A 72,089-nucleotide genomic window follows, 5' to 3' on the forward strand; every position below is an offset into this window, starting at 1 on the left:
ATGCTGAGCTGAAGAGCATGTTGCGAGAACATTTTGAACGAAAGCTTTTGGTGATTGCATGGTGACATGCATTCGAGCAGAGGGAACCAGCATCTGGGAGAGTCTGCGGTGGATTTTATTGCTGCATTGCAACAAGCAGCTAGGCCATGTGAATTCAAAGACCTGGAAGAAAGACTTCATGATAGTTTAGTCTGTGGACTGAGAAGTCGTGAGCTGCAACAGAAGATTTTTGCAAAGGAAGACGTTTCTTTCCAGGATGCTCTGAAAGCGATTACAGCCAACAAAGCAGCGGGCAGAGCTATGAAGGCCTTGAGGCTCTCCAAGAACCCTACAATATCAAGCTCAGTCCATCAAGAGGTCGCTCGAGCAGTATCTGAACAGGACTCAGAGAATGAGGTCGACCGTTTACAGCAGCCAGCAGAGAGAAGGCCCCCAAGAGCGAAATAACAAGGCAACTCTATTCCCTCAGTGTTTCAGATGTGGAGGATGCCACAAGCGCTCTGATTGCCACTTCCGTTCTGCTGTTTGCTGGGTGTGTGGCTGGCAAGTCCACAGTGCCGCCGTCTGTTTGGGTCTCAAGGAGGATCGTCCTGCAGGAGATTTACCTCAGAAAGGTACTGTCAGACCCAGCGTGACACCTACCCGGCTATTCATAGCATCCAGCGCGGCTTGAGTTGACGGTCTGGCGCATCCAGGCAGCCCCGGCGGAACGGCACCTACACCGCCGGCGTCGGTTGATTGCGCGCATGGATTCCTCACGTGATGGGGAAGCTGCCGGAGTGACTGTAAACGGTGAAACACGGCCCTGGAAGAGACGCTGGGTCTGACAGGTCCTAATGTCAGCGAAAGAAGGGGAACTGAAGGATGGAGTTATATCATGGGGTTTGCAGTTGTTCGGACTGGCTGTGGGGAAACGGCAGAGGATCCGGAGGGTGGAGTCTATCACGGGGTGGGGCGGATGGGTGGAGCATGGGCGGGGTTCCCTTATAAGGCCTGATTAGGGTGTGTATGGTGGGCGTGACGCGGTGTAACATTTAACGCGCGGGGACGGAGCCTTCCCAGGGCAAACTTTGTTTTCCTACAACGCGCAATAAACCTTGTTGGATCCTGGAGCGTTCCTGGTGTGCTGTCTTGCTGATCTACCTAGGACGTTCCTTACAGTAAGTTTGCCCTCACCTTTATTGCCGATCGACGCCGGTTGCCTGCAGCGTTATGGCGGAGGGAACACAAGGGGCGGACCCGGTGGAGGCTGCGGAGGCGGCGGAGCCCGACGAGCAGCTGGAGGGCCCGGACGTCGGCGGCGCAGTAGCCAAGCAGCCGGTAGTGCGGCCAAAGGAGAGGGTTCGCGTTCCGGCGGAGCTGGAACCAAGTTTAGGGCTACAACGCCCGGTGGGGACTGAGGGTGACTGGTGGCTAGGTTCGGCATTGGAAGGACCAGAGGACAATAGGGGACGGCGGTTAGCGCCGAGTTTCACTGGATGGAGGGAACGCCGGGTGACTGGAGATCCGGAGGAGGAATGGAGCTGCTCCACGGCTCCAGGACAGTATACTTTGGATGTTCTGAGAGAGCAGTTCGGGGAACGTCTTCATCCTGCAACGCTCCGTAGTCCTGTTAAGGGCAGTCCGGCCTATTCCTCCCGTTTCCACCTGTCAAGTCCAGGGATGGAAATGAAAGCATTCCAGGACCCAGAACCGGGGCGGGTTGAAGCGGAACGACCCCGTTACGGACTGGGGCCGCGCCCGGCGGCAGGTCAATCTCTAGGTGCTGATAGGCTAAGGGCGGGGTCCATGGGGGAGGGATCTCGTCCTATACTACACCCGGGGAATGCTCCATACGAAGGCCTGGCGCCAACCCCATGGCCACAGAACGTGGTATGGAATCCCCCCCCGATCACGCTCACGTTCGACGGTGACTCAGATCGGTTAGCAGTATTCCTGAGCCACGTGCTCAATCATCTGGACCGCTTTACCGCCCTATACTCTTCCAATTGGGCAATGGTGGTGGCGGTCACAGCATGTTTGCAGGGAGAGGCTGCTGCTTGGGCCGCGGATCTATACAGCGAGCAAGCAAGAGAGTTAACCGACGTAGGGCTGTTCCTCGAGGCACTGAGGGCAAGGTTCGATGACCCAACCCGTCTACAAAGAGCCGAGGCCCAATTGGTAGGCTTACGACAGAGGGGTAGACCGGTGAAGATATATATCCGCGAGTTTCAAAAGGCGGCTGGGAGGCTGAGGTCGTGGCCAGATCGGTTACTGATCCATCACTTCCAGGCTGGCCTGGACTCGGACATACGTCGCGCCTGCGCGGTCAGAGGGGTTGTAGGACACCTAGTCGACTGGTTTAAAGCTGCTATGGAGTTGGAGTTTGGATTGAGGGACCGTCCTGACGTACGTGCAGACAAACCACAAGCGCGCCGTGCTCCAGACCGGTCCGGGGGGGGCGTTACTCAGGCCGTACCGGGTACCGCCCGACCGAAGCCCGTATTCAGGTGCTTTCGCTGTAACCGACCGGGCCACCGGGCTGCAGAGTGTGGGGTGGCCGACCTAACCGAGCTGACTGGCACACCGACGGCAATCGGTAGACCGGGTATCACGCCGAAGAAATCCGCAGAGAAGTCTCGAGTTGCTTACCATACGGGTCAGATGCCGCTCCAACAAACCCCTGGTGATGCACCCCCGGCGCTCCACGAATACGAGGAGGAGGGTCCAGTGGAGGATCCCATGGTAAGTGAACCTATAGTTCCGTTTAACATTCCAATAACATTAACAAGTCCGGTCACTGGGGAACCGAAGCCATTCCAGGCGTTAGTTGATACCGGTTGTACCAGATGTCTTATTAGCAAGGGGGTGGCGCAACAGATGCATATAAGGGTAACCCGATTGAAATCCCCAATCCGCTTTGAGCAGGTGGATGGGTCCCTATTAGGAGGAGCACCGACCACGTTAGTGACTGAACCCGTTAGGATGGAAGTAGGTGCGCATTGGGAGGTATTAAGATTTATAGTGGTCCCCTCCATGTCAGAGTCTACTATTCTAGGCCTGGCGTGGTTGGATAAATGGACACCAACCATATGGTGGGCAGATGGAGCTCGCCACCTACGCCTTGCAGTAGGTCCTCAACCACCGGTTCCGGAGAGGCTCATTAGCAACGGGAAGGGGGAGGTGGCAGATCTAATAAAGGATGGGGAGCAGTTCAAATATCCATCAGTGTATGATGATCTCGCAATGATCTTTAGTGAGCAGGAGTGCGACAGTTTGCCTCCCCATAGGCGTACAGATTGCGCAATTGAACTTATTCCTGGAGCCAAACTTCCAAAGTCCCGAATGTACCCAATGACATTCGCGGAGTTACAGGAGATGAGGAAGTACGTAGATAAGAACTTGGCCAGAGGCTTTATAGAGCCGGCACGGTCTCGGATGGCCGCTCCTGTGTTATTCCAGGGCAAAAAGGATGGGGGCTTGAGGTTATGCGTGGACTTCAGGGGTCTCAATGTGGTATGCATAGAGCAGGTGTATCCCCTGCCACTTATGAAAGACCTTCTGACCCATTTGGCTACTGGAACTATCTTTACAAAACTGGATCTCCGTGAGGCGTACTACAGGGTTCGAATCAGGGAAGGGGATGAGTGGAAGACAACCTTTAACTGTCCGTTAGGCAGTTATCAGTTCAAGGTAATGCCTTTCGGGTTACAAGGAGCCCCAGCTGTATTTATGCAGCTTATTAACGAAGTGTTGCATGACCACTTATACAAGGGTGTTCTTGTGTACCTGGACGACATATTGATCTATTCACAGTCAGTAGAGGAACATGTGGAATTGGTGCGCACAGTTTTGCGCAAATTGTTAGATGCTCAGCTCTACTGTAAATTATCAAAGTGCGAATTCCACAAGGAGCGTATTGATTATCTCGGATTCAGGGTTTCTGCGGCAGGGATAGAGATGGACCCTAGTAAGGTACAGTGCGTATTAGAATGGCAAGCTCCAAAAACCCGATGTCAACTACAGCGGTTCCTGGGGTTTGCGAACTTTTACCGGCAGTTCATCCCCTCATTTGCTGATGTAGCCCTGCCATTGACTCAGCTATTGCGCACCAAGCATATAGCTGGCAAACCCCGTCCGGGACAACCTCTCGCCTGGACTGTAACCTGTCAACAGGCCTTTGAATCCCTTAAGAGACTATTTGCACAGGAGCCCATACTGGTGCACCCCGACCCAGGCCGACCATTCGTTGTCCAGGCCGATGCCAGCGATGTCGCTGTTGGGGCGATATTGTTGCAACGCAATGCAGAAGGTCTATTACAACCGTGCGCCTACACCTCCAAGAAGTTCACCGAAACGGAACGACGATGGGCAGTGTGGGAAAAGGAGGCGTTTGCTGTGAAATGGGCTCTGTCTACCTGGCGCCATTTGTTGGAGGGCGCACAGCACCCCTTTGAGGTGTGGACGGACCACCAGAACCTCACAGTCCTCCAAACTCCAAGAAGATTGGCACCCAAACACGTCCGATGGGCGCAATACTTCCAACGGTTCAGGTTCCATCTGAAGGTCGTTCCGGGGGGAAAGAACTTCCTAGCGGACGCATTGTCCAGGCTACCGCAGTATAATAGCAGGAGAGAGCAGGTGATTCACGCTATCATACCTCCACAAACCTGAGGTAAGTGCACAGTTGGTAACCTTCGAGGATGAGCTGAGATCGGCCTTGTTAACAGATCCCTGGATCTTAGCTAACCCCGGAGTCTTAAGTCGTCGTGATGACCTAGCCTGGCATGGAGATAAGCTATATGTCCCACAGGGGCTAAGGAACCGAGTATATCACAGATGCCATGACTCAAAATTAGCTGGCCGTTTCGGTTTTGTAAAGACATTGCATTTAGTGAGACGCCAGTTCTGGTGGCCAGGGATGAGGAAAGACATTGAAGAGTATGTCAAAGGATGTCACATATGCGCACAGGCAAAAACAATACTGAAAAAGCCAATGGGATTACTGCAGCAGGTATCTGACCCGAACCGGCCATGGCAGGATATCGGGATGGACTTCATTGTAGACCTGCCAAATGTGAGAGGCTACACGGTTATTTGGACAGTGGTCGACCTATTTTCAAAGCAGGCACACTTTATCCCCTGCAAAGGTCTACCCTCGGCAAGAAAGTTAGCTAAGATGTTTGTGCAACATATTTACAGACTACACGGGGCGCCCCGTCGGGTTATTTCAGACCGTGGTGTACAATTCACGGCCCGTTTTTGGCGCGGCTTTCTAGCCAGCATCGGGACCACGCAAGGACTAAGCTCGGCATACCACCCTTGCACCAACGGGGCGGCGGAATGGGCAAATGCAGCCATCGAGCGGTACCTACGCTGTTATGTCTCCTACCAACAGTCGGATTGGGTGGACTTTGTACCGTTTGCAGAGCTACAGCGGGGGGGAAAGGAAAGGGGTAGTTGAATAGCATAAACTCTGTGGTTTATCAGTTATCTTTTCTTCCAGGGGGAGTTGTGGTGAGGGGAAGCCGAATGTCAGACCCAGCGTGACACCTACCCGGCTATTCATAGCATCCAGCGCGGCTTGAGTTGACGGTCTGGCGCATCCAGGCAGCCCCGGCGGAACGGCACCTACACCGCCGGCGTCGGTTGATTGCGCGCATGGATTCCTCACGTGATGGGGAAGCTGCCGGAGTGACTGTAAACGGTGAAACACGGCCCTGGAAGAGACGCTGGGTCTGACAGGTCCTAATGTCAGCGAAAGAAGGGGAACTGAAGGATGGAGTTATATCACGGGGTTTGCTGTTGTTCGGACTGGCTGTGGGGAAACGGCAGAGGATCCGGAGGGTGGAGTCTATCACGGGGTGGGGCGGATGGGTGGAGCATGGGCGGGGTTCCCTTATAAGGCCTGATTAGGGTGTGTATGGTGGGCGTGACGCGGTGTAACATTTAACGCGCGGGGACGGAGCCTTCCCAGGGCAAACTTTGTTTTCCTACAACGCGCAATAAACCTTGTTGGATCCTGGAGCGTTCCTGGTGTGCTGTCTTGCTGATCTACCTAGGACGTTCCTTACAGGTACCAGGGTCCCCAGCCAGAATAGGGTGGGTTTTTGTGCCTCCCGTAGAAGCATTTTTAAAACTGCCCATAGGCCGCTAAGAAAGAAGCTTCACATTGATGTCAAGTTGCAGGGGGTTCCCATATCGATGGAGTTGGACACAGGGTGTGCTTTATCGATCATATCACAGGACACTTTTAAGAAAATTTGTTGTAGAAGTGGCCAGCAAGTTAAACTCAGGCTGTCAAATTTAATTCTTACTGACTTTCAGAATTCCCGAGTCAGCATGAAGGGGGAGGCCACACTCAAAGTGCAGTGTAGGAACTTTGAAGGGTTGTTAGATGTAATTGTGGTCAGGGGTGACCGTACGAGTCTCATTGCTTGATTGGTTCGAGGCCCATGGGATTCAAGTGACCGGACTTCACAGCTTGCAAACGACAGGCCTTGTGGCAGTTTGCAAAAAGTTTGCTGATGTGTTCAGTCCAGAACTTGGATCGTACAAGGGGCCTCCCATTGCTTTACGGTTAGACCCATCAGTCACCCCCATTAGGATTAAGCCCCATTGGATGCCCTTCGCGTTGAAGAACAAAATTAACGCAGAGCTGGACAAGCTGATTCACCAGGGGATTCTAGAACCTGTAGACAGTAGTCCATGGGAAACTCCCATAGCCATGCCATTGAAGGCCAATGGAGAAGTCCACATTTGTGCGGACTATAAATGTACACTTAACAAAGCATTGAAGCAGCATTTGTACCTGGTGCCGGTAGTAAGCCACATTCTGGCCTCCCTCAAAGGAGGCCGAGTTTTCGCCAAACTTTACTTGGCTCAGGCCTATCAACAACTACCAGTTGATCAGGCAATGCCAGAGGCCCAAACAATTGTAACGCACTGGGGAGCGTTTAAAGTTAAAAGGCTGCAGTTCGGGGTTAACGTAGCCCCTGGCATTTTCCAAAGCGTGATGGAGTGAATGCTCTGCAATATTCAAGGAGTTTGCCCTTACTTCAATGATGTCCTCATCGCTGGGGAATCATCCGAAAATCTGGCTGACAAGCTTAGGGCCGTCTTGCTGAATTTCCGCCAAGCGAGGCTGAAGCCCAAGCAAGATGAATGTAAAATTGGAGTCACCTCCACAGAATTTCTGGGGTTCCGTATTGATGCTGAAGGCATCTATCCTGCTGAATCTAAGCTCAAAGCAACTCAGCAGGCCCCAAGTCCCAAGTCAAAGAACGAACTTCAGGCTTTTCTGGGACTGTTAAACTTTTACCATTCATTCCTCCCTCACAAGGCTGCAGTGGCTGAGCCATTACACCGGCTCTTGGAAAACAGGCTCCATGGTAGTGGACAAAGGTCCACGAAAGGAGTTTTGCAGAGGTCAAGGCCTTGCTGTCTTCAAATGCGGTTTTAGCGCATTTTAATGAGCAACTGCCTGTATGCATAGCCTGTGATTCATCCCCTTATGGGATTGGGGCTGTGTTAAGTCACTTAAAGACTGATGGGACACAAGTCCCTGGAGCTTACTATTCTAGGACTCTATCATCTGCTGAGTATAATTATGCACAGATAGATAGAGAAGCCTTGGTCATAGTGGCTAGCATAAAAAAGTTCCATGACTTTTTATATGGTCACCATTTCACTGTCTTTAAGACCATAAGCCACTGTTGGGGTTGTTTACAACCAACAAGCAAACCCCACACATAATCTTTCCTAGAATGCTGAGATGGTCAATTTTCCTTTCTGCATATGACTACACATTGGTTCACAAGCCGGGCAAAGAAATGGGCCATGCAGATGGCCTCAGCAAATTACCTCTATAGCTAGTAGAGTCAGATCCTGCTCCAGCTCACCACATACTTACTATTCAGGATTTGCCTGAGTCTCCCCTCAATGCTAGGGATGTGGCTGCAAAAATAGCCACTGATCACACATTAACACGCGTTTTGACATGGGTGCTGTCAGGATGGCCTGACATGTGTCCAGTCTCAGAATTCCAGAGTTTCTGGAAGAGGAAGCACGAATTATCCACCTTCAAGAGGTGTGTCCTATGGGGTAGCAGGGTAGTGATCCCAGCCTCATTGAGGACTAGATTCTTGCAGTCTCTGCATGAGGAACATCTGGGATGATCTGGATGAAGGTGCTTGCGCACAGCCATCTTTGGTGGCCTGGGCTTGATAAGGAGATTGAGGCCCTGGTCCACGGGTGCAGTGTTTGCCAACAGTCTAGGCCTGAAATGCCTCAGGCTCCTGTACATAGGTGGGAGGAGACTCATGCCCCTTGGTCGAGGGTCCATGTCAACTATGCTGGCCCCTTTCAGGGGCAATTCTTCCTTCTCCTGTGGACAGCCATTCCAAGTGGCTAGAAGTCATTCCAGTCTCCTCCATGACTGCTGCCAGGACCATTCAGGTATTGAGAGGGATCTTTGCCTCTAATGGGCTTCCAGTTGTCCTTGTCTCCGACAACAGACCCCAATTCACTTCTTCTGAGTTTCAGGCTTTTCTACAGGCCAACATGATCCATCATGCCACATCAGCACAGTTTCATCCAGCTTCCAACAGTCAAGCTGAGCATATGGTGAGCACAACCAAGGATGCTTTAAAGAGGATCACTCACGGAAGCTGGCATCACAGGTTAGCTGACTTTATTCTTTGCCACCGCACCACACCTTGCACAGCCACAGGAAAGAGCTCAGCTGTATTCCGCTGGGGTCGCTGACTCATTACAAAACTGGACAGGTTGCACCCAGACCGGATGGCTTCACAGGTGTCACAGCCACTGGCACCTAGGAGACTACAGGTGGGCAATCTTGTTTGGGCAAGGAATTATGGACCTGGTCATCTCTGGATGACAGCAGTGGTCTGCAAAATAACTGGGCCATTGTCATACGAAGTGGCCTTGGATGATGGTCGTGTGTTACATAGACACATCGACCAACTGCATTGAAGATTTCACAGCCACACTTCCGCTCCTGACTCTGCTCTCAGGAGGGAGGATAGGACCATGATTACAATTGTGGACCACAGTCTCTCTGTGAAAGCGGAACTTCATATGCACCAGTAGGGGGTTTTGCCAATGAGGCGGCTTCTGACTCTGGCATCAGGTCCATGGGATATTGCTCGCAACTGGCTGTTCTGGCCACTCAGTCTGCTGGTCTTGGGCTCACAGGACAAGAGGGGTCCATTGTGGACTTGGGGAATTCCACCCCACCAAGAAACTCTGGTCTGAGTTTACAGGATCTGGCCAGTCTGCATGATGGAGGGCCATTTGAATCTAGGGCGCATAAAAGTCCTGGTCTGCCGAGCCTGGCAGGCGAGCTTGCATACCAGGCAAGCACACCTGTTCTAAGAAAATCAGAGCAGGCCAGAGGTCCACCCAAGCACTTACAGGACTACATAAGGTTCCTGTCAGTAGATGGACAGGCTTAAAGTTACTTAAAAATAAGAACATGCTCAAAAGAATAAATGTTAGATTTGTAGTATTTTAAAATGCTAAGTGTTATTTGTTTTGATCTAAGAGGGGAGGGGTGTTATGTCCTGAACCTGCTGAGTGACTCAGCAGGTGCAGGAAGCTGCAGAGAGGCCCAGGCAAACCATGTGGATGCCCGGGACCAGACAGGCTTTCTCTAGCCTATTGCGCATGTGCAAGGTGGGAGAATCCGTTGCATTGATTGGTTGATGCTGTCCCTGCAAAAGGATATAAAAGGAATCAACGCCGTTTTGTATTGTTCTGTTCGAGATTGAATAAAGCAGGACTGTGTTACTCCTGCCTCGTCTGAATGCCTTCACAATGAACAAAACAGAACACTTTTAAGCTCCTCTGATACATCAGCTATGTAAGGAATGACCAGGTTCTTCTGTTGACTCTGAGTCTCAGTTCTCTCTGCCATCCTTTCATTGGATCTAGATATTGATTTGATAAAGGCCCAATTTTGATACCCAGAGGCCTTGGAAGCTGTTTTTAGGTGCCTATTTTCTTTCTTTTGGGTGTCTCTGGAGTGGGGATGTTTTCTGCCCTGTGATGTAGTGTCCTAATGACTCCTAGTTTATGTTGAAATGCGTAGTGGGAATCAAACAGAAGGTATTAGTTTCTCTGTGTGGGTTTCCTGTAGATCTCTATCTCTAAGTTGCCACAGATCCCAATCAGAATGTCACAGTCTAGGACTGTCAGCTTGTTGTTGGTGGTGTCTTCCCTGGAGACCTTGATATTTGAGTCCATGGTATTTATATGATCTTTGAAGGCTTGTACTTCCTGTATTTTTATTTTTACCCAAGTATCATCCACACATCTGACAGACACTACATTTCAAACAAATTTCAGACCATATTGACCCTAAATTTGATCCTAAATAGATAATGCCTCCCCAAAAGTATAAATTTAACTTCATAAATAAATCAGCAAGAGGCACCTTCATTTTGGCAGGTGAACTGAATGCAAACGTTACTTAGACACAAGTCTATTTCTCAATTAACTGGGTATTCACAACATTGCTGTTTCTAAAATCAATTATTTCCCAATAGGCAAATCCTGAAATTGTGTGGCTAAAGATGTCAAGATGCTGTGAGTTGCAGAAGTTGCATTTGAGTATCAATTTAAAATTGAAAACTGTACCCCACTTCTATTCTCCCCCTCAGCTCCAGCAGTCACAGTACCAAGAAAAATTTCAGATTGAGTGATGCAACAGATTGGACACTCTATGACTAATTGATACAATGATGATGAGAAAATTTGCTCTTGTGCAGAGAAAAGATGAGGCCCAAAATACATAATGGATGAAACCATTAACTTCATACAAAAAAAGAAATAGGCTAAGCTTATAAATCCAATAAAAGCAAAAAAGCTGACAAAGCAATTTGCAAAAATTTAAAAAGTGAAAAGGGAGTATTTTGGAATGGCATTGCTGCAAAGATAGAGGCAGCAGCTTGCACAATGACCAACATACACTTTTCCCTCCTTGAAAGCACTGGCAAGCAAGCACAGCTGACCTCAGCATGAACACTCATAATGTGACAGGGCAAATTGCTAAATTCAGCCAAAGTACTATATGATGGAAACAACATTTTGATTTACTCTTAAATTTTATCCACCAACAGCATTAGATCAGGAACTAGCTGACCTGAAGCACACTCTAATAACATTTGTGAAGCCGAGCCAACAAAAACAGAGATTGCTATCAAACAAATGGCAAAGCTGTATGACTTTGTGGAGGCATTGAAGGCAGGTGTATGAGTAGTAGTAGTAGTAGTAGTAATATAGTAGTAATAGTAATCAATTAGATTCAGTTATTTCAATGGCATGAAGCAAATATTACTTAATTGGATAGTTGCTTGTATTGTCACTGCATTTAAAAATGATGACAAGATGCAATGTGAACATGACAGAGGAATTAGCATTCTGTCCATAGCTAGGTCTTTGTACAGGTTGTCAGAAGGCTTCTAGAAGTGCAAGAATCCTCTATCTGGGAAGGAGAGACCAATGTTTTCGTTATATGGACCAGATTTTCACTGTCAGGGTATACGCTATGAAAATCAAACTAGTGTTTGGGTTTTTTTTTTTTTTTATCAAGAGTTGAACAATATCCATCAGAATTCTACATGGAAAGTGCTTCTGGCAATTGATATACTGAACAAAACTATCTGTAATATTGGTGCCTTTTATGACAGCCTCTCTTGCAGGGTTAAAATGCATTGCAGCAAAATCAGTCCTTTCACACTCAGATCAGGAGGGAAATAAAAAATATGTACTATCAACTTCTGGTGGCATTATCTCAGCGACGTGGGGGAAGGTGAACAGTCTCCGTTCCCAGAACCCAATTATTTCTTGTTTTGGGGACCTTTCGGGGCACAAAGAGCCTGGAGGGCTTAGCAGACTAGAGAGGAAGTCCAGAGTGCAGTGAAGTGAAAGGCGATCACTGGCTGCAAAGAAGGATACCCTTGTCAAACTAATGTGAAAGTGTCTGCCATCGTGCTATGGCAGACCTGAGGCTGCAATGATCCAGAGTGCACAGGGAAGAGAAGATCTTTACACCAGATTGTGACATTTGAAGTGGCAGATTATTCTGAAAACTGCAAGGCTGATGTTCGCTTAGAAAAGTGAGTCCTGACTTTTTGGCTAAATGGGATCTCCAGCTGGAGGAGCAGGCAGCAACTCAGCGGGAGGAGCAGTGATTCAGCAGAATTTGTTCAAATGCTAAAGTGGCAAAGGAGGAAGGACGAAAGTGTTTGACCCAGCGGTGTGGTGGTGAGATGGGTGGACATTTTGGTCAGAATCTGAAGGAAAGGAGAAACTGAAGAAGGAGAGAGATCGGGTATGCAAGAGCGACAGGAAAAGAAAGGAGAAGAAGAGAAGCGGTGAGAGCAGATGATGGCACACCATGATGGCAAGAGAGGTTTGAGTGGATGAGCACCCTAACCAGAAAGTGGAGAGAAAACACACCGCTTCAATAGAATTTTTGAACTGAGGGACCAGAAGAATTCGAGGCTGAATAAAAGTGAAGAAAAACAATAACAACTTAATAGACTACAGCAAATATATAATAAATATAATTGAGGTACTAAAAACTTAAGAGGAGTAAAGAGAGTCATAACCGGGTTATAACCAGGAGAAGATTTGAGGACCTACTCTCCTTTAGAAGTAAAAGCCTGAACTTTGCATTCAAGGCATACGTGTTATTTTTTATTGATTAATTCTAAATTAACTAAGAAGATTCAAAGGACTAAATATACTTACATATTTTAGATATAAATATTAGGGGTATTGTAAATATTTATGAATTAGTAACATTTATAAAATAAGGATTTTATAAAGAGCTAAGGCATTTATATATTTATATTTGTATCTAGTCACCTATAATTTTGGATATATTTACGTGTTTATAATTTAGTACTTAAAATTAACTATATAGATACTCTGAATTGTTTATATACTGATAACTGTAACTATATTTTTGTATAAATTGATAATTATAATTAGTATCAAATTTAGATATATACCAATTAATTGATTATTAATATCTATATTTATACATACATAGATCTGATTATCGACTTAATTTAGAGTTCTTGTTGGTATATCCTAATTAATTTACATAGACTATTGATATTGATATTTAAGTTGAATAATCTGCTAAGATTGTTTAAAGTTGATTACGAATAGAGATAGCTAGGATTAGCAGAATTGATTATCATTTAACACTTAATGCTACAAGGAGGATAAAAAGAGGGGAAAAACACACAAAAAAATAACAACAACAAAAGATAGATAGTTAATGGTTGATGACAGTGTGGGAAAATATTTATAGAATACTGGGAGAGAAAAGTAGGGTATTGAAAGAGATGGTCAGTATTACTACAATGACTTTAAAGGCAGGAAAAAAGACTGCATCAAATCCAATGATAACAAAGGCTTCCCCATTAAACCAACGGTCGACAGAGGGGTCACAAAAGATGGAAAAAATAAATACGACCCCAAAAATGCAAACAATGCAAGCCACTTTGACATTGATTCAGGAAACAATGGTTAAAATGCAAGAAACAATGTTTAGCAACCACAGAGAAATGAAATTTGACATTCAGAAATTAGATAACAAAATGAACTCAATCCAGGAAGCAATTCAGAAGAATGAACAAAAAATAAAAATAATAGAAGACAAAACAGAACAAACTGGGGAAAAATTAGACCTGGTGGATCAGAAAATGACAGCAATAAACAAGGACCTCGAAGATTCAATAATTCAATTAGAAATGGACCAGGCATCATTCTATTTAAGATTCCAAAATGTGACAGAGGTGAAGAATGAAGATTTAGGACAGATAATGGCAGATGTTATAGCAGAATCTCTCCAAAGGGACAAACAAGAAATCATGAACGAATTGGATGAAGTATATCGAATCCAAACGAATTATGCTAAACGCCACAAACTGATCAAGGAGGTCCATGTTAGATTTGCCTGAAAGAAAATCTGGGACATAGTGTACAATATCACCCAAGAAGAACCAGTGATTTATAAGGAGAAGGAAATCATTACATTGAAGCAAATTCCTAGAAGGGTTCGAGAACAACGTAAGGATTATCGTTTCCTGGCTGCACAATTGAATAAACAAAATATCTTGTTTAGGTGGATACTCCCAGAGGGAATGCTTATTTCATGGCAAGGCGAGAAGGTTAAAATCGAAAGCTTAGTGATGGCACAGGACTGGTAGGTTAAGGGCTTGGCCAGAGCGTCTCTTGGTGTACCATTTCCATAATTGACAAAGACCTGAGGCAGGCCTGCATTGTACGGGGTGTACCCTGTAGGCTCCAGGACTGGTTCCGGGTTGTGACCGAATTACATGCAGGATTGCAAGAATTTTGACTGGTCACAGCTGGCCCATCCATCCCTCGACAGGTAAGGGACTGGCCGAAAAAACCTGGGCGCCAGCCTCCTACCCTTTCACCACCTGTTTCTGCACCACCTAATAAAGGGACATTTAGGTGTTTCAGGTGTAACCGACCAGGACATCGGGTGACGCAGTGTCCGGTTCCAGCAGGACAAGGTACATCAGCAACCCAGGGAGGACTGGGTGCTACTCCACAGAGGACTCCAGATCGGTCAAGAGCATTACGTCAGGCTGAAAGAGAGACCCCCCATCGACCTCCAAGGGAGGCGACACCAACTGTTCCTGATGTCCTGTTGGAGGAATATGATAATATGGAACCAGAAGAGGACCCTATGGTAAGCCAGCCAATAGTACCATTTGCCATTCTGATTTTCCTGACAAGTCCTATCACTGGCCAGAGTAGTGAGTACCAGGCATTAATAGATTCCGGTTGTACCAGATGTCTCATCAATAAGAGGGTGGTAGAGAAAGTAGGACTAAGGATGAGGCGTTTGTTACGTCCAATCTGCTTTGAACAAGTGGACAGTTCCCTTCGGAGGGGGGAGGGCGGCTACACTGGTAACAGAGCCTGTAAGGTTGGAAATGGGAGAACATTGGGAGATTCTCCGTTTTATTATAGTTCCATCCATGACGGAGGAAGTGATATTAGGACTAGCATGGTTAGACAAGTGGGGGCCTACTATATGGTGGGAGGGTGGTTGTCACCATATGCGCCTTGGTGTTGGCCCTCACCCACCAAGAGTGGAGGAAAGCAGTAACAACGGCCCATCTAGGAGCAAGCTTAATAATAAGGATAAGCCCAGGGATGGGATTAAAGTAGCAATAAATCAAGCAGACCAAAATGCGGACTTTCCGGCAGTATATAATGATCTTGCAGAGGTATTTAACAAGAAGGAGTGTGACAGTTTACCACCCCATTATCCAACTGATTGCGCAATTGACATCTTGCCAGGAGCTAAATTGCCAAAGCCACGTATGTATCCCATGACACCCCGGGAACTGGAGGAGTTGAGGAAGTACATTCACAAGAATTTGGCATGAGGTTTTATACAACCGGCCCGGTCTCAAATCGCAGTGCCTGTATTGTTCCAAGAGAAAAAGGACAGAGGCCTTCAACTTTGTGTGGACTTCAGAGGCATTAATGTGGTCTGTATAGAACACAGGTACCCTCTTCCTTTAATGAAGGACATGTTAGCCCATCTAGCCCAGGGGAGGATTTTTACCAAATTGGATCTGAGGGAGGCTTATTATCGGGTTAGAATTAAACCCGGTGATGAGTGGAAGACAGCATTTAACTGTCCCCTGGGGAGTTATCAATTCCGGGTTATGCCCTTTGGGCTACAGAGTGCCCCTACTGTTTTCATGCAGCTAATCAATGGGGTGTTACACAATCATCTATATCATGGAGTATTGGTCTATTTGGATGACATACTGATTTATACGAACACAATGGAAGAACATATCAGTCTGGTATGGGATGTGTTGTGTAAGTTACTCGATGCTCGACTGTTTGTGAAGTTATCAAAATGCAAATTTCATAAAACACGCCTCAACTATTTGGGCTATAGGATATCCACAGCAGGCATAGAGATGGACCCAGAAAAGGTGCAAAGTGTTTTGGAATGGCAAGCCCCGCGAACTCGATGCCAATTGCAAAGCTTTTTAGGTTTTGCCAATTTCTACAGGCAATTCATCTCTGCATTTGCAAAGGTGGCTTTGCCTGTCATGGACTTATTATGGATCCGGAAAAGTACCATACGGCCACGATCTGGACAGGCACTAGCCTGGACCGCAGAGTGCCAGGCGGTGTTTAAAATGTTGAAGGCTTTATTCACCAAGGAACCCATTCTGTTACATCCAAATCCAGAACAACCATTCATAGTTCAGGCAGTGACGTAGCAGTGGGGGCAGTCCTGTTACAAAGAAATCCAACTGGAACATTGCAACCCTGCGCATACACGTCACAGAAGTTAACTTCTGTGATGTGGGCATGGGCATGGGCCATCTGGGAGAAAGAGGCCTTTGCTGTTAAATGGGCCTTCTCCACATGGAGGCATTTATTGGAAGGGGCCAAACATGAATTCGAGGTCTGGACCGACCATAAAAACTTAGAGGTGTTACAAACCCCAAGAAGACTATCACCAAAACACGTGCGTTGGGCACAGTACTTTCGGCGTTTCAGGTTTCACCTTAAACATGTACCAGGTGGCCAAAACTTCCTAGCAGATGCATTGTCCAGGTTACCACAGTATGATAGCAAATGGCAGGAGGTGGTGCAGGCGATCCTACCTCCATATATGCAGAGTGTCGCCAAAGTAGTATCCCGTCCGATCACTGTGGATCTGAAAGATGAACTAAAGGCGGTCCTCCCACATGACCTTTGGTTTCAGAAGCAACAGGGTTTGTTAACTCAGCAGGATGGGTTGGCCTGGTATGGGATTAAACTGTATGTTCCACATACGTTACGCAAACGTGTCCTCCATCGCTGCCATGATTCCAAACAGGCAAGCCATTTCAGGTTTTTAAAGACCCTGCATCTTGCTAGATGCCAGTTCTGGTGGCCCCAAATGAGAATTGACCTAGAAAAGTATGTAAAAAGTTGCCTAATATGTGCTACCTCCAAGCATAACCCTGGTAAACCTTTGGGGCTTCTGCAAGCTGATCCAGAATATCCATGGCAGGGTATAGCCATGGACTTTATCGTGGATCTTCCTGATAGCAAAGGTTACACAGTAATTTGGACAGTGATTGATCTGTTTTCTAAACAGGCCCATTTTATTCCCTGCAAGGGATTACCATTGGCCCAAAAGTTAGCCCGCATGTTTCTAACCCATGTCTATTGCCTCCATGGGGCCCCACGTAGGATCATATCAGATCGTGGAGTTCAATTTATAGCTCGATTTTGGAGAAACTTCGTGTGTCTACTCAGCTCCTCACAAGGTCTCAGTTCGGCATACAATCCAAGCACGAACGGCACTGCAGAACGGGCAAATGCAGCAGTAGAATGATACCTATGGAGTTATGTTTCGTACCAACAGACCGATTGGGTGGAGCTGGTAGTTTTTGTGGAAGTAGCGTACAACAATGCTGCACACAGTAGTACTGGCTTCATCCCTTTCCGGGTAGTGTCTGGTAGAGAATTCATGCCTATGCCCGAATACCGAAAATACGAATCCCATCCATGTTTGCCCAATGACTGGTTATCTCGAGTTAGTGGAGTATGGGATATAGTAAAAAAGGCCCTAACAAAAGCAAGTGAGAGTGCAAAAGTACAAGCGGACAAAAAACGCAGACCACATAAGCCATTCAGTGTAGGCCAGATGGTGTATTTGTCTACAAAATACATACGTTTAAGGGTTCCTTGCAAAAAACTGGGGCCAAAGTATATAGGTCTATTCAAAATCACTCAGATAATCAATCCAGTAACAGTACGACTCCAGCTTCCCTGGTTTTGGGGAAAAATCCATCCTGTGTTTCACAATAGTCTGTTGAAACCAGTTTCCCAATATCAGGTAACGGAAGTACCTGGTCCTGTAAAGTCTGGCTATTACGAGGTTCAGGAGATACTGGACTCACAAATGAAATGGGGTGGGCTGTACTATTTGGTTCTATGGAAAGGATACCCTCTGTCAGAAGCGTCCTGGGTGAACGTTGCTGATGTAAATGCACCCCGATTAGTCCAGGTGTTCCATAAAAAGTACCCGGGAAAACCGGGGGGGGGGACATTGCCACCAGTGCTGTACTATAGATAACTTGTTTTGTTTCCTTTCCAGGGGGAACCTGGTAAGGGGGGTGGTATGTCGTGCCCTGCGAGGCATCGGAGTATGGTGATACCCCACCGGTCTTCCTAACGCCCTCCGGTATACCTGTCCTCATCCTGGTTGGCCATCCTTGGACCTCCGAAGCTGTTGCAGCCTTCCTATGACATCATCACTCAGCGTCTTCATGGAAGATCAGATGGAGGAGTTTCGGAGCCTCACAGAGGCCCGACATTAGAGAGAGCACTATCTGCATGAGCATGGCCAGCTGTTTGTCAGGATGACTTAATAGCGCAGGGGCGTGTTATTTATGTTTGGGGGCCGGATGGTGGTTTACCGGGTGCTGGATGGGTGGGGTTAGTCTCATTAAGGGCGTGGTGGGTAGGATCGTTATGTAAAGGCACTGAAAACAGGTGGTTCTCAGTGCCGACTTTTCTCATGCTTCACTTCTTTAGTAAAGTTTGTTCCTCGTTCCTACTTGTGGTTTATTTCCTCGTAACGAAACATCGGGCTAGGACAACGCAACAGGAAGAAGGGATCATACCACTAGAGGAGGGAAAAAGAACAATGTTAAATAGAGAAATAATGCCAGAAGAATTGAGAGGGGCAATTTTAAGACTCAAGAATAACAAGACACCAGGACCGGAGGGCCTCCCAGGGGAAATTTACAAAAAAATGGGTGAGATTATGGAACCAGTATTGTTGGAAATATGTAACGAAGCACTACACGAAGCAAAAATACCGGAATCGTGGAGGGAGGCATAATCACCTTAATCTCAAAAGAAGGTACAGATAAAAACCAAGTCAGTAATTATAGACCAATATCCCTTTTAAATGTAGATTACAAAATATTTATGAACATAATAGCAAACAGGCTGAAAAGAGTATTGAATGAGTTAATATACCCGGACCAAAATGGCTTCCTCCCAAATAGACAAATAAGAGATAATACAAGAATAATAGTAGACATACTGGAATACTATGAAGCCCACCCAGAGAAAGAAGTGGCTCTTGTTTTTCTGGATGCTCAGAAGGCTTTTGATAATTTAAATTGGCAATTCATGATTAGGCAAATTAGACATATGGAATTGGGAAGTAAATTCGAAAATATGATAGCGGCAATATATAAGATGCAGAAGGCTAGGGTAATAGTAAATGGGGACACCACCAACATATTTCAAATAACCAAGGGGATACGTCAGGGATGCCCACTGTCACCACTTCTCTTTATCTTAACAATAGAAATACTATTAAATAGAATCAGAGCAAACCAAGAAATAATGGGAATGAAAATTAAAAGAGAAGAGTACAAAACACAGGTCTTTGTGGACGATATGGTCTTTATCACTGCAGAACCTTTGGAATCCAGTCCCATTCTAATACGAGAAATAGAAAAATGTGGGGAAATATCTGGACTTAAAATTAACAAAAGGAAAACCAAAATGATAGTTAAAAACTTAACAACATATCAGAAAAAAGAATTAGAAAAGGAAATGGATTTACAAATTGTTTAAAAAATTAAATACTTAGGGATATGGCTGACTGTAAGATGTTCGTCCCCAAAGGAAGATAATTATATGGTATTAGTCTAACAAATAAAGAAGGATTTGGAAAAATGGGGGAGGCTACAACTATCACTTTTAGGTAGGATCATGATGAATACTCTACCCAAATTATTATACTTATTTCAGACAATCCCTATATCATTAGACAAGAAGTTTTTTGGAGAAGTCAATAAAATTATTACAAAATTTGTTTGGCTAGGGAAGAAGGCGAGGATAAAATTACTCTCTCTTCAAAACAGTAATAGTAGGGGCGGCTTTGGACTCCCGGCGTGGGAATTCTACTACAAAGCAGCAACTCTGGTCTGGATAAGAGATTGGGTTAACTTAAATAACAGAAGAATCTTAACACTGGAAAGGCACGATTTACAGAAGGGGTGGCATGCCTTCATGTGGGATAAACGAAACAGGACACACTCATATTTCTATAGACATAAAATAAGAGATGCATTGTTACAAACCTGGGACGATATAAGGAAAAAACATTATAGGAAAATTCCTGGTTGGCTATCCACCATGGAGGCAATGATCCACCCCAACATGTTAGATATAAGCAAAATGCCCACATACTCAGAAATTTTAGACAAACAGGGAAAGCTCAGAAATAATCAGTTGTTAAAAGAACAGGGAATATCTATTGATTGGTGGCCATATTTACAATTACAATCTAGATACAAGAAAGATGTGGAAGAGTATGGAATTGACACAGAACCAAAACAACTAGACAAACTATTGATAGGCCCCGAAGGAAAATTAATATCCAAAATATACAATTATTTATTAGAATTTGATAGAGTAGAGGAGATGATGAAAGAACTGATGATTGCATGGGCAAAAAATATAGGGCACAATATAGAATTAGATTGGGAAAGAATTTGGAACAAAAATTACACCATAACCAAATCTGCTGCATATAAGGAAAATCAGTATAAAATGCTATACCGCTGGCACTTAGCCCCAGCGAGCCTGGCGAAAATGTACCTGAATCAAAGCCCAAAATGTTGGATATGTAACCATCATCAAGGTACCTTCTTTCATGCTTGGTGGCTGTGTTCTGAAGCGAAAAAATATTGGACTAAGATACAAGAGTGGCTACATGAGCTAACCAAATGCCAAATAGAATTAAACCTGGAAACATTCCTCCTGGGAATACTTAAAAAGAAATTTGATAGGAAAATAAGATATTTGATTCTACACATATTAACTGCGGTAAGAATTGTGTTCACGCAACACTGGAAGGAACGCAATATACCACCAGAGGGATTGATCATTCAGAAGATATATGAATGTACCGAAATGGATTAACTCACTTTAGAACTAAAAGAAAAATATGACTTGGAATTTTACACGGTTGGGAAAATTGGTATACATAGATAGATAATAGAAACAAAAATTGGAAATATACATAAGGCTATTGTGAGTTAGATATTGAATGTATATAGTGTATATATTGTATAGAATGTTGATCTGAAGTATATAAAAATGACACAGTCTGCTGAATATGTATTAGAGTTGTATAAAGGAAAATGGTAATTAAAAAAATGTACTATCACCATTGCTATTCAATGTGGTAACAGATTGAATAATTAGGGAATAGGCTAATTAGCCATACAATATTTCATTGTGGCACAAATGAGCTGAACTTCACAAATGCAGCATACACCAATGATATTTTCATAGAATTACAATCAAAGGTACAGGAATCATTACATGTCAGAAGCAAAAGATCAGAGAGGCTTAGACTATGAATAAATGCAAAAAACAAAAACAAAAACAAGAACATGTTAACTGATGGTATACAAATTAATCTTGCCCTTTGAGGTGAGCCAATTTAGCAGATGAATGACTCCATATACCTAAGTTCTTTGATCTTTGCATCAACAGCTGACATATTTCTGATGTTTTCTGCACAAATTGATGGGTGTTTGAGCAGTTTTGCCAACTTAACTGGTGCTTCTAAAGGAAGAAAAACATCGGCCTGAAAATGAAGATTTAAGAATTCAATGAAGCCATCACATGATTCTTACTTTACGTAGCAGACATGTAGATACTACTTGCTCAGGATCAGCAAAAGCTGGGGGAAGGGGAAATTCAGATGGGAACTTTGAGAACATTCTGGGCATCTCCTTCTATGACTGATGACAGAAGGAGGACATTCAGCAGGTACACAGTCAACCATATGCCTTTCTTGGATGTGATAATTCTGCAGAATGGATATAGCATGCCTGCCCAGGCAACTGTTGGAAAGATGACACCCACTCATCTAGAAATAAACAAAAACATGCCTCTCCAAAACCAAAATTAAAGCACCAGATAGATGCTGAAGCATAATGTCACAGAAAATGCAGCATCTCCTCCAGACAGGGAGACGGAGATGGTATCTGTTATGTCCTGAGCCTGTGGAAGCAGGCTCGGGGCATTGCAACGGTCCTGGGCAGGTGCAAGCACTCGTGTGCATACGCACGAGTTGTTGTCGCCAGCACTCGTGTGCATACGCGGGTGCTAGCGCGCCAAATGTTGCAGTTTGGCCTGGGAATCGCCTATAAAAGAGGCAGGGAGATTTGGGCGTTGTCAGCGTCTTGTAACTAGTATGCTGAACAGAAATAAAGAGGTTCCTGAGAACTACAACTGCTTCTCGTGTCATTGCCATTTCGCGAAGGACTTAACACTGGCGACGAGGATGGGATTGCCTACATCGACTGAAGACAGGTGTAAGCTTACCCAAGAGTCCTGAGCAGTAGGAATGGCGTTGACTCGGCAGCTACCCGCCAATCTAGCGAGCATCAGGGGTAGGCTGGCTGATAGACCCTTCCTTTTTCTACAAAAATGGCAAAAGTTGGAAGACTTTCAGAATTCGACGTCTCGCATCTGGAAAGATGGGAGTCCTACGTAGCCAGGGTGGAAAACTATCTTAAAGTCAATCAAGTAAGAGAAGATAGTTTAAAAGCCGCCACCCTGCTGTGCTTTTGTGGTCAAGACGCATTCGAAATCACTGAAAACATAGCAGCACCTGTACCTCTTGAATCTGTTAACTACACAGATCTCAAAAAACTACTAAAGGAACACTTCCAGCCCAAGTTGTCCGTCATCGCTTGGTGCCACACCACTATCTGTAGGGCATGCGGAAAACAGGGACACATTGCAGCTGTGTGTCTGGGCCGTCAGAAGGTACAACCTCAGGAAGAATTGCGCCTGAAAGGTACCAGGGTCCCCAGCCAAAACAGGGTGGGTTTCTGCGCTTCGCGAAGAAGCATTTATAGGACAGGCACACACAAGCCCATCAAGAAAAAGCTGTCACTTAAAGTGAAGCTACAAGGGGTTCCATTGGCTATGGAACTGGATACGGGGTCTGCACTTTCAATCATTTCCATGCACACGTTTAGGAAGATTTGTTCTGGCAGCGGATTTCAGGCCAAGCTGAGGCCTTCCGACATTGTGTTAACAGACTTTCAAAACTCCAGAGTGTGTGTTAAGGGGGAGGCCACCCTTAACGTACAGTATAAGGATTTTGAAGGTCCACTAGATGTAATAGTAGTAGGGGGTGAACGAAAGAGTCTCATAGGACTCGATTGGTTTGAGGCCTTGGGAATACACGTCACAGGGCTCAATAGCTTGCAAACAATTGACCTACAAGAAGTCTGCAAAGAATTTGCAGATGTTTTCAGCCCCCAGCTGGGCACGTACAAAGGACCCCTGTGTCACTGAAGTTAGACCCCACTGTCACCCCTATTAGAATTAAAGCAAGAAGGGTCCCTTTTGCTTTGAAGGGTAAAATTGACACCGAGTTGGACAAATTGATTCAGCAAGGAGTTTTAGAACCTGTCGACTCCAGTCCTTGGGAGACCCCCATTGTCACGCCTCTTAAGGCAAATGGGGACATTCGCATCTGTGCAGATTACAAATGCACTCTGAATAAGGCATTGCAGCAACATGCCTATCCTGTTCCTGTGGTCAGTCATATCCTGGCCTCCCTCAAGGGGGGGTGGTGCGTTTTTGCAAAGCTTGACCTAGCTCAAGCGTATCAACAGCTGCCTGTTGATGATGCTGCTGCTGTAGCTCAAACCATTGTGACCCACAGGGGGCATTCAAGGTAAAGAGGTTACAATTTGGAGTAAATGTCACTCCTGGAATTTTCCAAAGCGTAATGGAAAACACACTACGGGGTATACCAGGGGTTTGCCCCTATTTTGATGATGTCTTAATTGCAGGAGACTCTACACACAACTTAGCTGAGAGATTAAGGGCTGTCCGGCTGAGGTTCAGGAAAACGGGCCTCAAACATAAGAAGGACAAATATAAAATTGGGGTGCCTTCTACAGATTTTCTGGGATTCAAAATTGATGCTATCGGGATTCACCCTGCTGAATCCAAATTGAAAGCTATTATGCATGCTCCTAGGCCAAAGTCCAAGGCCGAACTACAGGCCTTTCTGGGCCTTCTGAACTTTTACAACTCCTTCCTTCCAACAAGGCTAGTGTAGCCGAGCCTCTTCATAGGCTCCTGGACAAACAGGCAGTGTGGCAGTGGTCACAAAAACACGAAGCAAGTTTCAATGAGGTTAAGGCCTTACTCACTTCTAACAGTGTGCTTGCACATTTCAATGAATCCCTTCCTGTGTGCATTGCTTGTGATGCTTCTCCTTATGGGGTGGGAGCCGTACTAAGCCACCTCAGATCAGATGGAACTCAGGTTCCTGTTGCATATTACTCCAGAACCTTGTCTTCTGCAGAGCAAAATTATGCTCAAATTGACAGGGAGGCTTTAGCTGTTGTTGCTGGAATCAAAAAATTCCATGATTTCCTATATGGCAGGCATTTCACGGTCTTCACTGACCATAAGAGCCGAGGTGGCGCAGCAGTTAGAGTGCAGTACTGCAGGCCACTTTAGCTGACTGTGTTCAGCAGGTCAGTGGTTCAAATCTCACCGGCTCAAGGTTGACTCAGCCTTCCATCCTTCCGGGTAGGTAAAATGAGGACTCAGATTGTTGGGGGCAATGTAAATATATATATATACATTGCTTACTGGTGTACACCGCTTAGAGAGTGCTTGTATATAAGTTAAAGCAGGTATATAAGTCTCATAAATAATAATAATAATAATAATAATAATAATAATAATAAGAAGAAGAAGAAGAAGAAGAAGAAGAAGAAGAAGAAGAAGAAGAAGAAGAAGAAGAAGAATAAGAAGAAGAAGAAGATGAAGAAGAAGAAGAAGAAGAAGAAGAAGAAGAAGAAGAAGAAGAAGAAGAAGAAGAAGAAGAAGAAGAAGAAGAAGAAGAAGAAGAAGAAGAAGAGAACGTTGCAGATCAATGGTGAGAAGCTGGGAGAGGTTAATATCAAGAGAGGAATATTTCAAGGAGATTCATTATCACCATTACTATTTGTTATTGCCCTGTTTCCTCTGTCAACAATACTGAATAACTCAGGACATGGCTATCAAACATCAAAAACATCTACCAGACTATCCCATCTCCTTTACATGGATGATCTGAAGCTGTATGGAAAAAACATCATCTGAAATAGAATCGCTGCTCAACACTGTCCGTATATATAGCCAAGATATTTTTATGGAGTTTGGCTTGGACAAATGTGCCACACTTACTATCAATACAGAAAATAATAATATAATAATTAATAAAAATAATAATAATAATAAGAATAATAATAAATAACCCCCAGTGGTGCATACCTTCGACGTGGTGTGGGCTTGTGTACTACTGAGAAGATGAGAGCATAGATGCCAGAAGGTTCAACCATACTGACAGGTCTCATCAGAGGAGTCAGACAAAGCTTACTCTCCCATAAATAAATATGGTGAGACGTAAATTTCAGATGCCATACCGCTTTACAAGGAGACGTCCGCCCCGGGTTAACAAGGTCCGCGCTAGATATTGGAGTTCCTGATATCTGGTGAAAAATGGGTTACAGGACTCAGGACTGTTGGCTGAGCAACCAGGGCCAGCAGCTGCAGAACTACTGGAAGAAAAGGTGTTTACCCGTCGCAGATACACAGTGATGGAAAACAAAGAAATAATGATCTGTTACTACAGATCAAGTCCAACAAGACGAGGATTATCTAAAACGAATGCACCAATTCTGGAAAGAACAACATCCAGAATCAGAAATAACAGAACAGAGACTAGCAGATCAACGCCGATTTATAACACGAAATAAAGTATTTACAGAAACAGAATTAGACGAACTGCAAAGGTTTACCCAGGGCAAAGAAATCAAAGCCTTACAAGAAGTAATTCAGAATGTAGAGGCAAACCAGGGGAAGTTGGCAGTGAAAGAATCCAGTAGAGATATACAACTGTTCTCATTTGGAAACCAGGCACCTCTTCCTCAGGAAGAACAAAACCCTCTAACTAAAGAAATAAAAGAATTGAAACAAAGAATAACTGAGCATCTAGAACATCACAAAAACAACAGAATAAGGCTGCCTGCATTGAAGCTTGTTTCAAAGAAACAGCTAGCACAAGCATTAAAAGATGCAAATACTGCAATAGCAAGTATAAGCACCAATTCACTGCAAGAAACAAACCAACTAATGTACAGCACAGCTACAGTTATAACAGAATACCTGGGATGCAAAATCAACAAAAAAGAAAAACAAACAAACAGTGCACCAAAAAATGGAAGGTTAGACTAGAAAATAAGATCAGCAAGTTAAGATCACATGCAAGCAAGCTAGAACAGATGAAAGAAAAGAAGCTGAAGAACAAGAAGACCAAAGAATACCTAATCAAGAAATACCACTTAGAAACAAGGAAGATCAAGGAAGCACTGAAATAATAAAGCAACAAATGACAGCTATAGCCAGGAAAATCAGTAGATATGAAGCTCGAATTGCAAACTATAGGCAGAACCTCCAATTTCAATCCAATCAGAAACGTTTCTACCAATCCATCAATGGAGAAACTGCAAGGAATCAGTCAGTACCTGACAAGGAAGAAACAGTGCAATTCTGGAAGCAGATATGGGCTAACCCAAAGAAATACAACAAGGATGCAGCTTGGTTAAAAGAGGTGGATGCAAATAAAACAGAAGTTGAAATGAAAGAACTAGTAATAACAACAAAAATGGTAGAAAAAAGAGCAAAGCAAATCAAAAATTGGTCAGCACCAGGTGAAGATGAACTGCATGGGTTTTGGTTGAAACATCTAACTGTTATACACCCACTCATTGCCAAGCAATTCAACAATATACTACAAGGAGGAGAAATTGAAAAGTGGCTAACAACTGGGAAAACCTAACTAATAATGAAAAATCCAGCAAAAGGGGCAACACCAGGTAACTACAGGCCAATTACCTGCTTACCAACAACTTTCAAATTACTAACTGGTGTGTTAGCTGATGCAGTACAACAGCATCTATTTGAAAACAATCTCTTTCCACCTGAGCAGAAAGGAAACCGCCCCAATAGCAGAGGAACAAAAGATCAACTCCGAATAGACAAAATGATCTTGGAAAACTGCAAGAGAAGGAAGACCAACCTGAATGTGGCATGGATTGACTACAAAAAGGCATTTGACTCTCTGCCACATGATTGGATAATCAAGTGCCTAGAAATAACAGGAATAAGTAGAAACATCAGAAAATTTGTGCAAAAATCGATGGCACAGATGGAAGAGACACGTTGCAGATCAATGGTGAAAAGCTGGGAGAGTTAATACTCAAGAGGGAGTATTTCCAGGAGATTCATTATCACCAGTACTATTTGTTATTGCACTGGTTTCCTGCTGTCCACAAGACTGAATAACTCAGGACAATGTTTCAAACGTCAAAACATCTGCTAGACTATCCCACCTCCTTTACCTGATGAGCTGAAGCTGTATGGAAAAACATCATCCAAAAAGCTAATAGACTCGCTGCTCAAGCACTGTCCTATATATAGCCAAGTATTGTAAATGGATTTGGCTTGACAAATGTGCCACACTTACTATCAAACAAGGAAAAATAGTGAAAACTGAAGGAATCAAGATGCCCCACGAAAATAACATTAAGAGTCTGGGTGAGGAAGAATACTACAAATACTTGGGTATCCTTCAAGCTGACAACATCAAGCACACTGAAGTCAAGAAAAAGATTAGAGGTGAATACATCAAGAGAGTGAAAAAGATCTTAAAATCCAAACTCAATGGAGGAAATACCATAAAGGCAATCAACACCTGGGCAATCCCAGTCATTAGGTACACAGCTGGAATAGTGGACTGGACTCAAGCAGAACTAAAAGCAATGGATAGGCAGACCAGAAAAATAATGACAATGAATCATGCCCTTCATCTACGCAGTGACATTGATAGACTTTATCTACCAAGGCAAATAGGTGGACGTGGAATGCTACAAGTACATCAGATGGTTGAAGAAGAAAAAATGGCTTTGGAAGAATATCTGAAGAACAATGATGAAGATGAACTGAAATTAGTATATCAGGAAGGCTTACTAACTACTGGAGAGACCAAACTGGCCTACAAGAAAGACCAAATGAAGAACAGAATAGAGGCATGGGAAGACAAAGCACTACATGGCCAATACATGAAAAAAATAGCTGGGAAAGCAGATAATAATAAAACCTGGCAATGGCTAAGAGCAGGAAAATTGAAGAAAGAGACCGAGGGACTAATTCTGGCTGCACAAGACCAAGCCTTAATGACAAATGCATACAAAGTCAAAATTGAGAAGACAGCAAAAGACAGTAAGTGCCGCCTATGCAAAGAAGCTGAAGAAACAGTGGACCACTTGGTAAGCTGTTGCAAGAAGATTGCACAGACTGATTACAAGCAGCGGCATGACAAAGTAGCAACAATGGTGCATTGGAAGATCTGCAAAAAATATCATTTGCCTGTAAGCAAAAACTGGTGGATCATAAAATAGAGAAAGTCATAGAAAATGATAAAATTAAACTGCTCTGGGACTTCAGAATTCAAACATACAAGCACCTGCAACATAACACCCCAGACTTAACAATTGTCGATAAGAAAGACAAAAAAGTCTGGATAGTGGATGTGGCAGTGCCTGGAGACAGCAGAATAGACGAGAAAGAACTGGAGAAGATAACAAAATACAAAACCTACAAATAGAAATAGAAAGACTGTGGCAAAAGCAAGCAAGGGTAGTACCAATAGTAATAGGCTCCTTAGGTGCAATCCCAAAACAACTGGAGCACCACTTGAATCACCATTGGCATTGACAAATTTGCTATTAGTCAATTGCCAAGGCGGCGCTTATTATGAACTGCTTCCATCCTGCGACGATACCTGTAATACCATCAAACAGTCCCTCTGCCTATCTCCAGGTCCGTGTGTAAGGACTCGATAGGTAGACAAAATGCCAACTCCAGTCCTGAACATCTGCGAGACTGTGGCCATGATTGGAAATGATATTATGAGGGTGATGATGATGACGATCAGCGCACAGTCAGCCAGATGTTCAGACTGGATTTGGCATTTTTTCTACCTATCGAGTCCTTACCCAGGACCTGGGATAGGCAGATGTGGATGTTTGATGGTATTACAGATATCGTCGCAGGATGGCAGCAGTTCCTAATAAGGCCGCCTTTTGCAATTGACTAATAGCGAATTTGTCAATGCCAATTGTGTTCAAGTGGTGCTCCAGTTGTTTTGGGATTGCACCCAAGGAGCCTATACTATTGGTACTACCCTTGCTTGCTTTTGCCACAGTCTTTCTATTTCTATTTGTAGGTCTTTGTATTTTGTTATCTTCTCCAGTTCTTTCTCTTCTATTCTGCTATCTCCAGGCACTGCCACATCCACTATCCAGACTTTTTTGTCTTTCTTATCGACAATTGTTTAGTCTGGGGTGTTATGTTGCAGGTGCTTGTCTGTTTGAATTCTGAAGTCCCAGAGCAGTTTAATTTTATCATTTTCTATGATTTTCTCTATTTTATGATTCCACCAGTTTTTGCTTACAGGCAAATGATATTTTTTGCAGATCTTCCAATGCACCATTGTTGCTACTTTGTCATGCCGCTGCTTGTAATCAGTCTGTGCAATCTTCTTGCAACAGCTTACCCAGTGGTCCACTGTTTCTTCAGCTTCTTTGCATAGGCGGCACTTACTGTCTTTTGCTGTCTTCTCAATTTTGACTTTGTATGCATTTGTCCTTAAGGCTTGGTCTTGTGCAGCCAGAATTAGTCCCTCGGTCCCTTTCTTCAATTTTCCTGCTCTTAGCCATTGCCAGGTTTTATTATTATCTGCTTTCCCAGCTATTTTTTTCATGTATTGGCCATGTAGTGCTTTGTCTTCCCATGCCTCTATTCTGTTCTTCATTTGATCTTTCTTGTAGGCCAGTTTGGTCTCTCCAGTAGTTAGTAAACCTTCCTGTTATACTAATTTCAGTGCATCTTCATCATTGTTCTTCAGATATTCTTCCAAAGCCATTTTTTCTTCTTCAACCATCTGATGTACTTGTAGCATTCCACGCCCACCTATTTGCCTTGGTAGATAAAGTCTATCAATGTCACTGCGTGGATGAAGGGCATGATTCATTGTCATTATTTTTCTGGTCTGCCTATCCATTGCTTTTAGTTCTGCTTGAGTCCAGTCCACTATTCCAGCTGTGTACCTCATGACTGGGATTGCCCAGGTGTTGATTGCCTTTATGGTATTTCCTCCATTGAGTTTGGATTTTAAGATCTTCTTCACTCTCTTGATGTATTCACCTCGAATCTTTTTCTTGACTTCAGTGTGCTTGATGTTGTCAGCTTGAAGGATACCCAAGTATTTGTAGTACTCTTCCTCATCCAGACTCTTAATGTTATTTTCGTGGGGCATCTTGATTCCTTCAGTTTTCATTATTTTTCCTTGTTTGATAGTAAGTGTGGCACATTTGTCCAAGCCAAACTCCATTACAATATCTTGCTATATATACGGACAGTGTTGAGCAGCGATTCTATTTCAGATGATGTTTTTCCATACAGCTTCAGATCATCCATGTAAAGGAGGTGGGATAGTCTAGCAGATGTTTTTGATGTTTGATAGCCATATCCTGAGTTATTCAGTATTGTTGACAGAGGAAACAGTGCAATAACAAATAGTAATGGTGATAATGAATCTCCTTGAAATGTTCCTCTCTTGATATTAACCTCTCCCAGCTTTTCACCATTGATCTGCAACTGTGTCTTCCATTGTGCCATCGATTTTTGCACAAATTTTCTGATGTTTCTACTTACTCCTGTTATTTCTAGGCACTTGATTATCCAATCATGTGGCAGAGAGTCAAATGCCTTTTTGTAGTCAATCCATTCCACATTCAGGTTGGTCTTCCTTCTCTTGCAGTTTTCCAAGATCATTTTGTCTATTAGGAGTTGATCTTTTGTTCCTCTGCTATTGGGGTGGTTTCCTTTCTGCTCAGGTGGAAAGAGATTGTTTTCAACTAGATGCTTTTGTACTGCATCAGCTACCACACCAGTTAGTAATTTGAAAGTTGTTGGTAAGCAGGTAATTGGCCTGTAGTTGCCTGGTGTTGCCCCTTTTGGCTGATTTTTCATTTTAGGTATGTTTTTCCCAGTTTTAGCCACTTTCAATTTCTCCTCCTTGTAGTATTGGTTTAACTGTTTTGGCATGAGTGGGTGATATAACAGTTTAGATGTTTCAACCAAAACCCATGCACTTCATCTTCACACTGGTGCTGACCAATTTTTTGATTTTACTGGGGGGGGCATCTTTTTCTACCATTTTTGTTGCTTATACTATTCTTTTGCACATGTAAACTTCGTTTTATTTGCATCCATCTCTTTTAAACCAACCGCATCCTTGTTTGTAAATTTCTTTGGGTTATCCCTATCTGCTTCCAGACTGGCACTTGTTTCTTCCTTGTCAGGTATTATAATAATAATTAATAATAATAATACTAATAATAATAATAATAATAATAATAATAATAATGGATGATCTGAAGCTGTATGGAAAAACATCATCTGAAATAGAATCGCTGCTCAACACTGTCCGTATATATAGCAAGATATTGTAATGGAGTTTGGCTTGGACAAATGTGCCACACTTACTATCAAACAAGGAAAAATAGTGAAAACTGAAGGAATCAAGATGCCCCACGAAAATAACATTAAGAGTCTGGATGAGGAAGAGTACTACAAATACTTGGTATCCTTCAAGCTGACAACATCAAGCACACTGAAGTCAAGAAAAAGATTAGAGGTGAATACATCAAGAGAGTGAAGAAGATCTTAAAATCCAAACTCAATTGAGGAAATACCATAAAGGCAATCAACACCTGGGCAATCCCAGTCATTAGGTAAACAGCTGGAATAGTGGACTGGACTCAAGCAGAACTAAAAGCAATGGATAGGCAGACCAGAAAAATAATGACAATGAATCACACCCTTCATCCACGCAGTGACATTGATAGACTTTATCTACCAAGGCAAATAGGTGGGCGCGGAATGCTACAAGTACATCAGATGGTTGAAGAAGAAAAATGCTTTTGGAAGAATATCTGATGAACAATGATTGAAGATGCACTGAAATTAGTATATCATGAAGCTTCTAACTACTTGGAGACCAAACTGGCCTTCCAAGAAGACAAAATGAAACCAGAATAGAGGCATGAATACAGCACTACATGCCGATACATGAAAAAATAGCTGGGAAGCAGATAACATAAACCTGGCAATGGCTAAGAGCAGGAAACTTGAAGAAGAGCCGAGGACTAATTCTGGCTGCACAAGACCAAGCCTTAAGGACAAATGCATATAAAGTCAAAATTGAGAAGACAGCAACAGACAGTAAGTGCCGCCTATGCACAGAAGCTGAAGAAACAGTGGACCACTTGGTAAGCTGTTGCAAGAAGATTGCACAAACTGATTACCAGCAGCGGCATGACAAAGTAGCAACAATGGTGCATTGGAAGATCTGCAAAAAATATCATTTGCCTGTAAGCAAAAACTGGTGGGATCATAAAATAGAGAAAGTCATAGAAAATGATAAAATAAACTGCTCTGGGACTTCAGAATTCAAACAGACAAGCACCTGCAACATAACACCCCAGCTAACATTGTCGATAATACGACAAAACATCTGGATGTGATGTGGCATTGCCTGGAATAGCAAATAGAAGAGAAATACCTGGAGAAGATAACAAATACAAAGACCTACAAATAGAATAGAAAGACTGGTGGCAAAAGCAAGCAAGGGTAGTACCAATAGTAATAGGCGCCTTGGGTGCAATCCCAAAACAACTGGAGCACCACTTGAACACCATTGGCATAGACAAATTCGCCATTAGTCAATTTACTAGAACTGCTTCCATCATGCGACGATATCTGTAATACCATCACACATCCACATCTGCCTATCCCAGGTCCTGGGTAAGGACTCGATAGGTAGACAAAATGCCAAATCCAGTCTGAATATCTGGCTGACTGTGCGTTGATCGATAATAATAATATTCCAACTCTGATCGGGTTGCTGGAACGTGCTACATTCCACCAGCTGCTGCTTAAACTGTAAGTTTTGGGAGAATCCACCAGGAAAGTAGCGAGGCCCTGATTGGATCTCCATTATATTTATAGGGTATTATACTCTATTTAAACCACATTCCAACTCTGATCGGGTTGCTGGAACGTGCTACATTCCACCAGCTGCTGCTTAAACTGTAAGTTTTGGGAGAATCCACCAGGAAAGTAGCAAGGCCTGATTTGATCTCCATTATATTTATAGTGTATTATACTCTATTTAAACCCCATTCCAACTCTGATCGGGTTGCTGGAACGTGCTACATTCCACCAGCTGCTGCTTAAACTGTAAGTTTTGGGAGAATCCACCAGGAAAGTGGCGGCCCGCACGCCTAACGGCGCACGAATTATATAACTATATAACTAAAAATCACAAACAGTAGCAGTACATTCAGGGCAAATGTGTCTAACATCCCCTGTATCTAAGATGTCTGGCTTAGTTCAGTGCAACACCTGCTTTGCAACAGTCTTTCGCAGTACCCTTTTCAAACTTGGAAACTGTCCTATCTGTAAACAAATCACTAGCCTACAAGGACAGATCATTTACCTAGGGTCTGTAATCCGTGCTCTTCGGGCAGAAATTAGGTGTCCAGCTCAGCCCCTCTACTCTAGTAAGCCTCCCTGCTATCAGCCCCCTTTACCACAAAGATCCTGCAGGAAAAGGGCAGTGTGGACAACCGTGGGATCTGGCAGGGTGAGAGCTGTGAACCATAAAAACAAAGCTTTCTCTGTGTCCCTGCACAACAGCTACAGTGCCCTTGCTGACCTTAATAGGGACATTAAGGAGACTGGTAAAGGTATTTGTGAAGATAACTCAAATAAGCAGGGGATTGTGGTCCGAGATGAAGAACTAGATTTTGATAGGGAGAAGTGTGAATCAGGTATTGCACATCAGTCATGCAAGAATAGAACGGCTCCCAAAAAGAGAAGCTACCTTCTGGTAGGTGATTCAATTATAAGGGATGTAAATTTAGGAAAGGACACAGAGGCTTTGAAAGAGGTCAGGTGTCTTCCAGGTGCTACTGCCAGTAGAGACAAGAAGCGTATTTCTAAAATAATCAAGAATGGCAGCAAGGACTGTGATGTGGAGGCTATTGTACATCTTGGCACTAATGATCTGTCCCAGAATGATTTCCAGAGCTTGGGGAAGGAACTTAGCAGAATAAGCTGTAGGCTTACTTTCTCAGAGGTTTTACCAGTGTATAAGGAGCAAAACGGAAAAGGCCAGCACATAGCACAATTCAATATGTGGCTAAAGGAGTGGTGTAAAGGGGAAGGCTTCGGATATATTAGTCACGATGTCAGTAGCTGGTCCAATCAAAAGATGTACAAAAGAGATGGTTTGCATCCATCAAAAAAAGGGACTGAGTTACTCGGCTATAAATTCCAGATTTTCTGGAGGGAAATTTAAACTAAACAGCGGGGACAGGGAGTTAATTGATACGGAACAACCCTGTCCCCGGCAATTTAAAAACTATAGGGCTATCAGTGCATGTAGCATAGATGTGTGTGTGGACAAGAATACCAACCTTGCTATCAATCAAAATGAAGCCTCTAATAGCGAGTGCCACATAAAGTGCACTAACCAAATAGGTGGTAAGACATTAGGGGAACTCAGGCACCACATAGGCTATGTAGAAAGGAAACACAGGGCCACCCACAAAGGACTCAAATGTTTATACACCAATGCACAGAGTATGAACAGCAAACAGGGTGAACTAGAAATTCAGGTTAATGAGGGCAGATACGATATTGGTGCCATTACGGAAACATGGTGGGATGAAACTCACACATGGAACACACAGCTAGAGGGATTTAAATTATTTAAAAGAAACAGACCAAATAAAAGAGGAGGTGGAGTTGCTCTTTATATAAGAAATAACTACATCTCCACAGAAATAGAGTACAACAATGATAAAAACTGTCTTGAATGCATTTGGGTCAATATAAAAGGGGGGGGGGAATGACATTGCCATAGGTGTATACTACAGACCACCCAACCAAACAGAGGAATTAGATGAACTTTTTGCCAGTCAGCTAACTAAGGTATGTAGGAAGCACATCACAATAGTAATGGGGGACTTTAACTACCCTGACATCAACTGGGAGACAAACTCCGCACCAAGTGGAAGATCAAACAGGTTCCTGGCAAACCTAGCAGACAACTTTGTCTCCCAAAAAGTAGAGAAGGGAACTAGGGGATTAGCCATCTTGGATCTAATTCTCACTAACAGAGATGAAATGATAGACGGTGTTGAAGCCATAGGAACCTGGGAGGAAGTGATCATGCAATATTAGAATTCAACATTATAGAAGCACAACCAATAGAACACAGTCAAACTAGAGTCTTGGACTTCAAGAGAGCTAATTTCATTAAACTTAGAGAGGGCTTGGGAAGGATTCCATGGATGAGAATCCTCAAGGGAAAAACAACTCAAGAAGCTTGGGAAATTTTGAAAAATGAGATAATAAAAGCACAGTCTAGCACAATACCAACAAAGAGGAAAAACAACAGCTCTCAAAAGAAACCAGCATGGCTGCATAAAGAACTCTCTGACAAATTGAAAGATAAAAAGGACACGTATAGAAAGTGGAAAGAGGGGAACATAACTAAGTTAGAATATCAGCAAATAGCCCGAGCCTGCAAAGATGAAGTGAAGAAAGCCAAGGCTCAAAATGAACTAAGGCTTGCGACCAAAGTCAAAAATAACAAAAAAGCTTCTTTCAACATGTAAAAAACAAGAAAAAAGTGAAGGAAACGATTGGCCCATTAGTGGGTGGAAGTGGCAAGAAGGTGACAAACAACAGGGAGAAAGCAGAACTATTTAACTCGTGTTTTGCATCTGTCTTTACACAAAGGGAAAAAACAGACCAACCTATTAAAAATACTGCCATAAAAAACAAAACAGAAACACAAGTTAAGATAGGCAAGAAAATGGTTAGGGAGCACCTGTCCAGCCTAGATGAGTTCAAATCGGCAGGACCAGAGTTCTCAAGGAACTGGCAGATGTAATATCGGAGCCACTGAACTATATTTTTCAAAGATCCTGGAACACAGGGGAACTACCAGAGGACTGGAAAAGAGCTGATGTAGTTCCCATCCTCAAAAAAGGAAAAAAAATGGATCCAGGAAATTACAGACCTATCAGCCTGACCTCAATACCTGGGAGATCCTGGAAAAGATAATCAAACAACGAATCAATGAACACCTAGAGGCAAACAAAGTCATTACTAAAAGCCAACATGGGTTTGTCAAAAATAGATCATGCCAGACAAATCTTATTGCATTCTTTGACCAAGTTACAAAATTAGTGGATCAGAGGAATGCTGTGGACATAATTTACTTGGACTTCAGTAAGGCATTTGATAAAGTAGATCACAACCTACTACTTGACAAGATAGAAAAATGTGGGGTAAACAGAACCACCACCAGATGGATCCGTAGCTGGCTGACCGGCCGTACTCAGCGAGTGGTCCTCAATGGAACTGCATCTATATGGAGGGAAGTGTGTAGTGGGGTGCCCCAGGGCTCTGTTCTGGGCCAGTACTCTTCAACATCTTCATCAATGACTTGGATGAAGGGATAGATGGGGAACTCATTAAATTTGCAGACGACACCAAGCTGGCAGGAATAGCCAACACTCCAGAAGACAGGCTTAAGATACAGAAGGATCTGGACAGACTTGAACACTGGGCACTAACTAACAAAATGAAATTCAATGGTGAAAAAAGCAAGGTTCTACATTTAGGCAAGAAAAACCAAATGCACAAGTACAGCATAGGTGGCACCATGCTCAATAGTAGTACCTGTGAGAGGGCCCTCGGAGTCCTAGTAGACAATCACTTAAATATGAGCCAGCAGTGTGCTGCAGCTGCCAAAAAGGCCAACACAGTGCTAGGCTGCATTAACAGAGGGATAGAATCACGATCACGTGAAGTATTAATACCACTCTTTAATGCCTTGGTAAGGCCACACTTGGAATACTGCATCCAGTTTTGGTCACCACGATGTAAAAAAGATGTTGAGACTCTAGAAAGAGTACAGAGAATAGCAACAAAGATGATTATGGGACTGGAGGCTAAAACATATAAGGAACGGTTGCTAGAATTGGGTATGTCTAGTTTAACGAAGAGAAGGACAAGGGGGGACATGATAGCAGTGTTCCAATATCTCAGGGGCTGCCATAAAGAAGAGGGAATTAAGCTATTCGTCCAAAGCACCTGAAGGCAGGACAAGAAGCAACTTGTGGAAACTACTCAAATGAGAGAAAGCACCTAGAACTAAGGAGAAACTTCCTGACAAGTTAGAACAATTAATCATGGACACAGCTTGCCTCCAAAGCAGTAAATGGTCCAACACTGGTAAAGTTTTTAAGAAGAGACTGGACAGCATTTGTCCGAAATGGTGTTGGTTTCCTGCCCGAGCAGTGGGTTGGACTATATGAACCTCCAAGGTCCTTCCAACTTACTAAATATATAATCATAATAATATAATAATCATAATAATATAATAGATAATCATCATCATCATCAATCATCATCCCGCAGTGACATTAATAGACTTTATCTACCAGGCAAATAGGGGGCCCTTGATGCTCACAAGTACATCAGTTGGTTGAAGAAGAAAAAATGGCTTTGGAAGAATATCTGAAGAACAATGATGAAGATGCACTGAAATTAGTATATCAGGAAGGCTTACTAACTACTGGAGAGACCAAACTGGCCTACAAGAAAGACCAAATGAAGAACAGAATAGAGGCATGGGAAGACAAAGCACTACATGGCCAATACATGAAAAAAATAGCTGGGAAAGCAGATACTAATAAAACCTGGCAATGGCTAAGAGCAGGAAAATTGAAGAAAGAGACCGAGGGACTAATTCTGGCTGCACAAGACCAAGCCTTAAGGACAAATGCATACAAAGTCAAAATTGAGAAGACAGCAACAGACAGTAAGTGCCGCCTATGCAAGAAGCTGAAGAAACAGTGGACCACTTGGTAAGCTGTTGCAAGAAGATTGCACAGACTGATTACAAGCAACGGCATGACAAAGTAGCAACAATGGTGCATTGGAAGATCTGCAAAAAATATCATTTGCCTGTAAGCAAAAACTGGTGGGATCATAAACTAGAGAAAGTCATAGAAAATGATAAAATTAAACTGCTCTGGGACTTCAGAATTCAAACAGACAAGCACCTGCAACATAACACCCCAGACTTAACAATTGTCGATAAGAAAGACAAAAAAGTCTGGATAGTGGACGTGGCAGTGCCTGGAGATAGCAGAATAGAAGAGAAAGAACTGGAGAAGATAACAAACTACAAAGACCTACAAATAGAAATAGAAAGACTGTGGCAAAAGCAAGCAAGGGTAGTACCAATAGTAATAGGCTCCTTGGGTGCAGTCCCAAAACAACTGGAGCACCACTTGAACACCATTGGCATTGACAAATTTGCTATTAGTCAATTGCAAAAGGCGGCCTTATTAGGAACTGCTTCCATCCTGCGACGATACCTGTAATACCATCAAACATACACATCTGCCTATCCCAGGTCCTGGGTAAGGACTCGATAGGTAGACAAAATGCCAAATCCAGTCTGAACATCTGGCTGACTGTGCGATGAATAATAATAATAATAATAATAATAATAATCCCCCAGTGAGGCACTACCTTGACGTGGTTTTGGGGCTTGTGTACTCTGAGGAAGATGAGAGCTATGCCAGAGGTTCAACCATACTGGACAGGTCTGGACAGGTCTCATCAGAGGAGTCAGACAAAGAGTGTCTCTCCCTTAAAAAATATGGTGAGACGTAAATTTCAAAATGCCATACCGGCTCGGACGTCGCCCGGGTTAACAAGGTCCGCACTAGATATTGGAGTTCCTGGATATCTGGTGAAAAATGGGTTACAGGACTCATGACTGTTGGCTGAGCAACCAGGGCTAGCAGCTGCAGAACTACTGGAAGAAAAGGTGTTTACCCGTCGCAGGTACACAGTGATGGAAAACAAAGAATAATTGATCTGCTTTCTACAGATCAATCCAACAAGAAGAGGATTCTAAAAACTGAATGCACCAATATCTGGAAGAAGCAACTCCAGAATCAGAAATAACAGAACAGAGACTAGCAGATCAACGCCGATTTATAATACGAAATAAAGTATTCACAGAAACAGAATTGGATGAACTGCAAAGGTTTACCCAGGGCAAAGAAATCAAAGCCTTACCAAAAGTAATCAGAATGTAGAGGCAAACCAGGGGGAGTTGGCAGTGAAGGAATCCAGCAGAGATATACAACTGTTCTCATTTGGAAACCAGGCACCTCTTCCTCAGGAAGAACAAAACCCTCTAACTAAAGAAATTAAAGAATTGAAACAAAGAATAATTGAGCATCTAGAACAGCACAAAAACAACAGAAGAAGGCTGCCTGCATTGAAGCTTGTTCCAAAGAAACAGCTAGCACAAGCATTAAAAGATGCAAATATTGCAATATCAAGTATAAGCACCAATTCACTGCAAGAAACAAACCAACTAATGTACAGCACAGCTGCAGTTATAACAGAATACCTGGGATGCAAAATCAACAAAGAAGAAAAACAAACAAACAGTGCACCAGAAAAATGGAAGGTTAGACTAGAAAATAAGATCAGCAAGTTAAGATCACATGCAAGCAAGCTAGAACAGATGAAAGAAAAGAAGCTGAAGAACAAGAAGACCAAAGAATACCTAATCAAGAAATACCACTTAGAAACAAGGAAGATCAAGGAAGCACTGGAAATAATAAAGCAACAAATAACAGCTATAGCCAGGAAAATCAGTAGATATGAAGCTCGAATTGCAAACTATAGGCAGAACCTCCAATTTCAATCCAATCAGAAACGTTTCTACCAATCCATCAATGGAGAAACTGCAATGAATCAGTCAGTACCTGACAAGGAAGAAACAGTGCAGTTCTGGAAGCAGATATGGGATAACCCAAAGAAATACAACAAGGATGCGGCTTGGTTAAAAGAGGTGGATGCAAATAAAACAGAAGTTGAAATGAAAGAACTAGTAATAACAACAAAAATGGTAGAAAAAAGAGAAAGAAAATCAAAAATTGGTCAGCACCAGGTGAAGATGAACTGCATGGGTTTTGGTTGAAACATCTAACTGTTATACACCCACTCATTGCCAAACAGTTCAACAATATACTACAAGGAGGAGAAATTGAAAAGTGGCTAACAACTGGGAAAACCTACCTAATAATGAAAAATCCAGCAAAAGGGGCAACACCAGGTAACTACAGGCCAATTACCTGCTTACCAACAACTTTCAAATTACTAACTGGTGTAGTAGCTGATGCAGTGCAACAGCATCTAGTTGAAAACAATCTCTTTCCACCTGAGCAGAAAGGAAACCGCCCCAATAGCAGAGGAACAAAAGATCAACTCCTAATAGACAAAATGATCTTGGAAAACTGCAAGAGAAGGAAGACCAACCTGAATGTGGCATGGATTGACTACAAAAAGGCATTTGACTCTCTGCCACATGATTGGATAATAAAGTGCCTAGAAATAACAGGAGTCAGTAGAAACATCAGAAAATTTGTGCAAAGATCGATGGCACAATGGAAGACACAGTTGCAGATCAATGGTGAGAGGCTGGGAGAGGTTAATATCAAGAGAGGAATATTTCAAGGAGATTCATTATCACCATTACTATTTGTTATTGCACTGTTTCCTCTGTCAACAATACTGAATAACTCAGGACATGGCTATCAAACATCAAAAACATCTGCTAGACTATCCCACCTCCTTTATATGGATGATCTGAAGCTGTATGGAAAAACATCATCTGAAATAGAATCGCTGCTCAACACTGTCCGTATATATAGCCAAGATATTGTAATGGAGTTTGGCTTGGACAAATGTGCCACACTTACTATCAAACAAGGAAAAATAATGAAAACTGAAGGAATCAAGATGCCCCACGAAAATAACATTAAGAGTCTGGATGAGGAAGAGTACTACAAATACTTGGGTATCCTTCAAGCTGACAACATCAAGCACACTGAAGTCAAGAAAAAGATTAGAGGTGAATACATCAAGAGAGTGAAGAAGATCTTAAAGTCCAAACTCAATGGAGGAAATACCATAAAGGCAATCAACACCTGGGCAATCCCAGTCATTAGGTACACAGCTGGAATAGTGGACTGGACTCAAGCAGAACTAAAAGCAATGGATAGGCAGACCAGAAAAATAATGACAATGAATCATGCCCTTCATCCACGCAGTGACATTGATAGACTTTATCTACCAAGGCAAATAGGTGGGCGTGGAATGCTACAAGTACATCAGATGGTTGAAGAAGAAAAAATGGCTTTGGAAGAATATCTGAAGAACAATGATGAAGATGCACTGAAATTAGTATATCAGGAAGGCTTACTAACTACTGGAGAGACCAAACTGGCCTACAAGAAAGACCAAATGAAGAACAGAATAGAGGCATGGGAAGACAAAGCACTACATGGCCGATACATGAAAAAAATAGCTGGGAAAGCAGATAATAATAAAACCTGGCAATGGCTAAGAGCAGGAAAATTGAAGAAAGAGACCGAGGGACTAATTCTGGCTGCACAAGACCAAGCCTTAAGGACAAATGCATACAAAGTCAAAATTGAGAAGACAGCAACAGACAGTAAGTGCCGCCTATGCAAAGAAGCTGAAGAAACAGTGGACCACTTGGTAAGCTGTTGCAAGAAGATTGCACAGACTGATTACAAGCAGCGGCATGACAAAGTAGCAACAATGGTGCATTGGAAGATCTGCAAAAAATATCATTTGCCTGTAAGCAAAAACTGGTGGGATCATAAAATAGAGAAAGTCATAGAAAATGATAAAATTAAACTGCTCTGGGACTTCAGAATTCAAACAGACAAGCACCTGCAACATAACACCCCAGACTTAACAATTGTCGATAAGAAAGACAAAAAAGTCTGGATAGTGGACGTGGCAGTGCCTGGAGATAGCAGAATAGAAGAGAAAGAACTGGAGAAGATAACAAAATACAAAGACCTACAAATAGAAATAGAAAGACTGTGGCAAAAGCAAGCAAGGGTAGTACCAATAGTCATAGGCTCCTTGGGTGCAATCCCAAAACAACTGGAGCACCACTTGAACACCATTGGCATTGACAAATTCGCTATTAGTCAATTGCAAAAGGCAGCCTTATTAGGAACTGCTTCCATCCTGCGACGATATCTGTAATACCATCAAACATCCACATCTGCCTATCCCAGGTCCTGGGTAAGGACTCGATAGGTAGACAAAATGCCAAATCCAGTCTGAACATCTGGCTGACTGTGCGATGATCGATAATAATGATAATAATAATAATAATAATAAGCCTTTGTTGGGGCTCTTTACCACACATAAACAAACTCCCCAAATCATCTCCCCCAGAATGCTGAGATGGTCTATCTTTCTGTCTGCCTATGATTTTTCCTTACTTCACAAACCTGGGAAAGAAATGGGCCATACTGACGGCCTCAGTAGATTACCCCTGCCGGTAATAGAAGCTGACCCTGCACCAACAATCAATATCCTCTCCATTCAGGCCTTGCCTGAGTCCCCTTTAAATGCCAGGGATGTGGCTGCTGAATCAGCCACAGATCTCACACTTTCGCGTGTCCTTTCTTGGGTTTTATCTGGATGGCCAGAGAGCTGTCTAGGCACTGAGTTTCAGAGTTTCTGGTCCAAAAGGAACGAGTTATCCACCTTCCAGGGATGTCTGCTGTGGGGGAGCAGAGTTGTCATTCCTGCCTCAATGAGGACTAGGGTCTTAGGTTCCCTCCACGAGGGTCATCCTGGCATTGTACGTATGAAGGCGCTTGGGCGCAGCCATTTGTGGTGGCCTGGGTTAGACAGAGACATTGAAGCTAAGGTGCATGCATGCCACCTTTGTCAACGCTCGCGCCCTGAAATGCCCCAAGCTCCTGTACATAGATGGGAGGAAACACAGTCTCCATGGTCTAGGGTGCACATTGACTACGCTGGGCTCTTTCAGGGTCAATTCTTCTTGGTCCTAGTTGATAGCCATTCAAAATGGCTTGAGGTTGTACTGTCTCTTCCACCACCACTGCAAAGACTATCCAAGTACTGAGGGGGATTTTTGCTGCACACGGGCTTCCAGATGTCCTCGTATCTGACAATGGCCCTCAATTCACTTCTTCCGAATTCCAAGCTTTCTTACAGGCCAACATGATTCATCACGCCACCTCTGCACCTTTCCACCCATCCACCAACGGTGTGGCTGAACGCATGGTTCGCATCACCAAGGACGCCTTGAAGAAAATTACCTATGGAGACTGGCATCACAGGTTGGCTGACTTCCTCCTTTCTTATCGCACTACACCTTCTACTTCTACCAGGAGGAGCCCAGCTGAACTTCGTTGTGGGCGCAAACTGACTACCAAGCTTGACCGGTTGAACCCGGACAGACTACCTTCCACAATCACACACCCCAGGGCACCTAGACAACTGCTTGTGGGTGCCCCGGTTTGGACTCGTAACTACGGGCCTGGTCATTCATGGGTCCCTGCCACTGTATCCAGGGTCCCAGGTCTTTTGTCCTATGAGGTGTCCCTGGACAACGGTCGTGTCTTGCGACGACACATCGACCAGCTCCGCACTAGACGGGACCTTCCCACTGAGACTCCTGGGTCTTTTCCAGGGGGGAGGGGGACCCCTTTGGGCAAAGGGAAGAGTGCGGGCTGCCACCTATAAGTAACGAGGGAGCTACAGACAGCTCATTCCGAGATTCCGCGAGTGCTCCAAACAGAAATCCATGGAGCCCAACTAGAACTCAGGCACCAGTGCCAACTCCAGCAGGGAGTCACCCCGGGGGCATAATCACTACTCACCCGCATCACTCAGTACTCCAGTCAGGGAGGATATCCGGGAGCGTCCAAATAACCCACACCCTGCAAGAGAGCTGACACACATTCCGTCTAGTTGGCCCGACACTACCCCTGTCCCTAGAAGGGGGCAAGCACACAGGGAGGTGGTCGAGGAACCAAATCCCGACTATAACACCTCTGACATCACTCAGGGGACAACTGAGTTTTGGGGCAGCACTGAAACCCCAACAAACCCGGGTACAGAACGGGACCAAGGGGAAAGACAACCTCTTGACAGGTCTAGGACAGACCTGGGAGGTTCTACAGAATTGCCCAACAGTGACAGTCACTTAAGAGGGCTAGAGAGCCTGCAGCCAGGCAGGACAACCAGGTCAAACAGAGAAAGAAGCCCTGGCCTGACGAGCCCGGTGGGCAAGCAAGCAGGCCAGGCATTGGAGCACAGTCCTTGGGAATCACCAGGGTGTAGCAAGGGGGACAAGCATACATCACCCCTCAGTAAAGGGGTACTTGGTAGGTACCCAGAAGTCAGGAGGTCACAGAGAGCCAGAAGATCTCCTAAGTATTTAGAAGATTTTGTAACTCTACTGGCAAAACAGAGTTAACAGAGAGTATTCCTGTACACATAGGAAAACAGAACACTGGGAACAATAGAAACAGAGGGGATGACTGGTACAAAGTAGTATGGGCACCACGCTCATATTGGATTGTATATTATTATTGTATGATCATAGTCTTAGCCGGGGGGGAAGGGGTGTTATGTCCCGAGCCTGTGGAAGCAGGCTCGGGGCATTGCAACGGTCCTGGGCAGGTGCAAGCTGCTCGGGACCAGACTGGTTGTCGCCAGCACTCGCGCGCATGCACGGGTGCTAGCGCGCCAAATGTTGCAGTTTGACCCGGGAATCGCCTATAAAAAAGGCAGGGAGATTTGGGCGTTGTCGGCGTCTTGTAACCAGTATGCTGAACAGAAATAAAGAGTTCCTGAGAACTACAACTGCTTCTCGTGTCATTGCCATTTCGCGAAGGACTTAACAGTATCTATAAGAATTTTTTGTGCCCATGGTATCCACAGCTTCAGAGATGATACTTTACAATTTGCGAGGCAACCTGCCAGTACTAGAGGGGATGATTAAATTACATCCATCTCTTAAAATTTTCCTTGTGTAATCTTGTGTGTGGAATGTCTGACTACAAACCTACCTAGTTTCTATATAGTAAAATATCTTCAGTTATTAATAATGAATCTATTAATTTTTTTAAAATGAGGACTTTGAATTTGAGAAGCAGTATAAAATGAGATTAAACAAACAAACAAACAAATGGTATTCATGCTGCTGAAAAATGCCTTGTGTTTTCGGTTCATTGGCAATTGACGAAGACACATGGTGAAAACAACAAGCTCTTTATTTCTCTCTCCTACAACCAAGCGAGCAGCAAAAGGCACACAGGCCTTTTATAGGGCATGAACCCCAGACAGTGTGAACCAATAGGAATTGGCCATTTTCGCACCTTGCGCATGCGCACACGGCTGGCACCACCCTGTCTGGTCCCGGGCAGCTTTTGGATTGCCCGGGACCATTTGCAACAATTCTGAGCCTGCTTTCAGCTCTTGCAGGCTCAGGACACAACACCCCTCCCCCCCTAGATAAAATACACCTAGCTTACGCACAGGTACATTGTTCAAATGCAGGGAGAGTAGAAATGCTCGGGTCTGCACCCAGGCAAAACACCTTACAAAATAATTATTAACTTAAATAAAATGTATCCAAAATCATAATAGTATATGAGACTCATTATTGAATGTTAACCCCCTCATTCAGCGACCTAATAGCAAGGTTCCTCATGTGTTGACAGAAACCTCATATAATCTCCTAGATGTTTAGGTGGGCACTTGGCCCACTGTGACCTGTCCTACCTGCTTGTCTACCAGGCTAGGCAGGACAAGACTTTGATGCCCCAAATACCCAGGTGACCCACCCAGCTGCTGACTGGCTGGACCCTCTGAGTCCAAGGCAGTGTACCTTGGAGGGGTGGAAGTCCCCGAGTCCATAATGGACTCCTCTTGGGAACACTGTCCCTCGAGCCCAAGCCCAGCAGTTGGAGAGGCCTGAGTGGCGGAAGTGCCCCAGTACTCCGTAGCCCCCATGCACGTGCTAGAGGTGCCAGAGTCAGGAGCCACCTGCATGGCAAACCCCCTTGCTACTGACTTCCTTTTTGGAGCAATAGCTGAATTATGAGAGTGCCCCTGATGGAATTCCCTGTCCATGACTGTGTTTGGTTTGTGTGGATACCCTGGTGTGTCTCCCTGTCTGGAGCACTATCTGGCATGTTTGGATAATGTGGATACCCCTGGTGTAACTCCCTGTCTGGAGCAATAATGGATATGCGGGGTTACCCTCCTTCCTGGGAATTCCTATTTGGCGCACTTGCAGAAACTTGTGATGACCCCCAAACAGCCTCATCAGCTTGTAAGGCCCTGTTAGGCCTAGGGACCTGTGACCCCAAACCCATATTATGGTCCTCCTCCCCCCCCCAGAGCAGAGCCAGGAGCAGAAATGTGGCTGTCCCGCCTCCAACACAGTTGGTCTATGTGTCTGCGAAGAACATGGCCATCATCCAAGGCTACTTCGTATGACAGCGGCCCTGAGAACCTGCATACCACTGCTTTGACCCAGAGATGTCCAGGCCCATAGTTCCTTGCCCAGACCGGATTGCCCACCTGAAGTCTCCTAGGTGCCCGCGATTGTGACACCTGAGAAGCCACCTGGTCTAGGTGCAACCTGTCCAGTTTGGTGATGAGGTGGCGACCCCAGTGGAGTTCTGCAGGGCTCCTCTCTGTGACTGTGCAAGGTGTGGTGCGGTGTGCAAGAAGGAAATCTGCTAACCTGTGATGCCAGTTACCATAAATCAGTTTCTTGAGAGCATCTTTGGTAGTACGCACTATTCTCTCTGCTTGGCTGTTGGATAATGGGTAGAAGGGAGCAGAAGTCGCATGCTGGACTCACGTTGGCCTGAAGAAAAGCCTGGAACTCAAAAGAGGTAAATTGAGGGCCATTATCTGAAACCAGGACATCTGGAAGCCCATGTGAGGCAAAAATTCCTCTCAACACCTGGATAGTCCTGACAGTAGTAGTGGAGGAAACAGGAAAACCTCTAGCCACTTGGAATGGCTGTCAACATGGAGAAGGAATAATTGCCACTGAAAGGGCCCAGCATAAGCTATATGTACCCGTGACCATGGGGTTTGAATTTCCTCCCACCTATGTACTGGGGCCCGAGGCATTTCAGGCTGTGACTGTTGGCACACTTGGCACCCGTTCACCAGAGCCTCGATGGCTTTATCGAGCCTAGGCCACCAAAGATGGCTGAGCGCAAGCGCTTTCATCCTTACTATACCTAGATGTCCCTCATGCAGAGAGAGCAAGATTCTAGACCTCAATGAGGCTGGGATCACTACCCTACTACCCCATAACAGGCACCCCTTGAAAGTGAAAAATTCATGCTTCCTTTGCCAGAAGTTTTGAAACTCAGTACCTGGGCACATGTCAGGCCATCCTGACAACACCCAGGTCAACACGCATGTAAGCGTGTGATCTGTGGCAGTTTCTGCAGCCACGTCCCTAGCATTTAGGGGAGATTCAGGCAACTCCTGAATGGAAAGGATATTAATAGCAGGAGCAGGATCTGCCTTTATCTGTTTAAGAGGTAATCTGCTGAGGCCATCTGCATGGCCCATCTCTTTTCCAGGTTTGTGAATTAGAATGTAGTCATATGCTGACAGGAAAATGGATCATCTCAGCATACGTGGAGAAATAATATGTGATGTCTGTTTGTTAGTGGTAAACAAACCCAGCAGAGGCTTATGGTCTGTGTAGACCGTGAAGTGGCGGCCATATAAGAAATCATGGAATTTCTTTATGCCAGCCACTATGGCCAAGGCTTCTCTATCAATCTGAGCGTAATTCCGCTCTGCAGATGACAGAGTCCTTGAGTAGTAGTCCACAGGGACTAAGTACTGCTCCCACCCCATAAGGAGATGCATCGCATGCGATGCATACAGGCAGTTGCTCATTGAAATGCGCTAACACAGCATTTGAAGAGAGCAAGGCCTTAACCTCATTGAAACTCCTTTCATGGACTTTAGTCTACTGCCATGGAGCCTGCTTGTCTAAGAGCCTATGTAACGGCTCAGCCACTGCAGCCTTATGTGGAAGGAATGTGTGATAGAAATTTAAGAGCCCCAAGAAGGCTTGCAGCTCACTTTTGGACTTGGGCCTTGGGGCCTGCTGAATCACTTGAAGCTTGGGTTCAGCAGGGTGAATGCCTTGGGCATCAATTCTGAACCCTAAGAAGTCAGTGGAAGTGACTCCTATCTTGCATTTATTCTGCTTCAATTTAAGGCCTGCTTTGCAGACATGAAGCAAGACAGCCCTTAACCTTTCTGCTAAATTTTGAGATGACTCCCCAGCAATGAGGATGTCATCGAAGTAGGGACAGACGCCAGGAATACCACAAAGTGTATGCTTCATGACACTTTGGAATATGCCAGGGGCTACATTTACCTCAAATTGCAGTCTTTTGACCTTGAAGCCCCCCCCCTGTGTATTACAATCATCTGGGCCTCTGCAGATGCCTCATCAACAGGTAGCTGTTGATAGGCCTGTGCCAGATCAAGTTTCACAAAAATGCACCCCTCTCTGAGGGAGGCCAGAATGTGGCTTACAACAGGCACTGGATATGCGTGCTGTTGCAATGCTTTATTCAGTGTGCACTTATAGTCTGCACATATGCGGACTTCCCCATTAGCCTTTAGAGGCATTACTATGGGGGTTTCCCATGGACTAGAACCCACAGGTTCTAAGATGCCCTGCTGGAGCAATTTGTCCAGTTCTGCATCTATCTTACTTTTGAGGGCAAAAGGCACCCTTCTAGGCTTGACCCTGATGGGCGTGATAGTTGGGTCTAAGCATAGTGCAATGGGAGGCCCCTTATAGGATCCTAGCTCTGAACTAAACACATCAGCAAACTCCTTGCAAACCTCTGCAAGGCCCAACATTTGCAAGTTGTGCAGCCCAGTTACTTGGATTCCCAGAGCCTCGAACCAATCGAGTCCAGTAAGACTCGTATGTTCACCCCCAACAACCACCACATCTAGGAAACCCTCAAAATCCTTACGCTGCACTTTGAGTGTGGCCTCCCCTTTTACACTGACTTTGGAATTTTGAAAATCAGTGAGTATTAGATTCGATGGCCTGAGTTTAACTCGAAGGCCACTACTGCTACAAATCCTTTTGAAAGTGTCAAGTGAAATGACTGATAGAGCGGACCCTGTGTCCAACTCCATCAATAAGGGAAACCCTTGCAACTTCACGTCAATGCGAAGTTTTTTCTTAAGGAGCTTGAGTGTCTCTGTTCTCAGAATACTCCTGCGCGATGTGCAGAAACCTACCCTGGGTTGACTGGGGACCCTGGTACCTTTCTGAAGCAATTCTTCCCAAGGTTGGACCTTCTGGCGACCCAAACAGACAGAGGCAATGTGGCCTTGCCTGCCACATGCCCGGCAAATGGTGGAGCAAAACGTGCAGTCAGCTTGCTTGTGGCATCCTCCACACCCGAAGCACTGAAGAGATGCTGGGGCCTTGTCTGGATGCCCCTTCGGCCTTCTTTCTGCTGGCTGGTGAAATCTGTCCACCTCCTCTTCAGGATCTGCTTCGGATTCTTCTCGAGTATCCTCTTGATGGATGGTAGCGGTGGCTGGAGGGTTCCTGGTGAGCCGCAAAGCCTTTGCAGCACCGCCTGTTGCTTCCTCAGCTGCCACCTTTCTTAATGTGTCTTGGAATGAGAACTCTTCTTTCGCAAAGATCTTTTGTTGTAGGTCTCTACTTCTTAAGCCACACACAAAACGATCGCGCAGCCTCTCTTCCAGATCCTTGAACTCACAAGGCCTGGCCCCTTGTCTTAAGGAAGCAATAAAGTTCGCAGCAGAGTCACCCAGCCTCTAGTCCCTCTGCTTGAACGCATGCCTCCCAGCAATGACAGTTAATTTAGGCTGGAAATGTTCCTTCAACATCTTCTTCAAGTCAGCATACATTACTGATTCCAGAAGTGCAGGGACCACCAGATTTTTCGCGATGTCAAAAGCTTTCTGTCCATAGGCACACAGAAGAGTTGCTGCCTTCAGGCCATCTTCTCTTATTTGATTTATTCTAAAGTAGTTCTCCACCCGGCTACGTATGAATTCCATCTCTCTGGGTGGGAGACATCAAAGTCAGTCAAGTGGCCAATCTTCAACATTGTAAGCTTTACGGCCTTCACTAATTGCCTCCTCTGCAAGCTAATATTTGGGAAAGGGTCCTTTTGCTGAGCTCACCTCCAGCGATGCTGTACTGGCAGGCTGAGTCGCAAATGCAGGACACTATGTTCCCGATCCTCAGGCCTTCCTTGGTGAGTCCTAGTTCTTTTTCTTGCTTGCAGGGATCCCACCTGTGTTGTGTTTTCAGTTCGTTGGCAATTGACGAAGACACATGGTGAAAACAACAAGCTCTCTATTACTCTCTCCTACAACCAAGCGAGCAGCAAAAGGCACGCAGGCCTTTTACAGGGCATGAACCCCAAACAGTGTGAACCAATAGGAATTGACCATTTTTGCACCTTGCGCATGCGCACAAGGCTGGCGCCATCCTGTCTGGTCCTGGGCAGCTTTTGGATTGCCCAGGACCATTTGCAACAATTCTGAGCCTGCTTTCAGCTCTTGCACAGGACACAACATGCCTCTTCTGGCTGAATACTACCAAATGGGCTTGGCCTTTGTTTGCATCCAAGGAGAATTGTTGGAATTTTATTGGAGAGCAAGGACTCTCCATTTCAACTGCCTATGAAGGTGTGGCCAGGTCCTTTCTTTCGTCAAGGTTGCTGCCATATCTGCTCTTCCATGTGCAGCTGTGTAAAAATATACGTTTGGGTGGGTATTTTTTTTAGTTTTTTTTCAGTTTTGGTAGTATATAGAGTTTCCTTATCTAGATATTTATAGTTCCTCTGTTATTGTTTTTCACTCTTTAAAAATGCATGTTCTTCAGAACCTCTCTAGTGTCAGGTAGCCTTTTAATCTAATAAATGGCAAAAAAGCTGGTCAGTTCAGAGATCTCCATAAAAATAAACTTACCTTTATGTATTTGTAGGGCGAGCTCCCCAAGGTATTGCCAGGGGAATCAGACTTTCGGTTCTGCCTCTGAACTGACTTGCTGCTCTAATTTACAGGATTATAGATTTCTGAAAAAGGAGCCCTCCATTTTGATATAATTCCCAGATAGAATTCAATATAACATAGAGTAAAACTCAAGAGCCTTTTCATTTTGCCTTGGACTGTAGGTACTGAATTACAAATAGGCTAGAATAGCCAGTTTTATACTGAATCATTACATTGCTAAGGCTGTTTTTCTGTTAGCTTAGTTTTTATGATGAGCATTGAGCAGAACAATAAGCACACAAAAGATACTGAACATTTTACATATACATGTGTATTTATGTGTGTATTTATGTTTATACACATTCATCCTTCATCTATCTATGTGGTTGCTAAGAACTGGCACTGACTTGATAGCACATTATATACAAACACTCCAGTTGTATTATATAGTCACAGTGGGATAAATTCAGTCCCTGTTGACAATACAAAAGTAGACAGAGTATTGTTGGATAAGACTAATTTGGAATACAACCACTGATTGTTCTCTCTCTCTCTCTCTCTCTCTCTCTCTCTCTCTCTCTCTCTCTCTCTCTATCTATCTATCTATCTCTATCTCTATCTCTATCTCTATCTCTATCTCAAGTTAATTAAATACTTTTAATTTAAACATTTTAAATTCTTCATTAGAAAACAAAAAACCCATTACAATTTGGCAGAGTAAAAGCTTTACAGAAGTATTACAAATTTTTGTCAATGTTTGTTTTGGACAAACAAAGTGAAATCTTGACAAGTAATTGCATTTTTATCAATATAAAGTATTGACAATGGAGAGTTCTAAAAAACTGATTGCAACCAGATTTAAATCTGTAGACAGCTTGAGAACAGCAAGAAGGAAAAGCTTAATAAGATGGAATTTCTTGAAATCAGGAATGAAGGCTTTTCAAAGAAAAGAATAAAACAGCAGAAGTATTTTTCAATCTTACTTGGACATTATGAAATTTAATGAATGGTTGTTTAAAAAAATTCACATTGTTACCCTTATCTAATGAATAGGAATGATTAATTTCACAGTGCCCATATAGATTTTGAGGAAGATGAAAACAGCATTTTAAATTCTGCATAAATTAAAACAATTCCCATACTCTTTAAAGCCAATATATATAAAAAGAACTAATTACTAATGGCCTATTGGAAAAGATTATCTCTACATGTGTGACCAAATCTGTGTTTTAAATAGACCATGATTAAAGTGGGAAAACAGGAAATAGGACATATCTTCACATATAAAGTTCATCCCTCTTTTTCTATATTAACATTATCTTCAAAGTAATTTGCAGTTTGCGTAAGGCTCAATTAAACAAAATGTTAACAACATAAGGAAGAAGCACCATTTAATAAAAGAAAATGCAAAATAAGACACATATTTAAGTGGATAACAATGACAATAAAAGATGAAGAATAGTTCATTTGGGGGAGTGTTTGCACAATATGGAAGCATGACTCAATAGTCTTTCTTCCTGTTTACCTAATTTCAGTTGAAGAAGACAAAATAATTACTTTAGATGTATTACTGAATAATATCCCAATAGTCACTTTATTACTATGCTAGTTCCTTTAGTCACCAACCCAATACATTCTCTTTCTCAGTGATATTTTGCTGCATAAATGAGAATCATATGAATTTCACTATCAGAAGATGATACCCACCTGGATAGCTTTCAACAAATAATGGATTATAAGATTAATAATGACTACATAAACTTTCATATGCTGTTTGCCTCTGAACAGCAGTTGCTGGAGCACAGAAATAGGCAGGCTGCTATTGGTGAAAAGCCTTACAGACATCTAGTTGGCCTCTGTAAGAACAGAATGCTAGATCCAATAGTTAATTCAGCAGTTAATTCTGAGAGGTCATTTCTCCACAGCAATTAGTTGCCTCTGTTTCAGGACAAATATATGTCTTCTTTAACTATGCCATCTTCTTCATCCCAACATTTTTTCCTTCTTTCCTTCTCCTGATTTCTTGGTTGTTTCTTGATTGAAAAAAAATTGTATCATGAAGGAATTTGCTGGAGGATGGAATAAGGGACCTGCAGGTGACTGTGATGACAAGGGAAAATTAGAGAATTTTCTCTAGTTTTCCGACTGGACCTGGAGAGCCATATTTATCAGAAAAAAATACATCATTCATAACATCAGAATAATATCAGTATCTTGATGAGAGCCATAAACTTCTTATTCTTTGCATTAGTCCTGTCATATCACAGGGTCCCTGATTTTACATTTCACTCACTATTTCACCCAGTCTGCAGCACTGACAGGGCATATACCTATGGCTTTCAAGTCTTCATACAGGCAGTCCATCCATCACTTTTTCAGTCATCCTTGGAGCTGCTGGCCATCTGGGCTAAGTGTAAGTGCTTGCCTTGTGACAGATTGCACATCAGCTCTGACCACATATCCATACTACTGCAGCCTGTTTGTGTCTCTTCGTCTTTGGCCAGCATTCCACCCCATAGAGTGCCATTGGGCAAATAACTGTGTGGTAGATCTTAGATTTAAGATGTAGCAGGATCTTCCAGTCATAGAGGGTGCCAGTGACCTTGTGCCACTTGAACCAGACAGTGGCGACTCATGCCTGGCATCCAGAACATGTCACCATACAAATACAGTACATTCTATGAAATAAACTTATGCAAGTCAACTTTGTTATATTTCTGACTAAAGATTCAAGAGTCAAGGAGTATATGCATTATGAGTTTTAAAGGGGAGGTAACTGAATCCATTTTGATATCTGGTATCCAGTTTAAAATTGACTGCAGTCTGTAATGAGAAAAAACCAAAGGGCCTACAACTGAATTATATGTTGGCACAAGAAGATAAAATAAAAATAATAACAGCCACTTTAGAGGACATTAACCCTGGCAAAATACAGATAGACATAATGTTTTCAGTGTACTAAGTATTTTGCCTCCATAGAAATTTTGATTTATCATTAGCAGGAGTAGGTTGTCTCTGGTTCATGGCTTGTTGGCAGTATTCTTTGTTTAACTAGCAGAGGAAACAAAAATGGTTCAGCACAGTAAGTCACAGGATATAAGATACAAAGAAAGAGCTGCCTAGCACAGAAAAAAGTGGCATTTATAGCATTTTGTCCCATTCTTCTAAAAACAATACATGTTTGGAACAGTTACAGATTTTAGGAGCAGTAACTCATGCCTTATCATCTCTAAATTGTGTACTGGAATATATTTTACATGAGGCTGCCTTTGAAGACCATTTAGAAATTACAATTTGTGCAAAGTGTGATGATTTGCCTGTTAGTAGATGGGAATTTTACAACCCCATAACACTTAATTCTCTGGCTCAGGCATATAGAATATTTTTGAGTTTGCTTTGAATTATTAGCTTTAGACAATAAATGTCTTCATGGTTTGGCTCTCTGGCATACTCAAGACTATCTCCATCAAGTATAACTGGATCAACTTATGAAGTGATGCTTTAGGTTCTCCATGTCTGAGACACTGAGAGGATACATAGAAGAAATGTTCCTATGTTGCAGTTCCTTCATTATGGAATAGTCTCTGCCACAAAAGGTTCAGTTACCACTCATATCACATCTTTCAGGAAAAACTTCTTTAGCCTACTAAAGTCATCAGTGAGACTGGACATAGGTAAGTATTTTTACTACTATATTACTGAATTAGTTTGCATTGGTGTGCTTTGATGGCTTTCTGTGAGCAGCTGGCAGTATGTACAACAGTATTATGGTAAATAACAACAACAGCATCAGCATGATACTCCACTCAGTGTGCAGGGGCTGAAGCCTGTCCCAATCATACAGAATTTAAAAGGCTTGCATGAGGCTACAAAAAAAAGACTTGACAACTAAGGAAATTAATAACCATGTTGGTCTTGCCCACCCTATCCCTGTTGTAATAGGCAGAAAGCTTAATGAGATGATGAATCTCATTCATTAGTTGTTCCTATCAATAACAGAGATCACATCACACAACTCTATGCCCAGCTATCATTCCTCTTATATGGAAGTGAAGGTATTTTTGTTTGTAATGCCCCAAAGATCAGTCAAAAAGCTGTTGAATCTATAAGTGCTTTGATAGGTTATGAAGTGCTCCATAATCATTTGATTTGATTTTCTGCTTCGAAGCAGCTTCCCACTTTGATTCACAAATCTGCTTTGATGGAGAGCTTCGATCTAAGCTTAATTGAATCCAATCACTCCTTTGAGGTTTTTCACATCCCTAGAAGGATATACCTTCTGCATAAAATATGAATAAAAGATCAACTATTGCACTGCTGAAAAAACTGCATTCATGTCTATGAATGTTAATTTAAGGCATGATACTGATGAATCGTCTATTCATTTTAATATAATTTTGATTATTTCTAATAATTATTTTTAAATTCACAGTTTCTGTTGAATTTTTAATTATCAGTTAAATGTTCACAAATAACTAGCAAATAAAATTATTAAAAACAATTTTTAGAAGGCTGAAATGCCACTGACTAGATAAATATCTGGGCAGAAATGAATCAAGTCCTACCAAAACCCAATTTTCAATCTGATTAAAATAAGTTTCAGTGCTCCTCTGAAGACTGGTAAATTGTCTTCTGAGACTAAAATCAATGACACTAAATATATTGAAAAGTTGGTTATCTAAAAATTTAATGATCAACACAGGTAAATACTAAGTACATTTACTGTTTAATTGCCCAAAAATTAGAAAGCAATAAAATAATACAATTTAGGAAAAGCACTAGGTCCATATGGGTATGTTGCTCAACAGTGCAAAGAATATAATGAATGATACTAAAAGAAATGCAATAATGGAAGAGGCATACATAGCTTTGATTTACAAGAAAGAGAACAATGGAGGGAAAATACAACCAAGTAGGCCAATTTCAGTACATCCTACAGAAGGGGGAAAAAAACCCACAGAAAAAGAGACAGATATTTAAACAGGGAAGATAGTGATGAATTTTTTAAGACAGTGAACAAACTTTTGTAAACTGACAGTTCACAACAGGGAAAATAAAATTTTACAATGTTTTAATTTTTTAACAAACAAAAAAAAACATGGGCATAGAGACTGACATTATAGTGACTTGCAAAATATGTCATATGTTTGAGCATATGCCCACAAAAGACCCAAACTGTATATGTATCAAATGTAAATCGTATGAATTACTAGAAGAAAAAGTAAAGGGTCTAGAAACAATTCTATTCATCTGAAACTCAATGAACGAAGTGAGAATCTTCAACCTAAACAAGAAGACTACACCAAAATTAAACACAATAGGAAGCCAACAGCTTCCAATGACTCCATATATGAACAAAAAGAAGGAAATCAACACACCCAAATTTCACACAATAGGGAACAAACAGCTTCTGAAAAAAAAATGACTATATATATATATTTACCTTGAATGTACACCCTGTCAGCCCATATATATATGTAGGTCTTTGGTTGTTAGGGTTTTCTCCCGCGTAAAATTGGAAGTGTCTTGGCGACGTTTCGACGAAGTCCCATTCATCATCTTCAGGCTGGTGTTTTCAGCTTCGTGCTTCGAGGAGCAATGTGTGGTCTTAGCTGTTTCTTCCTTTTAACTAACTAACTAACTAACTAACAAAATGAAATTCAATGGTGAAAAAAGCAAGGTTCTACATTTAGGCAAGAAAAACCAAATGCACAAGTACAGCATAGGTGGCACCATGCTCAATAGTAGTAACTGTGAAAGGGACCTCGGAGTCCTAGTAGACAATCACCTAAAATATGAGCCAGCAGTGTGCTGCAGCTGCCAAAAAGGCCAACACAGTGCTAGGCTGCATTAACAGAGGGATAGAATCAAGATCACGTGAAGTATTAATACCACTCTTCAATGCCTTGGTAAGGCCACACTTGGAATACTGCATCCAGTTTTGGTCACCACGATGTAAAAAAGATGTTGAGACTCTAGAAAGAGTACAGAGAAGAGCAACAAAGATGATTAGGGGACTGGAGGCTAAAACATATAAGGAACAGTTGCTAGAATTGGGTATGTCTAGTTTAACGAAGAGAAGGGCAAGGGGGGACATGATAGCAGTATTCCAATATCTCAGGGGCTGCCATAAAGAAGAGGGAGTCAAGCTATTTTCCAAAGCACCTGAAGGCAGGACAAGAAGCAATGGGTGGAAACTAATCAAGGAGAGAAGCAACCTAGAACTAAGGAGAAACTTCCTGACAGTGGGAACAATTAATCAGTGGAACAGCCTGCCTCCAGAAGCGTTGAATGCTCCAACGCTGGAAGTTTTTAAGAAGAGACCAGACAGCCATTTGTCCGAAATGGTGTAGGGTTTCCTGCCTGAGCAGGGGTTGGACTAGATGACCTTCAAAGTCCCTTCCAACTTTACTACTACTACTACTACTACTACTACTACTATTATTGAACATAATCCAGCCAGTGTCTTAAACTTCAAAAGAGTTGATTTTAACAAACTCGGAGAGAGTCTAAGAAAAATTCCATGGATGAAAATCCTAAAGGGAAAGACAACGTAAGAAGCATGGGAAACTCTGAAAAGTATGATCATAAAAGTCCAGTCCAGCACAATACCACTGAAAAAGAAAAACAAGAAATCCAAGAAGAAATCAGCATGGTTCCATGTTTCCCCGAAAATAAGAGCCAACATGATTTTTCAGGCTGCTCATAATATAAGCTCTACCCCCAAAATAAGTCTGTTAAGATTGTCAGCCAGATGGACGCATTTATATTAGTATTGCCTGGGGGGGACATGGAGGGCATGACTAACTCGATGATGCTCAAGTTGGGGAACACCTGTGGGGATTTGGGTGGAGCTGGGGGGATCCAGGGATCTCCGATAGAGGAGGTGGGACCAGAGTGGGCTGTCCAGGGACCTATGTGACCAGACCAGCCCTTGAGTTTCTCAGGTACTGGAAACTCATGGCCCAGCCCCTCTTCCCTGAGGGGATGCCTTCAGAAGCCAGCCCAGGATTTGTGAGTTCTCGCTGAGACCCGTGCAACCAGATGCTCCCTATAAGAAACAATTGGAAGAAGATTTCTTCACCCTACCACCTTTTTTTCTCCCCAAGCAATTACCACTTGGTTCATTTGGCAACGGCAGAAGAAGCTGAAAGGGAAGAAAGTACCTTCTCAGCTGTCTGTTCTTCTGTGGATCAATTTCAGAAGCCATTGCCACCATTGCTGCTTTCTTCTGCCTCTCAGGGACAAGTTGCAAGAATGAGGTAGAGGAGAGGGCACCAGGTAAGGCAGCCATGGGGTTGACTTCAGAGTCCAGCATCAGTGAGGTTGCTAAGAGGCGGGCTTGGCTAGCCATCCCCTTGCTCCATGAGCATCCCAGGGCAGATGCTTGGGTGACAGTTTCAGTGCCGGCAGAATGCACCCTTCAGACAAGGAGGAGAGTGGAACAGACAGGTGGGGCAGCCAAAGGACCAGGCAGTGCAGGCCTCCCCTGTCATGTGTGGCTTCGGTGGGTGGCTAGCAGGTGGAGGGAGGTGATGTGGGACATTTGATGCACTGCTACCACTAACACAGGATGAGTCAAGGCAGCTGGCAGGGTGAGGGTCACCTGCAGGGCATGTGGGGCAGCTCTAACCTCCCATCTCCTCCTGAGTGTCTGCCCTGGGAAGCTCTGTAAGCCGTTGCAGCCATGAGCAAGCAGATGGTGGGACAGAGTGGGCGAGTGGGGATGTGGACTCCTGCTGGATGGGGCTGCTATTGCTGTTGCTGCCATAGTGGCGAGGAGAGGCAGGTGGTGGGGCATGGGTAGCCTGGTTGCAGGACCCCCAAGGTGTGCAATGTGGGGTGCGTGGGCATGTACAAAAAATGGAAAGAGGGTCACATAACTAAGGTAGAGTATCAGCAGATAGCCCAAATCTTGAAAGATGAAGTCAGGAAAGCAAAGGCTCAGAATAAAGAAAGACTTGCAACAAAAGTCAAAGATAATAAAAAAGTGCTGTGGATATAGTATACTTAGACTTCAGCAAGGCATTTAACAAAGTAGACCACAATCTACTTCTTGGTAAGCTAGAAAAATATGGGATAGACAACCTCACCATTTGTAACTTGCTAACAAACCATATTTAATGAGTCATCCTTTAATGATACTACATTTACATGAAGGGAAGTAAGCAGTGGAGTACCAAAGGTTCCATCTTAGGCCCAGTACTCTTCAATATTTTCATAAATGACTTAGATGAGGGAATAGAAAGGGAACTCATCAAATTTGCAGATGACAGTGACCTTAGGAGAAAGCTTATGAGACACTAAGATTAGGAGAAACCTGGCTCAAAAACAGCAACCGTGAGAAGGAACTTGGAGTCCTGCCCACTGCTAGCTCATATCACTTAAATATGAGCCAGCAGTGTGCAGCAGTAGCTAAAAAGCTAATCAAATTCTTGGTTGTATAAACAGAGGCATAGAATCAAAATCACGTGAAGTATTAGTACCGCTTTATAAAGCCATAGTAAGGCCACACCTGGAATACTACATCCAGTTTTGGTTACCATATTACAAAAAAGATGTTGAGACTTTGGAAAAAGTGCGAAGAAGAGCAACGAAGATGATTAAAGCCCTGGAGATAAAAACATATGAAGAAGGTTGCAGGACATAGGTTTAGCTAACTTAGAGAAAAAAAGACTAGGGGGGACATGATAGCAGTATTCCATCATTTGCTGCAAAGAGGAGGGCATCAACTTATTTTCCAAAGTACCAGAGGGCAGGACAAGAAACAATTGATGGAAACTAATCAAGGAGAGAGGCAACCTTGAATTAGGGAGAAACAATTAGTGAGGACAATTAACTGGTGGAACAGCTTGCCTTCAGAAGTTGTGGGTGCTTCATCACTTGAGGTTTTTAAGAAGACTGAACAATCACTTGTCTGAAATGGTATAGGGTCTCCTGCTTGAGCAGGGAGTTGGACTAGAAGACCTTGAAGGACCCTTCCAGCTCTATTCTGATTCAATACTGAATGAAGACTGCAAGATTTTTACAAGCTGATAGCTTGAAAAAATGTCTTTCAAATATTATATATAGTGACTAAACTGGTTTTATCCTAAAGAAAAATATTAGGGGCAACATTAATTTTATAATTAATATAATAGTATATAAAAATGGGATTCAGCCAGTTTGCACAGGTTTGGCAGAACCAATATCTAACTTTTAGTGGAGTTCGGCAAACCAGTTGCACTATTTTTTTAGATGCAGAGAAAGAAAATTTTCCATAGCAATTACTGCTGCTGTATTGAACAAAATGAACTCCAGAGAAGACTTTCAAACTTGGGTTAAAAGGATATCCCAATAGCAAAAAGCAAAGATTATAGCTCAGTGATGGCGAACCTTTTAGAGACCGAGTGCTCAAACTGCAACCCAAAACCCACTTATGCATTGTCAAGTGCCGGGTGGGTGTGGCCCATTGGGTGGGTATGGCCATTGGGTGGGTGTGACCCACTGGGTGGGCATGGCTGCAGTGGTAACGGCAGACTGGGTAAGACTAAAAAGTTCAAATCAATCAATTCCAATTTTGCAAGATCTTTTTTTTCCTGAGAGAAGTTGAAATTGATTGAACCTTTTTTTTTTTTTTTTTGCACATGGCAGCGGAGGCCTAAAGCAAAAAGGTTTTATAAAATCCAGCTGAAGTCCTAGAATTGAAGCGACGGTGCACGTGCCCACAGAGAGGGTTCTGCGTGCCATAGGTTCGCCACCACTGTTATAGCTAATGAAGCTCTTTCTGCAGATTTCCAAATCTGTAAAGGTACAAGGCAAAGATGTCCATCCGCTCCCTTACTATTCATCATTGCATTAGAACTATAATGATTCGTCTTGCAGTTAAATACTGGTAGAAAAAAAATCAAGACAATAAACAAATAACAGATCTCAAAATTCATGAAGAGAAAAACCTTAAATGTTATGGAATGTAATGTAGTATTAACCATCATAGAACCACAAAAGACAATAAAACAGTTAATGAAAACAATTCATAGTTTTGGAAAGTTCTCTGGATAGAAAACCAATGTTCAAAAAGCAAAAATAATCACAAGATATTCAATGCAAAGAGAAATCAATATTCTGCAGGAGAATCTGCTGTCAGTTAGCTCACTCAGTGAAAAATAGGTCATGCCAGACAAATCTTCTTGCATTCTTTGACCAAGTGACAAAATTAGTGGATCAGAGGAATGCTGTGGACATAATTTACTTGGACTTCAGTAAGGCATTTGATAAAGTAGATCACAACCTACTACTTGACAAGATAGAAAAATGTGGGATAGACAGAACCACCACCAGATGGATCCGTAGCTGGCTGACCGGCCGTACTCAGCGAGTGGTCCTCAATGGAACTGCATCTATATGGAGGGAAGTGTGTAGTGGGGTGCCCCAGGGCTCTGTTCTGGGCCCAGTACTCTTCAACATCTTCATCAACGATTTGGATGAAGGGATAGATGGGGAACTCATCAAATTTGCAGATGACACCAAGCTGGCAGGAATAGCCAACACTCCAGAAGACAGGCTTCAGGTACAGAAGGATCTGGACAGACTTGAACACTGGGCACTAACTAACAAAATGAAATTCAATGGTGAAAAAAGCAAGGTTCTACATTTAGGCAAGAAAAACCAAATGCAAAAGTACAGCATAGGTGGCACCATGCTCAATAGTAGTAACTGTGAGAGGGACCTCGGAGTCATAGTAGACAATCACTTAAATATGAGCCAGCAGTGTGCTGCAGCTGCCAAAAAGGCCAACACAGTGCTAGGCTGCATTAACAGAGGGATAGAATCAAGATCACGTGAAGTATTACTACCACTCGTCAATGCCTTGGTAAGGCCACACTTGGAATACTGCATCCAGTTTTGGTCACCACGATGTAAAAAAGATGTTGAGACTCTAGAAAGAGTACAGAGAAGAGCAACAAAGATGATTAGGGGACTGGAGACTAAAACATATAAGGAACGGTTGTGAGAATTGGGTATGTCTTGTTTAACGAAGAGAAGGACAAGGGGGGACATGATAGCAGTATTCCAATATCTCAGGGGCTGCCATAAAGAAGAGGGAATTAAGCTATTTTCCAAAGCACCTGAAGGCAGGACAAGAAGCAACGGGTGGAAACTAATCAAGGAGAGAAGCAACCTAGAACTAAGGAGAAACTTCCTGACAGTGAGAACAATTAATCAGTGGAACAGCTTGCCTCCAGAAGCAGTAAATGCTCCAACACTGGAAGTTTTTAAGAAGAGACTGGACAGCCACTTGTCCGAAATGGTGTAGGGTTTCCTGCTCGAGCAGGGGGTTGGACTAGATGACCTCCAAGGTCCCTTCCAACTTTACTACTACTACTACTATTACTACTACTACTACTACTACTACTACTACTATTATTATTATTATTATTATTATTATAAGTGCATTGGTTTCCATCAGACAGGCAACAATCAAGTACATCATAATAACTATGTTAAATTATGGCAAGAAATCAAAAAAGACCTTGAAAGGCAAAGGAATGTAAACTTATCTTGGAGAGAATCAATTGCAATTATAAAACTAAATATATTACCCAAGATAAAACATCAATTCCAAATGACACAAATCAGAATTTCAGAGAGAACTTTAGAAGAGTGATACTGGAATATACCATGGTTGTTGTAGTTACAAATTACTGAAATAATACAATCAAGAATAAAGGAGGGACATTAAGAAAAAAAGAATTTAAAATGCTTGTACAAAAACTAATGCTATTTAGTTTAGATTGCATATATATACTCTAACTCAGATAATACATAGAGACAAGACAGACAAACAAAGAAACAAGCAAAAACCCTGTATGTAAAATAGAATTGTTTAAAAAAATAGTCATAGCACAACAATGGGAAGAATGGGGACAATAAAATAATTGACAGAACTGAAAAACTTCTTGGATGAGAAGTGAAACATCTTAAACGAAAAACAAAGTCCAGTTGCCTTTTAAAAAAGCACCTTTGGATATTTGGCTCAAAATTGGGAGAAAGATATAATTCTGATAATATCTGACTGGGAACTTAAACTTGGAGAATACGCAGCTATGCCAAAATTAGCAGTACATATTCACAGCAAAAGTTTAACCAGGTTTAAGCAAGAATGATTTCCATATGTATGATTTCCATCATGTGGCATGGCAAATATAAACATTTACAGAGGACCCTAATGCTTATAAATATTCTAATTCAGCAGAAGTTAGAAATAAACTAGTTTTTCCCCTTCTTTTTCTTTCTTTATTCTTTGGCATTTTAAATGTTGTCAAATTTGCTTTAAATTCTTTTTCCCTTTTACACCCTGCACAAATGACATTAAATAACATTACAATGGAAATCTTATTATTCAGTAATCACCTTAAGGCAAAAATCTTTATTATATGACAAATACTTTGATGCTATCTGAGGCAGTTTGTTATACTCTATTAAGTATGAATAGTTTTACATTCATTAACATTGACATTTTAAATTATAATTGATATTGATACAATGTTTATTGCTTTATCTTCAATGGTTTAAGCTATCCAACCATTAGAGTGTTAATCTTTAATCAATAGTGTATAAATACCATTGTATCAAATATATAGTAAAATTAGTAGAATACTAGTAAATAAACTGTTAAAAAGTCAGATGGCATATTTAATTTTCAAAAATAATCTAATCTGATTCTTTTGGTACCCAAGAGACCAAGCAGATGGAAAAGAAAGAATTGTGTTGTGAATATACTTTATTCAAAATCAGGTTCCTCTGCCTTTCATGAGCAAGTCTGTCAGGGAAATGTATTGATAAAAATAACATCTTCACAATACCTCTGAGGATGTAAACTTTAAGCACTGTCTGTCCTCTGTAATGGAAATCTGAGGAGCATCCAACATAAAAACACTAACACTCTTGTATTAACAGAATGGTTACAGTACAGTTTTGCCTTATTGCTTCCGATATTTCCTTCTTTAAAAGACATACAACCTTCTTTAAAAGACATACAACCTCTGCAGATTCAGTTCTTTTCCTAGATATTTGTGTAGATATTAGGATTAAAATGTTTGGCCCTTAAAGATCTTAACACAGATCTTAGTTTCACTAGATTATTTGGACCATTTGGTCATTCATTGGAAAACTTATTCTCCAAAGCACCAGAGGGCAAGACAAGAAACTATGGATGAAAACTAATCAAGGAAAGAAGCAACCTAGAATTAGGAAGAAACTTCCTAACAGTGAGGACAATTAACTAATGGAACAGTTTGCCTTTAGAGCTTGTGGATGTTTCATCACTGGAGGTTTTTAAGAAGAGACTGGACAACCTCTTGTCTGAAATTGTATAGGGCAGGGGTGTCAAACTGCCAGCCCGCAGGCCAGATGCATCATGGCCAAACTGCACCCATTCCATTGCCGGCAATGGAAAAAAGTTGTGATAACTCGTGACATGTCATGCGATGTTGCAAATTTGACACCCCTGGTATATGGTCTCCTGCTTGAGCACGGGGTTGGACTAGAAGACCTCCAAGATCTTTATTCATTGTTTTTTTTTAATTGACTAGAGGGTGAATTAAGCCTTAGATGCATGATATTTGCATTTAGAAATTGATGTTTTCAAGCACGCATTTTATTATTTATGAATTAAAGCTTTAAAAACTCTTCAGGCATATAGTTTCCAGTAATTACAAACATCTGCATCTAGATTTCTCTTTTTCTTTCTATAACTAATGGACTTTTTTAAATAAAAAAACCTAACATTTTGAATGTCATTTTTACAATAGCATGTGTATTACTGTTTTTTTTTTTAAAAAAGTAGTATTTTAGCTTGGCTGATATTACAAGTTTTATTTATTTATTTATTTATTATCTGTAGCACAAAGCTACATGGTTATGAAACTTGTGACCAATAAGTAAGTAGCTGAAGTGAAGTTATTGAAAGGTGGGAAAAGTCAAACTTGTTAAGGTAAACAGATGAATTATAAAGTGCAGAAAATAAGTTTCTTGGAGATGATAGGTAAATTGAGGAAGAAATTGTGGGAAGAGATAGAAAGTTCTTCCTTGTCTGCTTGATATCCAGATTATAGCTTTAACAGTCTCAGACCTTGAAAGTTACACAGTGAGAGGAGGAAAAGAAATGTATTTGTGATGAGAATTAACTCATAACCATAAAAAAGCCTCAAGTTGGGTTGGGTTCAGAAAGAAAAGAGAAAGATGAAAATGCATTTGGAATCAGCACAGTGACAGAAAAAAACAGTCATTAAAAAAACAGGGGGAGATATCCTTCTGTTTGTATTCCACCTTAGGGATTAAAACATTTTATTATTGCATCAGCTTTGTAGTCTTGAGTCCATTGGATACACAATTTATAGAACTTGCAAATTTTAGTATTATCGGAATAGGAATTTGGGGATCCTCGTGCATGGCAATATTTTTTTAAAGACAAGATAAAGGCAACCTTTCTTGTTTTAACTTTTAAAACCAGGTTTTTTCAGACTTTCTGAGCCATAAAACATCTTAGTTTTTTGTTTTGTTTTGTTTTTTTAAAAAAACCTTGGAATCCAAAAGGCAAAACTGTGGTGTAATGTTTCTCAATCTTGGCAACTTGTTGAAACCAGTATGTTGAGTCCACACATCTTCAAGTTGCCAAGGTTGAGAAACACAGCTCTAGTGATAGAAAATTGGATGCATTTGAGGGAAAGGCTCTAAATTTTTACAATAGGGTTCCACAAACTCTGTTTAAAACACCCTATTCTAAAACACATATCTAGCAAATGAAAAAAAAAAACAGAATTCCAATTAAATATGTCTTTATTATTATAAGCATCACAACTATAAGCCATTCCTTCTGGATATAAATATATAAATTGAGATTGTTTTCTATGTGTTAGTTGTGTGGAATGCTCCATGTGTGTTTCTTTTTTCCCCATTCAATTGTGTCCACTTTTTGGACACTATCTGGACAAGTCCCTGCCATTTTCTTGGCCAAGTTTTTCAGAAGTGATTTGCCTTTGTTTTCTTCCTAGGACAAAAGAAAATGATTGATCCAGGTGGGACTACAATTCATGGCCTCCCAGTTTTTAGCCTGATGTCTTAACCATTACACCAAAAATGATCGTGCATGTTAGGACCCTATGCCTATTAGAAGCCTATCTCCACAGCTGAAGTGAATGGGGCTGTAACCTCTGCAGGTGTATAAATAAGGTGACCAACCGTCCTCCTTTAGGGAGAACAGTCCTCCTTTTGTAAGTTCTGTCCTCCCTCAAAAGGTGTCCTCCTTCATGTCCTCCTTTTTGATATTTGAAGACTAAATTGCAGGGCTTTTTTTTCCCCTCATAGAACGCTCAGAACGGGGTTCCGGCACCTTTTTTTGATGGGTTTTTTTTCAGCTTTTGCATGAGCTGTGCTACTCCCACTATTGGCTTTTGAAAGCCAATAGGAATTGCTGCTGAGCGCGCCAAAACACCCAGCTGGCAAACTTTGCACATGCAAGTTGCCTGTATTATTGTTGCAATGAATAAAATGTTTCTTTTATTTATGATATTTTTTTCTTCAATTTATTTGTGTCCTCCTTTTCATTGTAAAAAAGTTGGTCACCTTAGTATAAATGTACCTGGATCTCACTGGGGTAGAACACTGATTACGTTATTGTTAAAAATCAAGCTCTTCCTTGATATACGCTTGACCCGTACACAACCATGCAGACAACATATAGAAGTGTTTCGCCACTGCTTACTTGTAGAACTTTCCCCCCAATTTCATAATGTAGCCTACAGCACTAGGATTTCCTACTAGTTGAAATCGAAGTGCTAATTCTTTTCAAGATAAGACACATTTGGCCATCTCTTTTGACTGTTGTGAATTTTTATCTTTCAGGCATCACACAGTCTATTTATTTTAGTTGGGGTGTGTGTGTGTGAAATCTGATTTCCAAGCTTGTTCCAAACTAGATTGCAACAGAGTTGTAACAAAGTTGTAACATTTTCTTCTCATTTTATGAGATAATGATATATTTTATATTATCAAAAAGTCTTTTTACTGCAAAAAAGCAGTTTTTATGTCAAAGAGAAATGAAATACTTCTTGGTTTATATGCTAAGATTTAAAGTTAAATGTTGAATTTTTTTAAAAAAAATTAGAAATTCATTTTTGAAAGCAAAAATTCTTGTGCATTTGAAAATCTACCTCTCTTAAATACTTGCCTGTTCTGAGCTCTTGCTAGATTAATTGCTGAGCTGTGGCTTTAGAGAAAAAGGAAACTGAAGCCATTTAAGTTTGGAAATATTGAAAGTTATATTTTTGCTTTCTTTATAAACAGTAATATCAGCTTTGTTAGTAGACTATATATGATTACTCACACATTTTGCGGTAGCCAGCAACCTATTTGATTTATTTCTATGTGTACATAAACAACAGCTTCTCGGGGTGGCATTAAAGAGGAACTCCTTGAGTAAAGGTCTTTTGTTAAGGAAGGGATTAAGAAAGTTTATTCAGTGGGCATAAGTCAGAGTGTATTTTCCCACTTTTTCCCACACAGCCTGACATTTTGAACTTGGTGCAGCATTTCAACAGATTCAGTTCCACAAGGCACAGAATACTTTCTTATCAGGAGAGCTGAACTTTTGGCTTTGAAAAAATAAAAGTCACAAGGCTGCTAGTTATGGGACAATGGAAATACAAAATCTTTTGGAATAGGATCTTCTTTATTTTCAAGCATTGCTTCCTCTAGTTACATTTAAATGGTGGCCTTTGATACTTTCCAAGTTAAAGTTAAGAAATTCAAAGAATAAGAAATGTCAAAGCTCTTCCATCAGTTCTTATACTTTGTTACAGATGTTGGTTTATGGTATGAACAAACATTCAAAGAAATCCACAGGTTCACTTGATTTGTGCATGAATTTCATATAATAACAGAACAGAACAAGTTATGTATGGACAGCAACAGATGAAATAGTGCAGATTAATTCCATTGGAAGGAGTTTGTTTTATCCCTGTGGATCTTTCTTTTCCAATTGTACATTGACAGTGAACCAAAAATCTTAAAACCAAATATTCAGATCAGTTCCAACTGGTTGTGGAACACAGATATTAAGAAAACAATGTACTTGTTTACCTGCATACATTTGAAATCATTCAAAAGATTAGAATGACTGCTGGTTTTATGCAGCTTATTAAATATATCCAACCAACACTGAATTTTAAATTTATATTTAAGATTGAACACAAACCTGAAATAAATAATTTGAAATGAATAAATGCTAATTAATTTTCACTAATGCGGCATTTAAGCTTCTTGGTGAGGATGGTCAAAATGTGCAATTCTCTGCGATTGTTTGGAAGTGTGTCTTCTTTAACTACTTATAAAAAGTCAAAGGAAAAACAACAGAACCATCATTCTTTGTCTTACATACAAAATTACTCTGCACTATTTCATCTGTATCTGTGACTGCTTGCCAATATATTAGGTGACAGTGACACTTTTTAATTAAATACTTCTCTTACAATAAAGTAGATAGGAAAATACAAAAGTTTCCTTCCAAAACTAGACAAATTTCATATTTATCTATTCAATTAGAGGAAACAGTCTGATTATAGTTTACATACATAGAGAGATTACATATATAGACCTTATGTGGTTATACTCAATTTCATTTTTTTATAGAGGAAAATATATTCAGTGTTAAGAGTCTGGACACTTTTGGTATTAAATATAAATTAGTGACAATTTCAAATAACAGATCTGAATTTGAAATGCTATTCAGTTAAATTAAAAATACTGGAGGGCAGACCAATTTGCATTGATTTGATGCCTTGGAATTAGGAAGGTCCCCAAATTTCAGTCAACTAAGCCTGAATGGTAGTATACTAATAATTTTTAAAGCAGGACTAGAAAACTACTTAACCAATCAGATAGTGCATTGTAGTAATGCAAGCATTAATGGCAATGGAACTGTGACAGCTTGGCCTCATGTTATTATATTATTTTGAGGACAGTGCTCCTTCTTCTTATCTCAAGGCATCATTAGTTTTCCTGTACTTATAATTTATTTCAGTTAAAATGGCATATGGCTTTTACAGCTTACTGTTCAATATGGCAACCACTATTAAATATATTACTTCCATATGAAGTTATGTTTCCATCACATAGTAGATAGACCTGGGGCTGGGTTCCTATTAATATTACATTCTACTTTCTCTTGTGATCAATTTAAGTATCTTATGCAAGTAGGGACCCAATTTCTTCAAGACGCAGAAAGTGAAGAGAAAGTAATTGGCAGATGAGTAAATGCAGGTCCATCTAGCCCAAAGGGATGACCATGCTGTAAGATACAAAATTATTCTGGTGAGAAACATTTTGGTGGTTGAAAATAATACTTAATTGTTTTAATAAGTAAGGATTATGAATTGAACAATGATAGATATACATTATGCATATGTGGATGTTTGGAATTTTCTCTTTTTTCCTGGATTTTAGAAGGGACAGAGGATGAGTGTGGTTCTTGTTTAGACTGTGTAATGCTTATTTTTATTTTTCATTATCATTACTCCCTTAAAATTGGAAAGACTAACGTGTTGCTAATCTTCAGCAATTACTTGCAAAAAAATAGTAAGTTTTAGTATTGGTAGTTATATGATTCTTAGGAGCCACTGGTTATCCACTCCAGTTTATAGTGATATGCAACAAATTTCTGGAATTTTAGGCAATGGAGTGTCAGTCCCTCAGGATAGATAAGAGCAGGAAATAGATTCCACAGGAGGACAAGGATAACACTTTATTGTCAACCGTCCCACTCAGTGAATACAGCAAATAAAGACTCCTGGGACATTTTTTGTTGCCAAGAGTACAATTTACTGAGCTGACATGGATATGGAAGTAGCGAAGCCAATACTAAAGTTTTTGCATGTAAATAGCATAGTTAAACGTTCCCCTTTTCCCTGGCCCTCCAATTGTTACTTTATTCTGTCCAATCAATTATGTTCAGTTTGTTTGGGGAACAGACTCTGGTGGACTTTCTCAGCAGGTGACCTTGGAACATGGGTATGTCTCACTGCTGAGTCGGTGCTCTTGTATTCCATTACCCTCTCCCTTGCATTCCAACCCATTCCCTCCCCAGTTGCTTCTTGACAGGCTGTGAGCAGGGTTTGCAAAGCGATTCACGATGGTTAAATAACAAAATCTCACAAGCTTAACTGCGCTTTCTATTTTATATTTCAGTGAGTCAAGGAAGAGCTTGCCTGAGCATCTTCTGAATACAATTTTGTTTCCCAGGACTTATTTATTTCACAAGAATAGCACCTTTAACAAAAAGTAAAGTTGCTTTAGAGCCATCCTATATTGTATGCATAGCTCTATATCACTGGCAGAAATCCATGGCTTATATGTCCAAGAATTTTGCCATGATATAAATGGAGTGATCTTGATAACACCTCTTGAAGTATTTATTCAGTAGAGCCTTCTTTTTACAATTTGTTCCCAGTAGCCTTCATAAATGAGACATGCATTACTCCATATAGCAAAGTTACTTTGCAGATTCTTGAGTAAAAAAATTGCAGTAAAAAATTCACTGAAATATATATTTTGCGGATTTCCTGTATTATCACAAGGACTTTTAGACAGTCATGGAAGGAGACTAATTAATTTTTTTTTATATTTGTCTTTTTCTAAATGAATTCCTGTCATGAGTTGGAAGCTCTATAGTAAAAATGATAGAAAATGCTGCACAGAAAAGCATAGACAATTATAAAGTTAACATTCTTTCTGGAATTGTTGAGAATAAAGCTATTTTGAAAAAACAACACAGCTAGTATAATTCAATTTTTCTCAGATCCACAATAAAGAGGTCCCTGCATGAATAAAATCACAATATTTATTTTGTGATGTTGAATTATACTAATTATTTGTATCATAATTGCCTTCCTTCCAATTTACATCATAACTTGGTTGCATCCTATGTTAAGAAAAAATGGACATATTTAAACCTCATTTTGTATCAATTTGTTTCTGTTAAGATTATTTGTGTGGAAGCTTCTGTACATTAAATATTTGCCTAATAAAGTGTCATTATTATTATACTGTAAGGTAAGCTTGAAGATATATCTCAAGAATAGGAATGGATATGAGGTATGCAAAGAAATAACATGTTTAATTTTTTTAATGTACTATATAGTTGACTGTAAATGGATTGAAAATATAGTATAAAATTTAGTAAAAAGGATAGTATTTTGCAAAGCTAAGGGGAACTTTGCAGTAGTGATTACCTGACATGAATAACCACAGAAAACAATTTAAGGCAGTAAGCATTAAATCTCCTTAGTAGCTCTTTTGCACTGTCTCTTTGACTAATTGTCCTAATTAGAGTAGAATTACAGATATAGGGTAGGCCTTTTAACTTTGTTAATATATTCCTGTTACAAAATTAGTTCCTTCCTTTTGCAAAGCACAGAGCTATGTTAGAATGTTTTAAGTTTACAAATTAACTGTGGGAAGAAATACATATTGATGGTAATAAAACTGGCTTGCTATTCGCAGGTTTCCTTGCCACTTCTCCAGTGGTGGGATTCAAATATGTGAACAACTGGTTCTCTGTGTGGATGCCACTTCCGGATGTCCATTCTGGGCCTGGACAACAAAAAAATTAGCTACGGGCTCTGCCAAAATGATGTGAACTGGCTGAATCCCACCACTGCATCTCTCCCAAGAGAATGGGGCTAACAGATCTGGATTGCAAAAACTTGGTGACCACTAGAATTTTTTAATACTGTTCAGTCATCTAGTGTTGT

Source organism: Crotalus tigris, unplaced genomic scaffold (assembly GCF_016545835.1).
Source record: "Crotalus tigris isolate CLP2741 ecotype Arizona unplaced genomic scaffold, ASM1654583v1 scf7180000017916.3911339, whole genome shotgun sequence".
NCBI classification, from domain to species: domain Eukaryota; kingdom Metazoa; phylum Chordata; class Lepidosauria; order Squamata; family Viperidae; genus Crotalus; species Crotalus tigris.